Here is a 71,520-nt window from a genome sequence, read left to right as displayed (position 1 = left end):
TATTCCTGTAGACTGTGTGCTCCTTCTCTCACTCTTGTTTTTGCCAAGCATGTGAAGCTTTGAAAAAAGAATTACCTTCCTAGATGGATAGATAGGTAGGTAGAGAGATAGATATTTTTTAATTGTCTGCCCAAAGGAATTCCCAGGTCAGCTGCCTCATGATGTCCCATCCAGGGATGGCTGATCTTCCCCAAACTAAACAAACGCTTGCAACAGCAACAATAAGCAACAGAATATTAAACACTAAATCAAAGCATGTCCGGTTCCTCCCCCATGGGGGTTATCATTCTTCTTTTGTCAAAAGGTAGAAAAGAAATACTGTGGGAAATCTAATCTGAACCAGGTAAAGAAACTGTGCCTACAAGATATTTTTGAGAGAGAATTCCTCTCCAAGGGACTTTGTGTGGAAACCATGACTAAGGAAGGGGTGATCCATAACATGTCCGGTGCACCCAAGTGTGTAAATAAATAGACCCTCCATGTTGAATGTCTGAGAACAGTCCACATCCAACTGCAGGAGCCAAAGGAAAGAAAGAGAGAGCGTTCCTCTGAGCAGCTAGCTTTGGAGCACAGGCAGCTCCACAGAGCTGGAGAGAGGCCAAGTCAGATTCACTGGTTGTGAGGGGCATGGGCAGAGCTGGAGGGGGGGAAGGAGGGAGAGCTGAGGGGAGTTGGAGATGCAGTGTTTCATATCACTGTGATCTTCATTCTCCTTCCTTCCCTCTCATTTATGGTGTCTTGACTCAGATTATATTGTAAACTCTTTGGAGCAGGGACCATGTCTGCATAAATGTGCAGCACCCAGAACAATGGGGCCTCCACCCTGATTGCCAATAATATATACATATAACTGAAAAGAAATCCCTTTAGAGCGGCACAGCTCCCCAGCCAGGCATCTCCCCCTGCTCCCATCCTACAGAGGAACAGCAGTTAATGTCTGCAGACACAGTTCACTCCATCCTTCAAGTGGCATTTTGGCTGTGGCTCTGGGAAAGGGGAGACAATCTGAAATCAAGGAGAGATTAAGATGCTCAAGCTTCTTCCCTTCTGCTCTGCCAGGCTCCTGAGTAGGTGTGCCACCAATCATGACTGGTGAGTCATGCTGGCCAGGGCTTCCTCTTATAAAATCTCTAACTGCCTTTGTGGGCGGCTTTTGATCTGCCCTCTGGTAGTTCAGCATCAGGTGACGGGTAGCACAAGTGCCAGCAGCATATGCCTTTCATGCAATGTCTGACCCATTTACCAGAAGAAGACCTAATCAACGGGTTTTTCTGCCCATTTACCATCTTATCACCATCTTGCCTTTCCTCCCTCTGTAAATCTCTATCCAATAGCTGTGTTGGTTGCAGTGAAGGGTGCAAGCGACAGAATTCCCAAGCTCAGCCTGGGAATGTAGGGCACTAGTACTTAGAGTCACACTGCTTGTTGCTGAGATCATCAGATTCCCCAGGAGCTACACTCCCAGCCCCGGAGCACAGGAGCCACCCACGAGCACCGTGATTTATACTATGCCAAAGCCAAATTCAGAAGTGTACGTTGGTTAGACTCCTCCACACTAACTTACATTCCTACCTCCTCAGGTAGCTTTCCAGACCCTCTCAGGGCTTGTCTACACTGAAAATGAAGACGCTACCTATGCTGACGGGAGGACTTCTCTCATTGGTGTAGGTACCCACCTCCCCAAGAGACAGTAGCGATGGCGGCAGGAGAAGCTCTCCCGTAGACATAACACTGTCCACACTAGGGGTTAGGTCGGTATAACTGCGTTGCTTAGGAGTATGGATTTTCCACACCCCTGAGCAACATAGTGATACCGAGATAAATTGCTTGTGTAGACCAAGCCTCAGACCCACTTACTGATCTATAATAGCGTCTCTAAGATGGTGTAGCTTGCACCTCAAGGACCTGCAAGAAAATATAGGTTACAGTAGGGCCTGGCCTACTTCAGATTACACTTTCTTGCAGCCTCCTGTAACCCACTAGCCCCACTTTTTATCCTATGACTACATGGGTGTTAACGGGTCACTTCTCTTTGAATGGTCCCTTAGATTATGCCAAACTATCTGTTCCACCTTGCATTGAGCTGTGACACTGGGAGTTCCTATCCCAGACCTGGAGAAGAGCTCTGCATAGCTCAAAAGCTGGTCTCTCTCCCCAATAGAAGTAGGGTCCACTAAAAGCTACCACCTCACCTACCTTATTGCTCTGATATCCTGGCGCCGACACACGGCTACAACAACACTGTATATTACAGCCTTCTGTTCATTATTTTTCCTACTTCAACCTTCTTTTCTGACCCTTCAGTGTGTGAGACGCACACTTTACACCTGCCAAATGCAGAGGTGATGTGTAAGTGGCGGAGGTGTAGGTTATACATTGGTAAGTTATGTGTAAGTGAATTAATCTAAGCTGGTGTAACATACTCTAACAGGGTGGAAGTAGAGCAGGGTGAAATTTTTTGGCCACAACTTTTCTCAGCAAAAAATGCAGATGTAGCAACACCAAAATGTTTCTTGAATTTGTTGTATACAGTGTTGTAGCCATGTCGCACCCAGAACAGCAGAGAGACAAGGTGGGTGAGATAATATCTTTTATTGGACCAACTTCTGTGGTCGAAGAAGAGCTCTGTGTGGCTCCAAAGCTTGTCTCCCTCCCCAACAGAAGTTGGTCCAATAAAAGATATTACCTTGCCCACCTTGTCTCTCGAAATTATGTCTGTTTTGCCCAACTGTTCCTGTTGAAAACAAAAAAATGTCAAAAAAGGTAAAACCTTTCATTTCAACATTTTCTAAAGGTTCTAATTTTTCATTTTGAAGTGACTTTTTGGTTTGAAATTTCCTTATGTTTTATCTTTTAAAAATGCAGAAATATTTTTTGAAAGCTTCAAATCTGAATGGAACATTTTGTTCAACCTGAAACAAACATTTTTTTAAAACTTTTCGATTCACCAAACGTTTACAGGTATTCATTTTCAGTTTGACCCAAAACAAAGTTTTTCTCCCCAATTTTTCAGAATTGCCAGCCAACTGAAAAAAGCATTGTTTACATAGCTCTAGTTCAGATTCCAGTACCCTGCATAAGAATTCGTGGCTCCCCGGTCAATTCAGACTAATGCCAGCTGCCTCATGACTAACATGGTTTTTGCTGCCCTAGACTAACACACCCCTGTGTAGACATGCAGAGTTATGTTGCTGACTCTTGCTAGCTGGTGGATTCTCTTAGCTCAAATGCAGAACATAAGAGTGTTTGGAGGATCTCTGTGAGGCACAGGGAATTGGGGGAAAGTGTCCCGCATGAGTCCTCTAATTTACGTTGTTGTGGAAGTTAACAATAAAGGAAACCCCAGATAACCTTGGACCACATCTAATACGTAGTTACTCTTTGCAGAGCAAGATGGGAACTCCACTTGGTACCACATACACACTGTGGGGGCTGGAGAGGGGTTACCCCAATTTAGACTCACTGCTGAATCTGGCCTTCAGTCTCTGAGTGGATCGCCATAGCAGGGCCTGGGTTCATGGTTTCATTGCTATTGTTTCATTCTCCAAAGTGAGGCTCCCCCATCTTTAGAACAAGATGCAAAGTCAGGAGACGAGCAGATGGTAGGCTCTGACCCAATGAGAGGAGCTCCCTGCTGCCAGGTGATGGTTTACAAAAGTGGCTCACCTAAGCAGTGAATACATTTTAATAGACAGGGAGGTGCCACTGACTTTGGAACGGTGACCTATGTAACATACAGTAGCTCTGTGATTAGAGGGTGGAGCACCCTCAGGCACCCAAAGGTGAGTATCTCCTTTCTTGTAATTGCCCAAGATTGTAGACTGCACCAGGATAGGATGCTGAGGGATCTTAGCCATCATTATTGAAGGACCAGCTGCTTCCTATGAGGAGTTGTGGGCCTTCCTGTAGTTGATTCTGGTCACAACGTTTCTCCTGAGACCAGCAATACTGCTGCTATTCCAACCCTGCAAATGCTTTTCACTCCTGATCTGAAGCTGCCTGCTATCCCAGCCCTGGGCTCCGCACACACAGCTCTGCCAGCGCCCCTCACCCCTGACCTGCAGCCCTCTTCATTCTCAGTCCTGGACTCCTGCTATTTCAGCCCTGGGCTCTCCACACTGCTCTGTTGATGCCCCTCTCTCCTCACTTCTGAATCCAGTTCTCCAAAAATGAAAGGCTAACCCTGAAACTCATTGCATCCTTGAACCTGTGCTTTTAAAACCCCAAAGATCCCGAAAGCCACTTTGGGCTCCATCTTGTTTCACAGGAAGAAAGTAACAATAGGATGGATATTTCATCCTGACACCACAGAGCTTGTCAGGCAGCTAGAAAAAATGTAACAGAACTGCCAAGCCTTAATCAAGGGAGAAACTTCCTTTCCAAAGCAACGTTGAGGAGAGTAATGATTCAGGAGAGTTTATTAATTCAGGCAACAGTTGCACATCACATGCATTTGAGGTCGTTATCTTACTATTCTAAGATACACCATACGTCATCTCAAAGCATTTTACAAACATTATTAATTAAGCTTTAACAATTATTCATTAATTTTCCCTTTAACCCAGTGGGGTAGATGAGTATCACCATCCCCATTTTACACTTACGGAAACAGACACAGAGTGGGGATGGCCCAGATCCTCAAAGCTAACTAGGCTTCTAACTTCCATTGAAATCTGCACCAAAGTGACCTGCCCAAGATGACACAGCAAGTCAGTGGCCAGAGCTGGGAATAGAGCTGCAGAATTCCAGTGCTGTCCCCTGCTCTAGCCACCAGCTCCTACTCCTTGCCTGAGTTAGAGGAGCCCACTGAAATCTTCTCTTTGTATCCGGAGACAGGGTCTTCTTGGTTACCTCAGGGCAAGTTTTCTTGTGCTGTTTTGCTGTCCCTAGTACCCTTTTGTGAGTGAGAGGTAGCTCAGTGTATGCACCAGGCCCAGAGCTTGCACTAGTATGTGTGTAGTCATTGAGTGGTGTAGAACAGTGGTTCTCAACCAGGGGTATGTACCCCTGGGGGCACACAGTGGTCTTCAAGGCGGTAAATCAACTCATCTAGATATTTGCCTAGTTTTACAACAGGCAACATAAAAAGCACCAGCAAAGTCAGTACAAACTAAAGTTTAATGACTTCTTTGTACTGCTCTATAGACTATACTTTGAAATGTAAGTACAATATTTATATTCTAATTGATTGATATTATAACTATATGGTAACAATGAGAAAGTAAGCCATTTTTCAGTAATCGTGTGCTTTTGTATTTTGATGTCTGATTCTGTAAGCAAGTAGTTTTTAAGTGAGGTGAAACTTGGGGTACGCAAGACAAATCAGCCTCCTGAAAGGGGTCCAGTAGTCTGGAAAGGTTGAGAGCCATTGATGTAGAGTTCGATCTGCTTTGCTACCTGGTCCCAGTTCTGAGACATCTGTGGACTGCTTTGGTCATTAACATTCTTGATGTTGTAATTTGAATGAGAATGAAGGATGCACTTCAGTCTGTGGGTGTACATGAACATATGTCCCAGAGCGAGTCTGAGCATCTCGGCAGATATATGGTGTGTGATTCCATGGACGTGGAGGCAAGAAGTATTCGTACATTCAAGAACAATATCATTTGGTAGTGATCAAATAACTTGACATTTCACACAGTGAGCTCACAGGGGACAATGCAATTAGTCTGGGAAATGTTTCGACACTGGATCTTGTGATACAGCCTATTAGCAGAGTGACTAACGTTAGGTTTATAGCTGCTTTATGTCACTGAAGAGGCACAAAACAGCCAGAGTGTGTACCTGTGAATTCTGCCTTGAATTATTTAGAGTAGAAAAATCTTGGTTCTGGTTTTCTTCTTACAGGCAATTAAAACTAACAATCAGTAAAAACAAAAACACTCTTTGTCCCTACTCTGCCTGAAGGAGTAATGAAATAGCTGTAATATTAATATGAGGTATATACACACACACATTTCCTTTTAATTAACATAACAAAAAACAGCTGTATAGATTTTTGCTGCCACACTTGCACCCAGCTGCCCCCTCTTTAAAGTGCTAATCTTACTGAAAAGACTGAATTGGCAGCCCTAAATCAGTTCCTGATTCAGCAGGGTGACATGAAGCAGCCCAGTTGGCTGAAGTAAGCCGCAGTTTCTCTCTGATGCATCATCTCCTGCGCTTCTCTAGAAACAACCCACCGCTTCCTCTGCAGCCAAAACTCCAGCTCTCAGTAGTGCTAGATGTAGCCGGGCTGCTTAACTACGCCAGCCTGAATAAGAAAGCACTTCAAGGCTTCTGATTCACCTCTTCAGTTGAGATTAATAACACATTATAGGAGCCTGTCTGTTTGCAACAAGGGCAGCTGGGCATTCCATTGGCTAGCAGCCCATGCTGGTCATGTGACAGGATATTGACCTTTGTGACTGGGGCCAGGTTATAAAGTTTAGTCTCTTAGCAGTGTTTACATGTGCCCCACCTTTAGAATCATAGAATATCAGGGTTGGAAGGGACCTCAGGAGGTCATCTAGTCCAACCCCCTGCTGAAAGCAGGACCAATCCCCAACTAAATCATCCCAGCCAGGGCTTTGTCAAGCCTGACCTTGAAAACCTCTAAGGAAGGAGATTCCACCACCTCCCTAGGTAACCCATTCCAGTGCTTCACCACCCTCCTCGTGAAAAAGTTTTTCCTAACATCCAGCCTAAACCTCCCCCACTGCACAGTCTAGATCCGTCCTCTTTGGAACCCCCTTTCAGGTAGTTGAAAGCAGCTATCAAATGCCCCCTCATTCTTCTCTTCTGCAGACTAAACAATCCCAGTTCCCTCTGCCTCTCCTTTTAAGTCATGTGTTCCAGCCCCTTAATCATTTTTGTTGCCCTCCACTGGACTCTTTCCAATTTTTCCACATCCTTCTTGTAGTGTGGGGCCCAAAACGGGACACAGTACTCCAGATGAGGCCTCATCAATGTCAAATAGAGAGAGGGGAATGATCACGTCCCTCGATCTGCTGGCAATGCCCCTACTTATACAGCCCAAAATGCCATTTGCCTTCTTGGCAACGAGGGCACACAGTTGACTCATATCCAGCTTCTCTTCCACTGTAACCCCTACGTCCTTTTCTACAGAACTGCTGCCTAGCCATTTGGTCCCTAGTCTGTAGCAGTGCATGGGATTCTTCCGTCCTAAGTGCAGGACTCTGCACTTGTCATCAGATTTCTTTGGCCCAATCCTCTAATTTGTCTAGGTCCCTCTGTATCCTATCCCTACCCTCCAGTGTATCTACCACTCCTCCCAGTTTAGTGTCATCCGCGAACTTGCTGAGGGTGCAGTCCATACCATCCTCCAGATCATTAATGAAGATATTGAACAAAACCAGCCCCAGGACCGACCCTTGGGGCACTCTGCTTGATACTGGCTGCCAACTAGACAAGGAGCCATTGATCACTACCCATTGAGCCTGATGATCTAGCCAGCTTTCTATCCACCTTATAGTCCATTCATCCAGCCCATACTTCTTTAACTTGCTGGCAAGAATACTGTGGGAGACCATATCAAAAGCTTTGCTAAAGTCAAGGAATAACATGTCCACTGATTTCCCCTCATCCACAGAGCCAGTTATCTCACCATAGAAGGCAATTAAGTTAGTCAGGCATGACTTGCCCTTGGTGAATCCATGCTGACTGTTCTGGATCCTGATCACTTTCCTCTCCTCTAAGTGTTTCCTAATTGATTCCTTGAGGACCTGCTCCATGATTTTTCCAGGGGATTAGTATGTGGAATTATAGATTTTGGCTTCTTTCTCAGCTTTAAAGCCTATATAACACTGTAAATAGCTAAAATTCGGGGAGGGAGATGCAAACTTTTTTATCTCCTCTTTCCTCCTAAGCTTTCCACACACATGATCATTAAGCATTAACCCCACTGAAATCAGTGGCAGTTTTGCCCTTGACTTCCGTGGGGCCAGGATTTCACCCGTGTGTGTAGGGATTGATTGGAAAGTATCCAGATCTGTTGAGAGTTAATTGTGCCCTGCTGTGAATGCTCCTCTCCTGTAAAGAAGAAAAGGCCGTCTAATCTTCAAGGCCCTTTGTTGGAAAAAGTTAGTCAGATAGTAAATAAAACTAACCTGATGGATGTGATTCGTTTGCATTTTCAAAAGCTTTTTTATAAGACTTGTCACAAAAGGCTGTTAAGGCTAATTAATAGCCTCTGTATGAGGGGCAAAGTCTTGTTGTACATTAAAAGCTGGCAAAGTGATTAAAGAATCCTAGTCAAAGGCTGGTCCTCAGAGCAGACAGAGCCAAACAGTCAGGTGCCCCAGAAGTCTGATGGTGCCCCAGGACTGGAGTGTGATGACGGTTATTTAAAGTTTTTATTAACGCTCTTGCGAAGGAAGGGGCAGAATCTCAAGTAGGAGCAGAGAGGTTATTGTACCTTTGGATTTGGCACTGGTGCGACTGCTGCTGGAATGCTGTGTCCCATTCTGGTGCCCACCATTCAAGAAGGATGTGGATAAATCCAAGAGGGCTGGGGGAAGAGCCACAAGAATGACTGAAAGATTAGAAACCATTATTTATAGTGATAGACTCAAGGAGCTTAAGCTATTTCGCTTAACAGAGACGTTACGGGGAGACTTGATTCCATAAGAACCTACATGGGGAAAAAACATTTGATAATTGGCTCTTCGGCCTGAGCAGAAAAAGGTGCAACACACTCCAATGGCTGGAAGTCAACACTCGACAAATTCAGACTAGAAATTAGATGTACATTTTTTGATAATGAGAGTAATTAACCACTGGAACTATTTACCAAGGGGTTGTGGTGGATCCTCCAGCACTGACAATCTTTAAACCAAGACTGGGTGTTTTTCTAACAAATCGGCTCTGGGAATTATTCTGGGGCCATTCTCTGGCCTGTGCTATACAGGAGGGCAGACTAGATGGTCACAATGGTCCCTTCTGGCCCGGGAATCTCTGAATCTGGGAACTTTATTGTTGGGATTCAGTGGTCTGAGCAGTTTGAAATGGACTGAAAAGCATGGGGGACAAAGCAACCTGATGCGCTTTGAAATGCACCACAGCTAGGTGCAAGGGGACATTCCCTGGCACAAAATAACCTATTTTTTTCCTATCCGTCAAAGTACAGTGAATCTCCTCTGAGGAAAAAATTGGTGCCTGCCCTGAGTATAGAGTCCATCCAAAAAACAAAGTAGGGGCTTGAGTGCATTAAAAACAGGACAGGAAATAAGCAAGAAATGTTTCTGATGGCACTAGGGTACATTGAACAACCCTCTTTTGTCCTTCAGAAAGCTCGAAGTGTGACGAAAGGCAAGACAGATGGTTAGAAGTGGAGCGAGATTACACATGAAGGGACACAACAGAAAAACTAGGATTTCATAGCCTGAAAAGGGTTGGATAGGATTTAGAGGAGGAATTTAAGAGTGTGACAGAAGCTAAGGATTGCGAACCCAAGCATTCAAAGAGCATGTACCAGGCCTCAAAATATTGTGGGCTTGGCTTAATCATAAAAGTTGGGTTTTTTGTTTTGGTTTTTGCCTCCTTGCTGCTGAGCCTCCAGGGCACCCTGTGGTCACATTGTCAAGCTTTTCTCTGCAACCATGAGGGCTACACACTCCCCCCCTCCACCTCAACATCTAAGATGTTCATCTAATCACATGACTCCAGGAGTCAAAGCTTTCAGAAGAACACCAAATAGCACGAGACTCACAGTAAAGTCATGAGAGTTGGCAACACTGGAAGCAGATTAGTGCCTGCTTTTATAAGTAGTACCATGAGTTAAGAACATGGGGTGACTCAGTGAAATCAATACCCAGGAGTGTGTCAGTGGAGAATCTGAGCGCATGTGGGACCTTTCCTTTGAGGACCAGGTCTTGCAGATTTTGACCCAAGATATGGTGTGCTGAGACTTCAAGGCAACTGCCCCGTGCGAGCTCAGAGGCTGGTAAATGTCACTGAGTGCCTGGGAGTTCAAACATTCCTGCAAAACCTAACTGGCAGTTTCCAGCTCTCAGAGCAATTTACTCAAATGATAGATCTCTCCATGATACTGGAAGAGATTTCATAACTGCACATGGGGTGGGGTTCCTTGTGCCCCATGGCGGACAGATTATCTCACGATCGCCACACCCTGCTTCTGAGACAGTCACCCTACGCCGTCTCCTCTCAACATCACAGGTCACCTCTCTCTCCCTTCACCTGCCCTCTTATTGTTTCTTCTGCCACCGCCCTCCCTAGCCAGGCCAGAATGGACTCTCCTGAACTGTGCGTCACACAGAGGGGTTTGTCTCCCCTGACATTTCCTCCCCTCCCTCTCCCTTTCCTGTCACCCACACTTCATTCTATCCAGGAAACCGGAGTGCAAGCGTTACCCCTGGACTCACAGTGATCACGCTAGTGGAGATTGCCCTGGCAATCATGTCTCCCCTCCCACACCTGAGTCAGGCAGCAGAGCATCACCAGATCAGGGCGCAATAGCAATACTGTACAATTCCAAGGAATCACAATGTGCTTTACAAACAAAGGCCCTAATCTGGCAAGTTACAAGACCCAGGCAGCCTGCTGCTCCTTGCGTTTCCCATCCATACATGTGCATTGCAGGATCCACTTTGCCCACCGCAGCCTCATACGGGGTGGAATGTGTAGACATTTGAAAGTGGAACAGTTGAGGACTGAAAGTGCAAGCACATCCTCTCTGCAGCATGGAATTACCTGAGCTGGACTGTGGCCACGCAATGGGAATTAACTAGTGTGAAAAGTGCTGTGGCATCTTCAGTGATTACAACTGGCCAGGAGGGCATCTCTCTTGAAATATAATAAAACCAAGAATAAGCAACACAGAGCCTTTCATCGGCACATCGAAGTGCTCGACCGAGGTGAGGATTATTCTTATTTTAAGAAAAGAGCTTCCCACAGCTAACATGCTCCAGATTTATCACACCCTTTTCCTGGTGTCAGCAGGTTCCCACAGCTTTTTACTTCCCATGTGACCCTGGATTGGTGGATTCCCAGTCACTTCTGAGTTTTCAGTCAAGACTGGTTGTCTGTCTAAAAGCTATTCTGTAACTCGCCCAGAAGTGACGGGTTTGGTGCAGAGATTACTGGGGGAAGTTCTTTGACTTGTGTTATACAGTAGGCCAGATTAGACTATCACAATGATCTCTTCAGGTCTTAACACTTATGAATCTATTAAGAGTTGATGGAACCATAACGTTTGTTGACCCAGGGACCATTGCAGGGTACAGCGTACAACTACTGAGAGGAGGGAACCTCTGCGGCCTCACGCTGCCTCTCCTGAGCTGTTCTACAGGGACTGCAGCTAAGGGGGCAGGAGCCTGCCCTTTGAGTTGCATGTGCACCTTACACTCACCTTTGAGTGAGTTCTGTCAGGAGTGTGGGGAACTGCACCTTTAAGGGACTTCTGTTGTGTAATGTAGAGGCAGTTGGTGCTGGGACACTGAATGAAGCAGACCTCTGTCAAACACTTTGTCTCTGAGTACTTACTGCACACTGCAGAGGGGTAAAGGGCCCAAGGGAGGTTTCTGAGACAGTCCCTTTATGCTCTATCAACCAGTTTGGCTGAGTCTTTGTGATGATGCCGTCTGTATCCATGTTTCTCAGCTGTATCCATGTTTCTCAGCTGCATAGGTGCAGAGTGCCCCAGAGGCAGGATTTCAACGTGTCATCATCCATAGTCCCAGAATGTTTTAAGGAAGCCCCTGCAATGTTTTAGGTGTCTCCCAAATGGTGGGAGAGCTGAATGCTCAGTCAACATCAGGTCCTGGCACCAGTTTTATGTCACTCTCTCAGCTTGGCAAATCAAGGGACCTTTGCCAAACTGGACCTTCTGTCCTCACCAAGAGGCCCAAAGCAGGTGAGGAAACTCTTCCAGTGCACATGGAAATAGTGCCAGGAAGAGCTGGGGGAGAAAGGCTTGAAATAGCAGAGCTGAGCCCTTTCCGTGTGGTCATCAGCCCTGTACCTCAACACCTGGTATCTGCAGTATGAAAAGCACAGGTTTTGCCATCAGCCCAACCCGGAGTGCGGTTGGAGTGCACCTTCCCCTGCACTGTATGCTGTATGCTGGGCGCACACCTTCAGACTGAAATCCTGGAGGTGTCTGTCTATAGCTTGTTGCACCAGGCCACTTCTGGAGTTTGCATGTGATCTGGATGCTGAGGAGTCATTCGAATCTTGTGTTTCTGATGTCACATCCAAAAGGGCAGGGTTCACATTGTCAAAATAGACTCTTAAAGAGTTTCAACCAATAAGATTACATCATGCAGGTAGAGTTGTGTAACTCAACCCAAGAGCACGGGTACTTCATAGTAAGTCCCCATGTGATGCAGGTGTGTTATGTACCCGGAACTACATACACACCACAATCATCAATCAGAACTGAACACTTCTGCTACCACTCTGTTAGCTGTAAGTGGTAGGCTTTTATAATCCCTGGGGCAAGCCCCTAGCAGTGACATGTGCTAAGGCAGTATATTAGCCAGTTTTGCCTGCATAACCTCATAAGCAGTACAGGTATCCTTACATAGGTGGGCCGCAGCTTGAGAAGGTGTCATAGCATCCACCATGCCAATGCGTGAACCCTGCAATATTGACAAAGCATCAGAGGGGCCATTAGCACACAGCCTCAGAGTGCATGAAAATCCCTGAGGAACCTCAGTATCCACACAAAAAGAAAAGGAGGACTTGTGGCACCTTAGAGACTAACCAATTTATTTGAGCATAAGCTTTCTTGAGCTACAGCTCACTTCATCGGATGCATACTGTGGAAAGTGTAGAAGATCTTTTTATATACACACAAAGCATGAAAAAATACCTCCTCCCACCCCACTCTCCTGCTGGTAATAGCTTATCTAAAGTGATCACTCTCCTTACAATGTGTATGATAATCAAGTTGGGCCATTTCCAGCACAAATCCAGGTTTTCTCACACACACCCCTCCTAACACACACACACAAACCCACTCTCCTGCTGGTAATAGCTTATCTAAAGTGACCACTCTCCTTACAATGTGTATGATAATCAAGGTGGGCCATTTCCAGCACAAATCCAGGGTTTAACAAGAACGTCTGAGGAGGTGGGGGGTAGGAAAAAACAAGGGGAAATAGGTTACCTTGCATCATACACATTGTAAGGAGAGAGATCATTTTAGATAAGCTATTACCAGCAGGAGAGTGGGGTGGGAGGAGGTATTTTTTCATGCTTTGTGTGTATATAAAAAGATCTTCTACATTTTCCACAGTATGCATCCGATGAAGTGAACTGTAGCTCACAAAAGCTTATGCTCAAATAAATTGGGTAGTCTCTTAGGTGCCACAAGTCCTCCTTTTCTTTTTGCGAATACAGACTAACACGGCTGCTACTCTGAAACCTGTCAGTATCCACACACAGTTCCTTAGTCCTACAGCATAGCATCAGATCCCGATCCATGTCCCCTCCATGGTGCAAAGCCCTCAGGACCCTCTCAGTCGAACCAAGGTCCATGCTCATTGAACAGGAAGCAAATCCTGAAGGAGGGTCATTCAAAATACTACTGCTAGGATCACCATCACTCTGACCTCATCCTCTGCCCCTCTGAGGATCCCTCCCTCATCTCTTCACCGTTCTCTGCATGGTACACCAACTTCTTGTTCTTATCTTCTAGGCCTTTCACATTTTAGCCCATCATGTCTATTTCTCCTATTACCTTATGGTAAGGCACTGGACTGGGACACTTGGCAGGCATTCAGTCCTGAAAACTCCCTCTGTGACCTCAGGAAAATCACTCATCTCTTCACCTCAGTTCCCAATTCTTTGTCTGGCTTGTTTATTTAGACTGTAAGATCTTCAGGGCCTGGACTGTCTCTTCCTCTGGGTTTGTACAGTGTTTAGTGCAATGGGATCCTGAATTCGGGGGGAGGGTCTAGGTGCTACTCTAAGACAAATAAATAGTAATAATAAATTTATTACCATGCAGAGGACCAGCATAACGCCTATGAACTACTTAAATCCTAATGCTTACATGGGACTGTAGTGCATAGGTCTTGTGCCTATGCACTAAATTTACCCACAGTGAATAGGAATTTGCCCATGGGCCTGATCCCTTTCTCAGCAGCACAGTGGAGGGGCAGGGATCACTTGTGCTATAACATCCATCCTAAATCTGGTAGCATGGTCCTAGCTGAGCTCGGTTCAAGGTCATCCCAATCTAACCTTTCACCAACACACCAAAGCTCTCTCCTTCCTTCCATTCATGGGTGGGCAAGCTGCCCCCAAAGCGCCAGGTGTTAGCAAAGTCTAGTAACTGTCCAGTGGTTAAAGCAGCTGCAGGGTGGCAACCAAAGGAAGATTGTGAATGAGTTTAAAACATCTTGGCATGAGCTTGATTTTTATCACAAGTCCTATGCTGAATGTGCCCTTCCTACCTTCTTCAGGTACCTCAGCTCATTTAATACTGCCGCGTAAATGAAAGGGGCATCAAATGCATGGACGAGCTCCATGATGCTGCACAAAGGCAGCCTTTAATTTACTAGTGAGCACCATACGGAATCCTCACGACAAAATCCCATTGTGGGGAATGAAATATTGTACTCCTAAATTTGAGTGCAAACCCTCAAATCCAGCCTCCCAATCATAGTCTTTACTTAGGGAGTCACCCGATTGAGCTGCGTGGGATCAGGCTTGTACCGATGGGGATAAGCCATCCCAGGGAACGGGAACTTTAGCTGCCCTCCAAAGGGCGCTCTGATGGCACCATTCCCTCAGGGGTCTCTTATCTCATGAAGGGATCATTCCTCAGCCACACTATGGCTGCGGCATAGTCTCTGAACATGTGTGCATCTGAGGCAGCTGCAAAAGTTCTTTTGCACCCAGACTCGGAGAAGACGCAAAGGAGACCTCCAATGATCAGAAAACCTTGGTGGGAAGACATGGGATCTTGCCAAACAGAGCCGGTTCGCTCAAAGAGCAGCAGGACACCAGCATTCCCTAGCTTTGTAAATGTGCTAGTTCTCCAGTCCCCTAGTGAAGTTTAACATTAGGGGCACGTTCCCATTCCCCTCCTCACCAAGCCCCGCACACAGCCAATGGCTAATGAAGAGCAGAGTGGGTAATAGTCTGGGTTTGTCATGCAGCTTCCCTAAGCAGGGCTTTGGTTCTTCATCTTGGAGAAAGCCAGTTGGGTTCCTTCATGCTGAGATTTCACTTTCCAAAGTGCCCCTAGAAGCAGCGTGGAAGCATGGCAGAGGGCACCTTCTTGGTAGCCAGGTGGGCAGTCTCCGCATCTTACACATATGGGAGCATCCACCCCATTGCTGAACGTACAAGATGCTTGTGAATGAAATCAGTGCAGCCTCCTAAAATAATTGCTCCCCTTCCCCTCCCCATCTGCAGCCCAATTTATGTTCAGTGAGCTCCGTTAATACCCTCAGTGCTAGCATGTCATGTCAAATATGCCCACACTCATGGGTGACAACCCACATCCAATACACTCACCTCCAGGACAACCAGAGGATTAAGTTCATCTGATATGCCCACCTCCATGGCTGAGGAAGAATGGAAGAAGGACGCTGGTGGTTTAGCACATTACTTGGCATGTGCTAAGTGCTTTTAATCGGTGGATACCAAAGGTGTGTCAGTATCATTCTCCCATTTTACAAAGGGATAAAGTGAGACACTGAGAGGTGCCAGAACATCACGACCATGGCTTGGCTGAGCCATTGCTGATAGTGTTGTGTTGATGTAATACAATAAAACGTTTATTAAAATGTGCACAATGATCGTCTCCCTCTCTCCTCATCTTCTTAAATAGTAAGTTCATTGAGGACCATTAGGATCACATCTGCCTCTGTGTTTCTACTCCACCAGTACAATGGGGCTTCAATCCTGATACTAGTGGCAGAGTTAGAAGTAGACTGCTGGGCTCCTGACTCCCAGTCCTGTGCTCTAACCATTTAGACAACTCTCCTCTACCAGAGCCCGGAAGAGAATCCAAGAGTCCTGACCCCTAGTCTCCTTTGCTCAAACCCACCAGACAACAGTCTCCTCTTAAAGCTGGGAACAAAATCACAGAATCCAACCATTGAATCCCAGGTGCTCTCTCACCTCGAGGCAACACGAGAGGGTCTGTTTACACACTAGAAGAACAATAGGATGCAAAGCAGAAGGAGAAGCCAAAGAAAATCAAGATCAGAATTAAATTCTTTAATACAAAAAAAAGTTTGTTTATCATCGTTGTAGCTGTTTTTTAAGATATATCTGTACTTTTGTGTTGGTTTGTTTAAAAATAAATATGTACTACGGAATATCTTGAAAAAATTCACTAGACACAATATGTATTGTTAATATCTTTTTCCCCGCAATTATTACAGATAAACAGTAGCACCAATAAATAAAATGATAACAAATATTAAAATTAAAAAAGGAGAAATTCAGGATGTAGAATTTTCTATTGTTCCTTTTTTTTTTACATATATAAAAAAAATCGTAGCGTCTATTTAATCCGAATCACACATATACATAGACATATATATATATATATACACACACACACAGCCAAATATATATATAGTATGTAGATGTATATCTAACCCTTGTCTCAATAGGAATGTGTAGGGGTGTCTGTTAGAGAAACTCAATTAAATAACTACCTAGAACATGCTACTGAGTCTGCCAACAATTGGGGAGATGGGTTGGGGCATAGAAGGGTTAAACTTATACACAATCAGTTAAAAAAAAAGGAGGTATGGTTTATAAATAGTTGAAATTAAATATTAACAAGAAATACTGAAAAATCCCTACTCTTTAATTAAATTATGTTTAATTTCTAATTTAAAAAGGGATATTAAATAAGTATATAAAACACTTTCTCTTCCCGCCTCAGAAGCTTCTGTCTTGAGCACGACGCAGCGTGACTATATACATGATGGATGCAGGCACACCCGCGTGTCTTCCTCCTCCTGAAAGCCATCAGCGGGCCGGGGAATTCCTAGTGGTTAGTAGTCACTTGTGGGGAGTCTGTTTTTATACCGCCTTGTCTCTTGGGACGCTTTCATTTGGTACATTATTAGGCGTTGAAAGTTCAATTGCAGGTGGTGGCTGGCAGCATTCTAACACAAACCAAGTATCCTTTTGATTATTGTTTTTTTAATCACAGAACTGGATTATATATATCCACATAGACATACAAACACTCATTGGTGTGCGGGGGGGGTGTGTGTGTGTGTGCATACTGGTGCATATTACAGATATAGAGAGAGATGGCCAAGATTTCAAAAGAGACTAGTGATTTGAGGTGATGGGTACCCAACGTGAGCCTCCTTAAAGAGGCCTGGTGTTTTGAGAAGAGGTGAAAAATCAGGCCTCAGATGAAGCACCCAAAAAATGAAAGCACCCCAAATCACTAGGCACGTTTGAAAATCTTTACTGTATATATATAATAAGTACAGATAATTAGATATACAGACACACACACACACACACACACCCCTACTGTGTATATACTTTTGATTAATATCCCTTTCCAGAAATGTTCCATCCGCATCTTGGACGCTCTTCAGTGGCAGCACTGTGCATGAGGAGAGCAGACCGTGCTGTCTGGCTATGCACGGGTCCCCATTCTTGCTTCAGCGCCCTGCAGGCCCATCTGTCGTTTTGCAGCCATCAGGGTGAGAAATCTAGTTTCTTGGGATACTTCCTCAAGGGGAACGGTTCGTGCGTCAGCTGCCCACCATCCTTAAGGCCAGGCTCTACCCTCGGCAGAGTTCCTACAGCAAGTCAAATCAACGCAAAACGTACACTGACATCCCGTGTCCCAGCAAGGCAGGTCGTGAGACGAGTAGGGGCGAAGGTTGGAGGGAAGGAGGGGGAAAAGAATCCTCAACCACGTAGAGGGCCCAGCGTGCCAATCCGTTTCCTTGACCTTTGACCCATAAAACCCCAAGGCACCGCTCTCTGGAATCCCCTGCCCCTCCTCTCTGGCTCTTCTCCTCCTCGGCACAAGGGAAGAGAAGGGGCTTTGTGGAACGGCCCACGCAACACAGAAACAGCGGCGGCCGCACGAGTCAGTCAGAGTTAAGAAGGCTACACCCAGCGCTTTCGTTAAAGTCCCGTCTCAGCTTGTTTCTTATGCCCCAAGTAGCCCGCTTGTGTCCACAGCAGTCGAGTATATCCAGTGAAGACACCAATAACATTAGCAATGTTAAAAAAATTCAGTGTGTGTACGTACACACACACACGCACACGCACACATACAGATGTGGTTAAAATATATATACATATATAGATGTATGTATGTATGTATATATATATTTATACCTACATATACGTCTGTATGGGAATCCCATAAAATACACCCCTATAGTCTTCCTGGCTCTGTTATTTAGCAGCATGAAAAGAAAAAAAAAAAAAAAAATAAAACAGGTCAAAACCCAAAGGTGAATCCTGTGCGGCGGGTGCCTCGGGGAATGTTCCTTCCGGAGTCCATCGTCCGTACTGAAAGTGCTGTGCTCTACCGATCCTTCATTTTAGGGTGCATTTGGATTAGGGTTTTTGTTTTTTTCCTTTCTTTCTTTTCCCATCCAGGCAAGAAATCAAGCTCCAGAAACAGGGCTGCTCCCCCCTTCTTCTCCGCTGCTCACCGTCTCGGCTTTTCACATCTGCTGGGCAGGAGAGGGAGAAAAGAGGTTACATTTGTGTGGCAGGGAGGGCAGTGACAAGTTCAAGACCGCACTGCGGCTCTGTGGGGATAAGCCAAAGGCACCACAGGGACCCAGGTAGTGATTCGTCCCGTACTGGAAGAGGGAGAAAATCACTGAGAATATCAACCCAGCCGAATCACAGTCCCCTGGGTTCTTAGGTTGGGGGTGAGTTAGGAACAGAATTACAGCTGAAAAGCACCTTCTCCCTCCTCAGCCTTAAAACCCACCCTGCTTCCCATCTGCCCCTTCTCACACTCCCACACCAACTCATGTGCACAGAGACTGGCCGACCCATGCAGAGACACTCCCCACAGCCCAGCTCCCAACTTCGCCTGTGGTTCCTGTTGGAAGCAGTGCAGCCAAAACAGCCTCATGCAGGCAAGAAGATGAAAGGAAAGCGCGTCTCATTCCACTAGCTGCTGCGAGCAGGGGTTAGTGCCAGAGAACAGCGGCAGCCACTTGTGGAAGCAGCAGGAGAAACGAGAGCTGGCCCTGCCCCGTAGGGCCCAACTTCAGAAACTCCAGCGGGGAGAGAGGGAGGAACTTCAGCTTAACCAGCTTTAAATCCGGAAACAGCTAAATCACCCGCTCCCATGGCTCCATCCTGCGCTCCCGGCCAATGCACTGACTCTGGAAACCTCTAACCATGCCACTCACCCCACCACAGGGAGGGCTTGGCAAGAAAGACTAATAATCCCTCGAGCCAGGAAGGGTTTTTTGTTTTGTTTTTTTCACTTGGGAATATTTCCCACCCTTGAATTCTGAGGGGATGATTTCCAGCTGCTCCTGGGAGGGGGAGAGAGGTGGTGGGAGATAAAGGTCAAGGGCAGGGAGCTGTCTGGTCTCACTCTCTGTAACTCAAGAAGAGCTGGCTCAGCTCTGCCCATAGCACCAGTCACTCTCCCGCTCAGGTTACACCTCCCCCCTCAAAAAAAAATTTCCTCTGCATTCACAAGCCCTGGCAGCACCAGAAGCCTGGGCTTCCCGGGGTTTGGCACAAAGCAGGATGGCACGATGGTTTCGGGATGTAAGCACCTCACTCCCAGGGATGGCTGTAATACACGGACGCTGGTCAACCACAAAACTACCACCAGGCAGGGGACAAGATGCCTCAGCTTCCAGCCTCTAGCCACACAGGACCCTCGTTTTCATAGCCCCTTGCCCTCTTCACCCCCAACAGAAACAGCCTGACACCCTCTTATGGGAACCGAATCTTTGTGAATCGAGGCTGGAGTTTATAGCCACAGGCTGGTCCTTAGCAGTTCCTTTTACACATCTATACAAAGATTCTCTCACACACACCAGCAGGATCCTCAGCTGGTGTCAATCAGCATCGCTCCACTGAAGTCAATGAGGCGACACTGATTTGCACCAGCTGAGGATCTGGCCCACAGTTTCTATGCAGGTCTGTCTCCAGCTATAGCTATGACTGATAGAGAAGACGTAAGTAGGCTGAAGACACTCACGCAGCATAGACAGCTGGATGGACCCAGACCACACTGTCTCTCTGTAGTCCTATCATACATGCAGCCAGAAACAGTGACCCTGCCTTGTGTACACTATAGACAGGTACTCCTTTTCTTTTTGCAACTATAGACAGACACACCCACAGACACACCAGGTCTCGTGGCACAGCCTCACATGCTCTCATCTCATTGTTAGGGCAGGTAGGGAGCTGTATGCACACCACAGGCCAAGAGTTCTCTCCCTGGCATTTAGGAGCATGAGGGTCAGGAGAACTGCCGGCTCTAGGGGTGCGTGGGGGAGGGCTCAGGGGAAGGGAGGACTTCCTGGACTGTTTCCAGTCTCTCCAGAGGGGTGTGAAAGAGTCACCCTCCAGATATACCAAGGGATACATTGTCTATGCAAAAGGGGGAGTCTAATCAAAGTGCGAAAGAGGAGCCATGTGCCTTCCCTAAACCAACCAATGGGCAGTATGTACACTGGGATGTATGTGGGGTTACAGGCTCGTTCTCTGCTTAACACAGCAACACAAAATCCACCAGGGTGTCCTGCTAGTGGGTACGCTGGCCCCAAACGCCCCGTCTGTGGGAGCGTCCCATCCGATCCCTGCCAGCACATTCGAAGCTCACAGCAGGCCTGTGACAAACGGTAAACGCTGTCCCCTTTCCATTGCAAGGTGGCCCTTAGTACAGAGGAAAGGAGTGACCACAGAGCATTGGTGCCAGAAGCCAGCAGGAAGCAAGCTCCCTCTCTCTCTCTTTCTCTCTCTTTGGGTGTTTCTCTTTCATCCTTCAGGACACAAACCTGCAAGTGCGCTCGTTTAACTCAAGCTGCCTCGACTTGCAACGTGAGTCTGTGAATTTGCAGGAACATTTACAGGTCTGGGGATCTTGTACAAACAAGTGCTTTCTCCTCTCTGAGCAAGGCTCACAGTGACTGCAAAAAGGCAAAAGGAAAGAAGTCTAAGCTACAGCGCTTCAGCAGGAAGAAAATACACATGCAACACCCTACACATCCAAGCAATCCCCTGCCCCCTCCCCGCAGCTCCCACACGGCCCCATTGGAGCGTCGCTGGCTGACGGATTCGCACGGCAGCGCTCTGACAGGCCCGCAACCTAGTTGCGACAACACCCACTTGCATTAGTGTAAAGAGACAGAAAACAGGCTCTCAGCACGGTATTCACCAATCCCGCATTGGGTCCAATCCGCACGGGGGACAGGGAGGCGAGAGAACCTCCCTGACCACGGCTGTGTTAGCAACGGGCCCCTGAAATGGAATGTCCACGCTACAAAGAGGCCAGCAGCTAGTCGGTTAAACCCCTGTGGTCTCTCCTCCCCTGGAGAGGCAGGCAGGGCTCAACTGTGCAGTGAGGGGAGAGAAGACCCCTGCCCCTTGCTGCTACAGTCGAGTTTTGTCTTGTCCTTCCTTGGGGACTGGGGGATTTAATTCATTCTTTAAGCCCCCAGCCCACTCCAGACCTGCCACCTGAGAGACTATCAAGAGAAAGGGTGTGAATTTACAATGCAGAATTGTGTGAATCAGAGTGAGAGAGAGAGAGCAAGAGAGAGAGAGAAGCCACCAAATCCAGCAGATGCAGAGAGCCCCCCTAAGTTACCCAGCGCTTCCACTGCTCCCCTAGGCTCGTGTTTTCATCAGACACACACGCACATGCACAGCTGAGGCCAGCCTCCTGTTGCCCGCCTTGCCGCAGGGACTGGCGGAGGACAGAAGCCAAGGTGGGAAGGGGGATCACACAGGCGCATTATAAGGAGCGACTGCAGTGCAACGAGCCCGCCCAGCCACCACGTTCCTGTGCCCTCGGAAACGACCACAGCTGCTCGTCAAAGAGAGGAGGTGCCAAGCAAGCAAAAGCCACCTGCCCTGAGCTGTGCTACCCCTGCCCAGTGCCACCACCAGTGCTTCCCCGCAGGACTAGGAGCCCACCAGTGATTCGGAGGGGAAGGGGGGAGATTTTGAGTGTGCTGCAAGCGGGCTGATTGGTTTGGGACAGAGTCTACGAGCACATGACACAAACGTACAAGCTGAGCGGTTTGTACCGGCTTTTCTTGCGCTTTCTCTTTTGCCCCTTCCCCATTCCTCGCTTTGATTTTCTGGAAGAAAAACCAAAAAAAAAAAAAAAACCAGAAGAGAGAGAGAGAGAGAGAGAGAGAGAGAGAGAACGGAAGAAAACCGAAAGGAAAAAATACAGCCATGTGTGTCCATTGGGGGGAGGGGGAAACACCCAGGGCAGGGCTGGAGAACTGGTCTCTGGGATGATGTGCTCATCACACCATTTGCACTGGCTTTCTCACGCTCCCCACCACAACCACAGGGGCAAAGAGCCCTTCAAATCAAAGGCTGCCTGGACCCAGTCCCAGCATCCTATTGCCCTGCTGCTACCGCCTCAAGGGTAAGAGGGCTTTCCGGGCGGAGGAGGGGCGCAGAGAGACTCAGTAAGCGTGGCCCAAACTTTGGGAGGGCCGGCAACAGAGTGTCCATCACTGACTGACAAGAAGGAATCAGAACAGAGCAACTCCCCTCCTCCTTGATAAACTAAAGCACTGGGTCCAGACATGCCCAGATGTGCAAGGCAAACTGCATCGCCAGTATTCCAAAGGGAACGTCGGTGCGGCAGAGAATTCCACCGCGGTGACCAGCCGGGTCAGGGTTAATACGTGCTGGGACAGGGTGTGGAAGCTGCCCCGTGAGGGCAGGGGGGTTTCCCTGAGGGAAGGGGCCCTGTGTTAATGCTTTGCCATGCGAGCCTCGCTACTGAGGGGTAACGAGTTGGAAGTGTTTGGTCAAAGCTCTCCCAGCCCTTCGCCCCGCACCCACTGCCCTCATGGCAGCCAGGGGCAGCCTGGCATAGGCAGTAGCCTGCTTACTTGCGGGGGCAGGACCCTGCAGCACTAAGCACGTCGGGCACCCAACCTGTTTCCCTTTGCTGCGGCAGCTGCATGGGCAGATCGAGTGAGTGATTCCTGCAGGCAGGTGAGCAGCGGGGCAGGAGGAGTCAGAACCTGAGTCACTCACTTGCTCATCCTTGCTGCTGGCTGGCTCCTGACTGTCAGCCCATGGCTGGGAGCTCCAGGGCTCCCACCCACTGGCAGCTTCCTACCGGCTCTGCATGAAGGAGGAAGAGGCCTACCCTAGTTCTGACACCTGGGAGGGGAAAGAGACCTCTCTTTGCCAGCCAAGCAGTTTCCAAACCTCCCCCTCCCCATTTCACCTGGCGCTGCCCAAGAGAGGAGCGGACGGAGCCAAGAGACTGACTCATTTTACACCTTCTTCTTCGAAATCCATCCATCGCTTGTGGTTGGCAGGCGGGTCTGGGAGGAGCCGGCACCGATCGGGCTGCCGACGGCAGAGCAGGGGAACAGCCTGCTCTGCCCCTCCAGCTGCACTAGCACCAGTGCAAGGGACACATGTGACACGGAGACACTAGACAAAGTCCCAGGGTTTGTCAGTCGAGTGAGTCCTTGCACCGAAGCCCTCCTCCTCCCCAGCTCTGCCTCCTCCCTCCCTTCCCCAGCTCAGTCCACCTTGGCTGGGTGGAGAAGGGCGAGGAGAGGGGGTGGGAGGACCCTGAGGGTAACTGGCAGGGCGTTTCTTGGGCCCTGTTCAAGCCTGTTTGCTGGCACCAGCAACTGAGTGTTCATTTCCTTCCAAACTCTCTCCTAGCTGCGAGCAAAGAGAGCGTCCCAGGAACACAAGGAGAGTCGTGGGGTGGGGGGGGGTGGGGGGAGGGAAATGTCCTTTGGGGGAGATTTCCATGCCTTGCAGACTACAGAGAGACATTAAGGACAAATGTACTTGGGGGGTGGGGGGAGGGATGGAAGCATCAAGCACAACAGAGACTTCAGTCCGATCCAAACCAAACTGTCGCTAGCGTGCAGGAATGGCATAGAGAAGGGGAGGTGCTGTGGGTCAGGTTAGCGGAGAGGGAATGCTGCACAAACACAGGGGAGCAGGCCGGCTGCTTCGCCCACCCCGTACGGCACCAGCGCTCACACGGCCCCAGCTCTCTCACACCTTCAAAGCACAAAGTCACTCGGACTGAACCACCACTGCACACACTAGTCCAGAGAGAAGGAACCTCGGGAACGTCAGCCTGATGGAACCATGAGCCGAACTCCAGGGAAGGAGGGAAGCAACTCTGGCTGCACAGCTGACCAGGAGGGTGTTCTCTCTCGTTCTCTCTCTTTCTGCCTCACCTCCCCAAGCCCCAGCTCCATCACTTCCCTCGCTGGCACTGTGCAGAGCCGCTACCCCAGCCACGTGCAGTCCAGCTCTCCCGCTCCCAGGGAGGGGTCGTGCTTTCCTCTTTATGTATTGATTTGTGCTGGGTGAGCGCAGGATCGTTCATTCCTCCCTGTCTGTTATCGTCGCTGAGAGCAGATGGCGTCAGGGTAATTTTCGTGACCGTTTTTGGAAAGGTTCTACCCTGACCCCTTCTGTGCAAATCACCTGCCCAAGCAAATCCATAAGTTTGACCGAGATTCTACCTCTCGCTAAAGCCTCTGCCAGGAACATTCCCACATGCTGCTAGGCAAGCTAAAGTGGCTCCTTTCCTTCTCCCACCCGCCTTTCAATGAGCAGTGTCCAACCCCATATAGTGTTCGCCTTCCCTCCACCAGGCCTCGAGTGCAATCTCTTCCTGAGGCCAAGCGCGGCTCTTGTTCAGAGAGAGAGAGAGGCCCTGCCAGGAACCAAAGCTGAGATGGATAGTCTGGCTGCTGAAAGAGTCTCTATGCAAGCTGATGCGAAAGAAGCCAGCAAGCTCTCACCAAAACAGCGGGAAAAAGAAAGGCAGCGATTGCCAGTGACCACAGCAACACCCGGGTGCTGCACCAGAATCCATTCCTGAGTGGCACTTAACTCCATTCCAGGATTTCTCTGATGCTCTATGTAATGTGTCAGGGAGCCACTGTCATGGGGGGTCAGGCAGGGAGCAGACTCCTGCAGTCTAGAATAAGGAAGAACCACCACAACTGGATTTCTGTGCCCTCCTGGAATGGATTCAGGATACAACCCCCTAACAGCACCACTTGTTTATTAAAGAAACAGTGCCTAAATCTGAGCATCTCCTGCTGTCAAAGGAGCAAAGAGGGGGAAATAAACCACCAGCCAACCACCAAAAGAAAAAGGAGGAAAAGGCTCGTCACTTACTTTTCTTGTTTAGCTTTGACGTCTTTCTTTGGTCTGCAGGGCAAGAGAGAACAAATGCTGGCTTAGAAGGGAGCCAGTGGCAGGCCCTTACTGTACTGTCCTCCCCTTCACCATCCCAGCCCCGCCTTATCCCCCCAAGGACAGCAGTCCCACCACTGTGCCCTCGGCACATAGGCCCCATCTATCCTGACTGGCTGAGCGGCCTCCCTGGAGGGGTTTGTCCTCCATTTGCAACCCGTTGGCAGCCACGGGGCTCCATGGGACATGGGCTATCATCAGCCCTCCCCCGTACTCTCCTCCAGCCCCCCAGCAGTCTCTAGAAAGGTGGTGACGTCATTAGCGAAGGACCCTTTCCTCCCCAGCCCAGCTGCCCCTCTGCGAACCAGCTTGGAGCAGACCTGCAGCCCCAGGCCAGGGTCCCTAACCCCCAATGCCAGTAAAAAAGAAAGGCCGGCTCCCCGTGGGCAGGTGCATTCTGAGGGCAGCTGGTGCTCTGGAGATCCCCAGCGTGGCTCCATCCTCACCTGCATTCACATTTACTGTGCTGTAAGAAGCTCATGTGCACTATGTGCTGACTCTGATGGGGTTTAATTCTCATTATCTGGAAGGAAAGACACAGAGAGTCACAATCATGGGCCAGTCGGGGCGGATCGGCATCTCTGCCAAGAAGCACAGACAGAAGAAACATTCCCAGCCCCCCCCCCCCCCCCCGCTGTCTCTCTGAGGAGGGCACCAAAGCTCCTAATGGTGCTTCCAGGCGCATCCCCCTGGTCAGTGGAGCCCTTTGCTTGCCTGGCAGGAAGCAGCACCAAGCTCAGCCTAGGGCTTTATTTTTTCAGATGTGAAGTGGAGCTGGTGCTGGTGAAAAGTGCAGAGTGACAGCCCTGGATGCTGGTACAGGAGCAAGGGCAGCTGTGCAAGCTTCCCCCATGCTGCCCTGTCCATAGATTTCTCCCCTAGTGACACTTCTAAAGGCCGACACTTGCTTTGTCAGTACCAGGCCCCTCTAAGACCGACAAGAAAACAGCCGATTTCACAGCAGCCACAAAACTGCCCTCAGCTGGAGACAAACTTCAGTCCCTACCAACAAGAGAGGCATTTAAACCAAGATGCCACAGCCCACTCCTGAGCTCCTGCCCCATCCTGAATTCAAACTGGTGCCTTCCAGGTGTAAGGCCCTGGGAGCAAACTCTTGATCCCCTGAGTCGCCCACTCCACCCAGGCTGCTCGCGCAGAATAAAAGCCACTGCGTATCAAGACGTGAACCATTCAGTGCTGCAGAGCCAGGATTCCTGCACTCAGTACTAGAATCATCCCTGCAGGGCCAGCTTTTGAGCTGGTGTCAATCAGTGCAGCTCCAGCGAAGTCACTTAAGCCACGGATCTGACCCTCTGTATTTATACTGCACTCATCATGAACCCAGCTGGGACGCTAGCACTGGTGCTTCCGGCAGAGATCTGCTGATGTGCTCCTGCCCTCAATGCATGTGCACATCGGTCAGCTCTGGTGAGTCCAGTGTGAAGGGGCAGGAAGAAACATGCATCCCTATTTACAGCACCCAGCATAACGGGTCATCGATCCCGACTGGAACCTGAGCTGCTGCGCAAATATAAATAATAATGCAAGGTTCTCAACACACAATGTCAAATTTGGCTCAGGTCATGAGCATAATGAGTGTGTTTGGTGTCAACATAGTCCCGTATGGTCTCTTGTCCATACCACAAAGCCACTGCAATATTTACAGTCTCTGCTTGAGGGGTCCAGGGCTGGAACGGGGGTGGGGGAAGGCTGCAGGTCAGGAGTGAGGAGCTGTGTATGGGGAGCCCAGGACTGGAAGAGCAGAGGCAGTGCTGGTCAGGCTCAGGGCCTCAGCGTTGCTGCGTGGGGGAGAGGCGGGAACCCGGCCAGTGCGGAGCTGCAGTGGCTGATCGATATGGGGAATGCTTTCACAGAGAGCTTCCTGCCGTACGCCTGGCCTTCACCCACACGGCCAGCCTCTGACCTTCCTGAGCACTAAATTCAGCAGCTTCAGAACAAAAGCACAGAGACTTTTCCACTTGACACTGCAGCAGCAGCATTTCTTAGAGCCCCTTCCCACCCCTGCTGGGCCATTGGCGCTAACGGCCCAAATCCCCAGCTCCGCGGGTAAAGGCTGGCCTGACACACTCTCCAGGGGAGAGAGATCAGAGAGGGCATCCTCTTTCACACTACACGCAGCCGCCTTATGAGCAAGTGCTGCCTGATACAAATACCAAAGCAAGAGTTAATGTGGCACAAGGGGCTGGGAAGATTCCCTACCCGGCCTCCGAGATCACACCAGGAAGTCATTTGAAGCGCTCCCTTTATAATGCAGCTTCTCTGTCTGTGGCTAGCAAGTTAACTCCACTGACCCAGAAAATGGATTCTCCCCTTAACCTTAAATGGAAGCAACTCCTGTTAAATCTGCTTGGTGCGGCCATGGGAGATCAGACCCCCGAAGCAATGTCTCATCACACCAGCCTTTGGCTAAAAACGAGACTGACCACCCCCCTTTCCCCTCCCCAAGACTCCAGGGGAGGCCCATCTGCCTTCTTTGTAGAGGCCTCCCTCCCAGACAAGGCTTCTCCTCCTCGGCTGCCTCAGAGCGAGCAAGTTACAGTGACTCAGGGGATGCCCAAGGGCAGGAGGCGTCCTCCCCTCCGCTACCCCCATTCTCCAGCCATGCCCTCACCTCCATGGTGACGTTGTGCACTTCCACGGGGACACATTCTAGGCCCTCGTCACCACAGCAGCCCGCACACCTCAGCAGGGGTACGCAGGACGGCTTGAAGATGTACTCCACCTCATCAGGGTACTCCTGGAAAATGTCCACCAGGGTCTCAATTGTCCTGCAGAAGCTGCGCTCATAGACCTCCAGGAACTTGATAACTATGAGGCGGGAGGGAGGGATGGAGAGAGAGAGAGAGAGGGAATGAATTAACAGCAGCTCGGCCTGGGAACACTCACACCTTCCCCTTAAAATGAGAGAAGCAGTTGCAATTACTGATCCCTCTGCCCTTTGCTGGGGCCCCTGCTGCCCTGATCTGCCTCTGCAGTACAGAGTCCCTCATCTTCACCCCACCAAGCTGAGGGGGCCCCACACTGGTGCAAATTAACTTCCCAGATAACCTGTTAACTCAGTAGGGGAAGAGGGGCTCTTGCCTGAATTAGACGCTGCTTCTGAGTAGAAGTGGGAAGATAACTGTCTAGGCTGATCTAAGTCACCTGGCCCCGATGCCTCCTCTACCTGCCTCCCCCGTTATCTGACACATTCCATCGGATGCCCTGCCACTAAATGCCTTAGCTCAGCCAAAAAGCACCTGACACTGAAACAGATGGTTTTGGGTAGGGGTGAGTCATTGGTAGGATTTATCTTTCACCCCGTTCAAAGTGTCAAATTCTCATCCAATGGACACTGGGAATGCCATAAGCTAATGTGGGAAGTGACTCCCAAAAGGTCAGAAGAGAGGGGACAGACTCCACCCCTGACGATCTTTGGGAACAGAAGCTCCCTTGGGGTGAAGGAGAATGGGTGTGAATCATTAAAAGTGCATTCCCACTCCTCCGTGCTGTCCCTCCCCCAGTCTACCCTCCTGTCCACCCACCCAGAGCGTGCCTGTCAGATCCAGAGCATCCGTTCCAATATGCCACCTTCTGCAGCACTACACTGCCTGTTAACGACATTTGCCAGAGTGTCAGTCCCTAATTCCCCGGAACCTCTCAGCAATGCCACAGTTTCTCAGTCCAGGAAATCCAGGGTCGGCCATGGAGTGGAGGAATCAATGACTCTCAGCATCCAGGGTAATAACTGGGCCACATACCAGAATGAGGTGGAGTGTGGTGCAGATCTGCCTTTACTTCCTCCCTTTCACTCTCAGTACCCAAGCGAACTAAACATCAGGTGCTGGGACCCTCTCTGATTTCACAAGTGTTTCCCAGTGCTCCCCTATCGGGTGCCAAAGACTGATCTCATCGCTTGGTCAAGGAGTGGAGAGATTTAAAGAGATGATAGATGAATACACGTACAAAGCCCTGTTCTGCGGATAGCAAATGCACGGCACCCTATAGTCCAGCATGCATTCTAGAGAGGAAGTTTCAAAGAGCAGAGGGAGAGTGTATGCATAGGAAGACAGTGGCTGGCCTGTGCTGTTCTCCATTAGAATGATACGCCTGCACTGTATGCACACAGTCCTGTAATGGTGAGGTCGATAACCCCATGTGATAAGCACAAACTGCTTGCATCATGGAAAAAATGGTCTCTACTAAGCATTTCTGGAGTGGCCTGAACCTGTGACAAACTAGCATAAAGGTTATTTTGCCACAAAAATATAAAAGCTGCAGGGCTCTGAGCTCAGGGCCCACAGTTAATTGTTGAAAGTTAATTCTAGGTCATGCAGAGCTGAGAGTGTCACAGTACTGCTGGCAGCGGGTGCGAGTGGGAGGAGTATCTGTTTAGGAATTGAACATGTCAGAGAGCACAAGCACCTATTAAAAGGGAAAGTGGCTCAGGGAAGGGAAATGTGACCGGCAAGACAGGGACTGGTTGCTAGCATTCTTCCTCCAGAAGAGTCATTCCCCCTCTCCTTGGCAAGCCTGCCTCTCATCTCCTTCCCTGTCTTGTCTCTGTCACTTCCTTCTTCTTGTTCCCTTTCAGGGTGACCTTAACCTTAAAAAGAGACTACCTCTATACGGTAGATTTAAACAATTTAGCCCCTGGGAAATTACGCAGGCCCAGAGACAGGCATGGAGGCGCACTGCTGATTATTCACACCCTCCGAACGTTAAGGATCTGGGAACTGTCGCAATACAAATAAGTCCAGGATAAAAATGCGGATGGATCTGTGCGGGGGTGGGGGAGTGGGGGAGGGATTGGCTACATGTGCCAACCAAACACTACTGCATGTGCTAGTCTAGTCATGACAGGCAGAAACTGAAACTGACTGGAAACTAAAGTGAAACTGACCAGCCTGCTTCCATTGTCCAAACTGAGTGTGTCAGAAGGGAAAACCAACAGCATAAATGGTGAAAAAATACACTTGGCTTTTAAAAATTCATTTGTTTTTTTTATAACCTAAGGGGTTATTAGCAACATAAGGAAGGCGATTCCATTTCTAAGGCCAGGTTTATTGGTGGACTCCAAATACACTGCTTTGCCAGAACAGTACCAAGCAGCTGGATCATGCCAGTGACTGCGGTCTATAGTTTGGTTTCAGAACTGCATTTGTAGTTTCCTTTGCAGAGTCTTTTGTTTCATTTGTAAAGTCTCCAGTCCTTACACGTTCAGCAGTGCCCTGACCATAGTGCTGGGGATTCAGGGTGCTGCCAAACCCAGAATGTTCGCAGAAGAAATCTCCAATAGAAGCCGCAGCCTTTACTTGCTGCTGTTTTGGGTGTTTGAATATGAAAGATTATTTTCAGGAGCATGTGTCAGCTTCTGAAGAGGGGGAGGGGAATCTGTACCCAAATTTAAATCAGAATATCCTGCCCACAAAGGGGCTGATCTCGCTAGATGCATTGATTTATTTGAGTTTAAGGTGCTCAATACTTAGCAGGATCAAGCCCAAATTTGGAGCTGAGTGGTGGAGAGAAACATGCTAAAAAGAGGGTGGTGCTCAAAGAATGGGTCTGTGATTGGTTCACTGCTGTGCCCATCGCTGGCTGAGCAGCTATATATACATACTGTTCTTTTAAAAATAAAAAGCGCAGCCACAAGAGCTGGTGGCTTCCTTTATTTATACCAGAAAAATCTTTTCTCGTGGAGCAAACAAAGAGTGTTTGTCTGGCTTCTCTACAATGGCCTGTGCCACAAAATCATGTGGAAGGATAGCGGAGCAGCAGGGGGCTAGGTCTACCATTACGGATAGTCCCCAAATTGGATCAGGTCCCCAGATGTAATCCTGGCTGAAGTGGGTGGGTCAGTGAAGAAGCCAAAGAAACAAAATGACCTTTCGTCCCAGGACCTTTATGAAATATGAAGCTGTATGACTCCCCTTGTGGAGTAGCTGAGTATTATCACCCCATTGCATTGAGGGGGAAACAGAGGCACAGGGAGGGAGCAAGGGGGAAGGAATGGGAACTGACTTCCCAAGGTGTCGGAGCAAATCAGAAGCAGAGCTAGGAAGATAACATACGACTCATGATTTCTAGTACCCTGAGCTAACCATAGACATATTTGCATCACAGAACTAGGAATAGAACCTATGAGTCCTGATTCCTAGTCCCCCTGCTCCAATCAATAGACCAATCTCTCTTCCCTTCCCATCACCATTCTTGTGATGTGGAACCAGGAGTGGGTGGAAAGTAAGAACCCTCCAGGACAATAGGCACCGTTGAACTCCTCCTCTCACCAGTAAGATGGATGGGAGCACAAAGGGGGCACAGACCAGGGTATTAGCTGCCACTCATTTCTACTACTAGCAGAGGGTCTGGGTACGAAAATGAGCCTTGCAGTGGGCTCAATCCTGCTTCCTCTGAAGTCAATGAGACTTTCACTGTTCACGGGGCAGTCTGCCAGCAAACCAGAAATGGATGACAATGCAAAATGGACACCATGTGACAAATCCAGCCTGCTGGAAATCTCTGGCAACTCTCCTATGGCTTGTCATGCCAATAAAGTTATTGAAATTGAAACTGAGTGTGGCAGGGAGGGGTTCAGTCCCTAGGTGCACTGCTAGAGCCCCCTGCTGCCCTTCTGTGGGAATAACACCAAGGGTCACAACCTGCCAGGCCATGCCAATCAAGATGAGGATAAAGACAAACTAGGGCCATGGATGACCATTGCCAGCGTGACAGTGGCTTTCTCCAGCATGAAGGTGGAAAAGAATGGTAACCCTGTCTGAGATGTGGCACAGAAGGTCACTTCACCCTACTGCTCCAAAGTCCACAGCACTGTAATCCCCAGTCTGAATCAAGAACTACAGAGAGAAAGCTGAGCCATTAAAATATAAGGGGTCCCACAAGTCAGAAGTGGGCTACCAAAGCTTGCCATCTGATAGCTTGGTGCCTACTGCAGTTCTAGTCTATACCCAGATTTATTCAGCCCTCCGTCCAAACACCTGATTTACTGCCCATTATAGTCTTCGAGCAGCTGGAGTTATCTGAGATAGCAATGACTTGAGAAGCACCAAGGTCTCACTTCCTTTTATCTAGTACCCCCACAGGTACTAGACTGCCAGCAATGAACCCAATTGAATTAACTGGGCTATGGTACCACTAATACACTCTCTAGGCCTGCTAGCTCAAACAGAGCAAAAGGGAATGTGTTTTAGGTTTGTCACTATATAGTGCAACCCTCTCCTCCTTCCAAGAGATCTGGCTGAGAGTCTGGAAAATTAGCCCTCGCTTCTTCTTCTTCTTCTTCTTTTTTAAGATGAGCTATCTTACTGGCTCAGGAAGATCCAGGTGCTGATTGGTCCTTTGTCTGATGATCAGATCTTATCACTGAGCAGGGCACAGTGAGTGCGCATGGGAAAGAGAAGAGGGAGACAGGCAGCAAAGATGACAAACTCCTTCCTGTGACATTAGGGAACTATTCATAGCCACTCAGCTTTTGGTAAATTGTGGGGTTTTTTTTGTTTGTTTGTTTGGGGGCATTCTGGGAAATTTGCAACGGGTTCATAAGGATCTCCGCAATATGTTCCATTGGACTGATACAGCCAGTGTCCCTCTATGTCTCCAGAAAAGATGAAGGAAGGGAAAAGTCTGCTCTTCAGACAGGCCCACCTGTTTCGCAAAAGGGCTTTCCAAATTAAAGAGCAGTTCTGACTAGTATGAAGCCACAAAAGGGTTAAATCTGGGGTCTCACATTTCAAGTCCTATTCTCTCCTCCCCCCCCCCCCCCCCCCCCCATATGCACACGTTGCTCCTGCTTTCCAGAAGGTGGCAGTATTGGTCCTCAGGATCTTCCCAGCAGCTTGGCTCAATGTCTCCCCCAAAGCACCCCATTCCCCACCTCCCAGAGCTTCTGCTCTTCCTAATTGCTTGTAAGCCCTGTAGCTGTTGAGAAGAAAGAGGCAAGCCGCTTACCTTCATTGGGTTTCCTCTCCCCATCCCCAAGGGTCGGAGCGGCCTGCGACAACTGCAAAGATAATAGAAAATTAGTCAAAACCCAAAGTAATTATCCTGTCCCCAGGGGCGGTTAGGGAGCTGAACCGCTTCCCAGGGTTCTACCCTCCAGCTCCAGAATGATGCGGTAACAATGCCACTGGAAGCAACAGTGTTTCGGAGCATTAGTGTAGCCTTTGGATGCATTCCAGCCCCCCTAGTTCCATCCCAACCCTCTTCTCCCCTCGGAAAATAAAGCAGCCACAAAGGAGCATGTCTGACTTCCCTGTTACAACCTTACAGGGAGAAGTGTTGCATGCGGAGAGAAGTTATTAGTAAAGGCTTTTGCCGGCTTTGAGGGGAAGTGTTCCCCCCCTCCCCCCACCCCATGTGACCGCAAGACAAGCACAGAGAAACCTTTGTCTTCTCTTTCCTCCAGAGCAGAAGAAAATGAAATAAAAATAACACCTTGGGCCTGGGCTTAAAAAGGAGTGTGGGGGGCAGAGACACAGCATCCAGGCAAAGGCAATTCACCCCAGCATGTGTATGCGTGAGAAAGCCAGAGAGGGCACTTGGGAGTGGAGTGGGTGGAGATCTGGTTTAGTGCAACATCACTTTAAAAAAGAACACAGAGAAATTAACTGCTCAAAGGCATTTCGAATTATTAAGGTCAAAAAACAGAGCGGGAATCTGGGCGGGGGAGAAAAACAACATTGGTGACCTTCTAACGCTGACATGACAAATACGCTAGGAGATTTGTCCACGTTCATGTTCCAAGGAAAGTTAGTGGAAGGTATTTCAAAAAGGGGCCTAGGTTACAAAGCAGGCTAGCAAGTGCAGACGGATTGGGTACTGCTTTTAAAGGGACAACAGCCCTATTTTTTCTACCTCCCCTCTCGCTCCTAAATTAGTCTCTGTTATAAAGGTAAATCATTTGAGCTGGCATTATGTGGCGGGGAGAAGGAGGGTGAGAAAAGTCTCATGGTTTGAAAGGTCATCTCTGCTCTTACCATGTTTGCCGCTGAGTGGTGGCGATGGTTGGCTGTCGATATTTGGCTTTCTGCCAGAGTGATTAACTGTTACATCACTCTCTCACATAGTAACTGCCCAAAACTACCCTTGCGCACTCCCACTCCCCCTGGCATGAAGGACATTGCACACCTCAGCACAGTGGGGGCACAGATCTGGGCCATAGCCTCTGTGCTACAGAACCAAGACTAGGCCCCTGAGCTCCCTCTGTCACACTTTCCTAATCAAAAAAATCCCCCTCCTGCTGTTTTTGTAGTGACAAGAGACACTTCTGAGTAGCTGACACAGGCACTAATGGAATTAACTAACCTGCCCCCCAACCAAAGGGAGAGCTGGAGAGAAAGCATTACAGTGTTTTATTAGAAAACCGTTTTACATTTCAGGTGAGACCTTAAAAACCCAGCTCCTGTCTGCTCCGTGTGAGCATTATAACTCTGATGGCATTTTCCATAAGGCAGACTTCACCCTGCTGTCCTTGACCAAAAACACCCACTCACTATTTGTGCAATGTGCTGCCATCTACATGTCCTCCACTCCAGAGACAGCTGCATTTCAGTGGAGCTGTATTAAAGTGCTTTGGGATGAGTGGTGGTATAGAAACGCAATATATTATTTATCACTGATCGTATTAGGCTTTTAAAAAAAATAATCACTGTCATCTCACAAATGACCAGGTACGGGACTGGAGCCAGCCAGCCCAGGACAATGTCAGGCCTGCCAAACAGATCAGCTACCTATATGCTTCCACACAGACCCACACACAACCTAGCACCACCAGCTTTAAGAGGAGGGAGGAGATGGAGCTTCCAAAGCAGGAGAAGAAGCCCCTCTGCCAATTATTCCCTAGGGCCTGTGTATAGCTCCTTCTAGCTAAGGTTCTGCTGATCTGCCTCCCAACGCCATTGAAGCACATAAGCTCCTGGCCCTAGGTATAATATGCAAATCCAGCCTTCAGTCACCCAGTTAAGGGTCTATTCCCCACTGGGGAAGAGACGCTATCTGCCCTCGCTCGGCGTTAGGGCTGTGATATCAGCTTTAAAAGAGGACTCCCAGGAACACTGTCATTCCTGAAGGGTGAAGGTCACTGCAACAGTACAAACAAAATGGAGGAGGCAGAGGCTGCAGCAGCCCTCCAGAACCAGCCCATGCCTGAAGACCAAGGGCCAAAAGGGACAGAAAAGCATCAGCTGTGCCCTAGCAAAGGAAGGAAATCACCAGCCAGATCAGTCTGTTCAATCTACAAGGCACAGAAGTACTGTTAGGGTAGGGTTTGGAATCAGGCAGAACATGACCATTGGCTGCTACTGAGAACTGCCTTGGAAACACCTTTACAGCTCAGCTGTGCCTACTCGCTTTCTGGGGCCACTGGCCTCCCCTGCCACATGCCCCCCACGTCACTGGCAGGTGTCAGGAAACAGGTGTAAGCAGCACATTTTCACTCCTCACCTGCAACACAGCCCACAGCTCGTTCTTCAGCAGAACCCACCATCCCACAACCAGCACCTGGAGCAGCAGCTATTCTACCCATTCTAGGAAGTAACCAAACTCTAACCCATGATTTTACTGTGATCAAGGTGTGGGAGCGCATGTGCAAACTGCTAGCTAACGAAGTCTGCAAACATGTTAAAAGTCATACAACAGTCTGGGAATTCACCTGAACTGGATTGCTGTGCGTGCCTGAAATCAACCCCAGATGCCACTCCTGACTACCAACTGGCCCGGAAAGAAGGTGATTTCACAGCAGGCCCTCCACTCCTTGCCTTTGGATCTAGGAGGGCTTCTGGAATTATTAATAATACAATGTCTCCCTAGAGGCCCTGCTCCACTCTCACGTATTTCTCTCACTCCTTTTCCCTTTCCAATCACTGCTACCCATGGAGACTGTCTGTTGAGGCAGCATTGCTTGGATGGAAGGCAGCTTGCCTCATATTAGACCAGGTGGCTATGTATCACAGAAGGGGCAACTGGAAAACAAAAGCAGAAGAGCCCTTCAGGGGACAACAAGGCCCAGTGCCCTTCGGTGGGAGCCTGAAGGTCATGCTGCCTGGGCTCTCTCTCCTCTACTGGCTTTTGGAACTACTCATCATTTCCGTAATATGATTGCTTTCCATGTTTTTCTGTGGCATGGATGCAGTCCCTGAGTTAGTGGCAGGTATATCGCCTTGAGGTAGGGGTTGTATAAGAAGAAGCTTCTGTGCTATTTGCAGGTTGTTGAGAACTTGTGGTCTGAAATCAGAGAAACACTCCCCAACACAGAGTCAGCTCCTGACTCACCCTGTCTGTATTTGCACCTTCTCTGTCTCCTGTCTGCTTTGCTGAGGGATCCAGTTCTAATGCGAAGCAAGTTATTCTCTTGAGGAAGAGAAAAGGTTAATTCAATCGTTCCCCCCACCACAACCCTTTCTCTTCCTTCCCCTCCCCCTAATCTCTGCAGGCTCATTAAAAGAGCTTTGTAACTGTTTGGGGCTGGAACAAACAATCCAGCCACTTTGGGAGGGACTCTGGGACGGGAGTTAAGGCACTTTCAGTCTTAGGCGCTAGAAATTCTTCTCAGAGGTTTCTACGCAAGGGGGAGGCTTTACTGCAACCTTTCCCCATTGTACATGCAGAGAGAGGTCAGTAATCCTGCAAGCTGCCGGCAGACAGCATGGGGACCTCTGAAACAGAGCAGAATGGGGCAAGAGAATCTGGGTTTGTCCAAGAATTAGAGATCCTCTGGGATGGCAGTGCGGAATCCCCCTTTTTGCTCCCAAGACTTGCTCCTGTTAGTTTGTTCTCAGAGCAAGAGCGAAAAGCAGCTTTGGGGAAGATGACCCGCTGTGGCCTGTCTACTCAGTGTGGAAGGGGCTGGGGAAGTTAGTTCTCCTGGTGTTTCCAGTGTGGCCTGGCTCATAGACACACCAAAAGCAGGAGCCTGGTCGGTGTGAGATCATTAACAGTCTAGTCACAGGCTCTCTTTCCCTCCCTCCCTCAGTGTCTGATCACTGCCGGACCCCTATGGCAACACAGCTGGTGTACCCAAGGCTCTCCACATTCCACGACAGGAAGGGAAGAGCTCGGGCTCCCAGGATATTCTCTCCCTGGGGTCACTCCTAGGAGGCTGCAGTTTAGAATCAAACCCATCGAACAAAGAAATGATGGGGCCGGTCTGTGCTTCCCTGTTTTCAAGGGGAAAGGGGCTGTGGGGAAGTCAGTGTACCCTCTCCCAAAACCCACTGGCCACACCTGACCCTGAGAGCAGTGGGGACAGGGTGGCAGGGCCAGGGCTGGCTAACATTTGAGGAGGGTGGTATTCTAACTGCATTCTCCCCCCCCCCCCCATTACAAAGGATACTCCCTGCAAGTAAAGCAGGACACCTGCAGCAGCACCGCCCATCCCAAGCCACCAACTCACAATTTCCCACTGTCCCAGCCTCCCTGCAAGTCGTGATAATATTACTAACAGCCTCAAGAATGAGTAATTATAACTCTGCCTTTACTAAAGCGGCACTGGAATACCAGCCTCTCTCCTCTGCATTTATTAAAGCAGCACTGCATTACCTGTACCTTGCTTTTCCTGGGAGCCGGGGCCAAGGCTTTATTTAATTCTCCCCTGCATGCCTGGCTAGGTAGATAAGTTTATTCAGCACCACTGCCTGATAAACAGTGGAGATAAAATATTATCATCAAAGCGCGAACCTCGGGTCCTGACACAGAGTAATGCTTTATGCCAGGCCCACGATCATCGCAATGCTGCCTACGTGAGATCTGTCTAGCACCAGTATTTCTAATGTTCCCACCACCGTAGTATGTAGGCGACCGACAAACAAATAAGGGCAGAACTCACGTCTGTCTGCAGGAACCTGGCAGTCTGTCTGTCTAGGCACTTATCTGGCTCCCACGTCTGTACTATCGCAGGAGCATCTCACAATCTTTAATGCCTTAATCCTCACAACACTCTGTGAGGCAGGGATGCCTCTTCCCTGCCACTCTGTTATTCCTCCTTATTTGTTCCTACCTTTCCCCTCTGTCTCTTTCATTCCTTGTCATTATTCTCCTCTGGTGAGGAGAGACTTTTGCGGAAGGCTTTTTGCACTGTGTTCTGAAAATGGCCAGACTTGGGTTCCGTCTGATTTGCCGGCCTCAAAGTTTTTTTGTTTTTGTTTTTTTTTAAACCACCTTAACATGAGACTAGCCAAGGACAGGCCAGTGATATCACCATAACTTAGCACATGACACTCTCCAATAGGAGGGAAGCCTGGTTTCCTATCAAGTGCAGGCTAATCTGCTGCTGTCACCTAGAAAGTGGCACTATAACAGGCTAGCAACAAAGCATGTGATGCCTGCCAGACTTCAGTTACATCTGAAATGGCTTCTAATTGAGGAGTTACCTTCTAGTGCCAGTGCTGAGCAAACAATGTGAACAGCAGGTTAGTTTACAAATGGTATTTATTCTCACACTGGAGGGCCTGGCCCTCAGTGAGGGCCTCCCCAAATTCCTGAAGACAAATGGTAGAAGAAAACTAACTTCTTCTTATCCTTCCAATTATAATATATGCCTACCTAGCCAACCTATACCATATCACCTGGATGCTCAATCTAACCCGTTTAAAAACTTGGCAACACATCCCACTTGACTCCCTTAAAAAGAGACAGGGTTTGTACAAAGAGGTGTATTTTTTTAAGGAGGCCAAACCGATTTCTGATCCTTGGGAATGCCATGGAGGCTGGGGTAAAAGTAGGGAGAGAAGGGGGAAATCGGAGTTTTGAAATCTCAACGGGGACATGTATTTTGCAAATCAGTCTGGATGAAATACAGAATCCATTCTGTCCCCTTTGATCTCTATTTGTTTTTCCAGCAGCGAGGTGTTCTCGGAGCGCCGGGCAGTAACATGCCCGAGAGATCTAACTAAAGACAAATAGGGCAAAACAGCCTTTTGCAATGTCAGGAGACAGAGGACGAGGCTTACAGCCCAGGCACGGTGCTTCCAGAAGCTGATGCAAGAAGTCAGCGTGCCGCTTACATGCCCGGGGAGGGATGACGGGGCCAAGCACGGGGATCATGTCCGCCTGTGAATTTCAAATAAAGCTCCCAACTTCTACGAAACTCCACAGGCAACAAATCCGTCCCATTCCCAGGAGGAAGAGGAGAGTGGGCACAGGCTGAGCAGCGAGTGGGAACCGGGACTCCTTCAGGAACTCATAAAATCCCGGACCTCCCCCCGCAAGTACAAGGGTGCCTGATGGCCACTACACTCAAAGTGCATGTGTGTGTTCACGGTAGCTCACACACCTTTCTCTAAAAAAAGAGCAGGAGGACTTGTGGCACCTTAGAGACTAACCAATTTATTTGAGCATGAGCTCTCCTGAGCTACAGCTCACTTCATCGGATGCCTGTCTGTCTGTGTCTGAGGGCGTGCGGCGCCTAGGGATACTTCTGCAGGAGACACACGGCACTGCACACACTCGTGCCCTTGCACACGCACGCGGAGACAGCTGCACACGTGAATTCCATACACCTAGCCTGGGCACGGGGCAGGCGAGGGGTGCTCGCTCTGCCACCGGCATCCCTGAGTTCCCAGCCTCGAGGCACGGTCGGTGGCAGCCGCAGGCGGGGGGAAAGACCACGCCGGGCGGGGGAAGGCGCCCCCTACACACACACAAAGCCCCCCACTTACCCCCCCTTACCTTGGCGTTGTGGAGATAGAGCAGCGCCGCCAGCCCCCAGTGGATCCAAGTGAGCAGAAAGTTCATGATTCCTGGAGCAGGTCGGGGGAGGGGGGTGGCTTGCTGAGCTTTTGCTGTGTCTCTCTCTGGCCGCCTGTCTCCTTCCCTTTCTCTCTACCCCTCCGTGCCCTCGTCCTCCCTCTCCTGGAGCCGCTCTCCTGGGTGATTTCTGCAAAGCTTGCGGCCAGGGGGAACTCTTCAGTCTCGGGTTTCACCCCTCCATGAGCCCGGCTCTCTAACCGCCAAAGAAACAGACACCCTCCCCGCTTTTTTTTTTTTTCCTCTCTCTCTCTCTCTCTCGTTCCCTGCACAAAGCTCAGCCTCCTCCGTCCGGCCCGGTTCCGATCCGACCCCCGGAGGGACAATCCAAGCTCCAAACGGCACCGATTTGTAACAGATTTCCCCTCGGAGAGGTAAGAAAAACCCACGCGCGCGCACACAAAAAAAGTTTGCCCGAAAGTTTTCAATGCATTTTCCAGTCTTCGGGTTGGTTTCCTGCGGCTGCTCCCAAGCTGGAGTTTCCTTTCAGGGGAGGGGGGCTGATCCCCGCTTTGGATCCCTGGCTCGGCCCGGTTCGGTTCTCCCTGCAACTGGGAGGGATCGGGGGGTGGGGATTGGATCCCTTTCCTTCTTTCCACCGCTTTCAAAATCCAAAGTGGCCGGGGAGTGGAGGGAAAATCCAAGCCGGTAAGAGTGGGGGCGGGGGGAATAAATTAATGAGTGGGTAAAAATAATAATTAATACCAATAGCAAATCCCACCGCACAGGGAGAGCTGCTCCTCCTAGTCTGCTCTGCTCCCTCCTGTGCTGATCTGGCTCGCTCGCTCTCCTTTCTTGGCGGAGAGTCTGGCTGCACTTTGCTGTCGCTCGCTCGTGAACGTCAGGCAAGAGCCACAGCCCAGCGCTCTCTTTCTCTCCCTGCCTCGCTTCGCCCTCCCTCTGCAACTGGAACTGCACTGCTCGGCTAGCTCCGCTCCTGACTCAGAAGAGCTTACTAAGCCCCGCCCAGCTCCACCCTCCTCCCCTCCCTCCTCGGCCAGGGGGCCCAATTCTGCAGCCGGGGGAGAGGGGGGGGGGGGACGACGTTGCGATTGGCACACATCCTGCTCCTTCCGAAAGCCCGCTGCAGAGTCGTGTGGTGCTGGCAATCGCTTGCAGCCAGAGGAACTGGGGATCCGTTCCAGGGCCCCCAGCCGCTTTCATTTTCCCTCCCCCCCCCAGCCCCAAGTCACGATTGCGTTCCCCCTTTTGTCAGCCCCTGTGGGAACGTGTTCAAAAAATCAGAATTCACCTTGTGAACGGGGCTGGCTCCAAACCAAAGCCAAATGCATGGGGGCGTGGGGGGGCACTATCTCCTCCTTGCTAATCCCCAAAGGGCCTCTGACCCCAACATCCTATGATCTCTTAGCATCTAGGTAAGGGAGCATTCTCTCCTCGCCCATAGGTTTGACTTCCCTCCGGCCTGTGTGATTTCGTGTCAGCTCAAAGGACCTGTGGGTGCACACTGGTGTGCTGTGGGGACCCTTCTGACAGACAAACCTCAATCTGCTTCCTGGGGGTTAAAAATCTGTGTAGACTAAATGTGGACCCCACACACATTCCCCAGTCAAGATCCTTCACTCCTGCCACCCACAATATTTCATCCTTTGGAGAATACTGTTTTTATCCTTCCTTTTTCTTGCAACAATTTGCATGTGTTAAACTATAGATCTCCTGCCTCCTGGCACTGGGGTAGATTGCATGTTCAACCTGGGCAAATTCCTTGACTTCACCACAGAGTGCAGAAAGGGGAAGGGGGTGGAAATGGGGAAGGACATATTAGAAAGCAGTTTATTTCCAGTACCGTGCCACTAGGCCTGCAATGATACAGAGAAGCATTGACTCTATAGAGGCACCTGCTGGTGGAGGAAAACACACACAAAAAATCATTTTATTTCCCTTTGTGGTTCTTCGATTTACACACACAAAAAAATCATTTTATTTCCCTTTGTAGTTCTTCGATTTGCTCTTCCTTTTGTTGTTTTATCTTGGAATCCCTTTTGTGTTGCTGTCTCATGCAGCATTCACCAATTGGGGGCTCAGTCTTGCTGATCCGGTCTAAGACTTGGTCTGAGTAAGGACTGACTCACCTCTAGCAACTGCAGTGGTGGGCTCCTTGTGTGCACTGCAGGATTTGCAGCAGAGGGGGAGAGGTCAGAGCTCTGTAGAAGCCTGAGGAGGGTCCGTGGTCCTGCTTGCAACAGGGCGGGAGGGTTGTTCAAACATTGCAAAAGACTCCCTCCTTTTTTCTAATTGTTACAAAGACCCCTTCCGAGTCAGCAAATTGCTAATGATCTGGACTTTCCCTTAAATGTCGCTGCCAAAAATTGCCTCAGGGAGCACAGAGGCTGACAAGCCCACAGGAAGGGGGTAGGATATTTCTCTAAATAAAGCTAAAATAAAAGGTCCCGCATTCTGGACCTTTTCCAACAATGTTTTGTGCAGATTCCTATATGCAGTCCCATCCTCCTGTCCTGGCCCCTGCATCGCTCTTCATGGACATCAGACAGCTGGGCCTATGGGGAGGGAGACCTGCACAGTTTTCCTTATTCTGTGTAAAGTTCAACAGACTTTTTTTAATTAGCTTTTTTATGGATGAATGTTGTTGTGAATCAAACAATCCATAACTTTAACAATCCTGGGTTTGGGTGAAATTGACAAAGCCTATGCATCACAGTAATCTATCAAAATAATTTTCAATCCACCAATGGGTCATATCCCCATAAAGCTACAATGTACTGTAAATAATGTACAGCATCCTCACTTCTAAAATTATCCCTATAACATTGCTCACCTGGTCTTACATTTCACCTGGATTTTTATACTGGCCAACATCCTTTTACCAAAAAAGCAGCCAAATTGAAATCTGACTAAATGTTCATGTATCTGCATGAATTCAGGCACAAGCGAGAAGACTCACGTGCCTTCCCATGTTAAGGTTTTACTGCAACTAATGTGAGGCAATAGCTGTAAGGATTTCTATGGTGCCTAGAATGTTTATTAGAGGTGCCATACATCAACAAAGAAACTAAACAAACGTTCATGCCATATTTCCTGTATGGTTCTTATTCTTTTACTCATGATAACAAGTCATACGTAGCTAGAGGATGGGAGGAAGAAATTAATGGCCAAGATGTTAAATAATGGGTACCTAAAAATCCTAAATCCATATTTAGGCTCTTAAGTTAGTGGCCTGGTTTTTAAAATGGCTGAGCCGTGACTTATTTGGTAGCTGCTAGGTGCTGAGTACTTTTATAACCAGGCCATTTAGGACTTATTCTTGCACCATTGAAGTCAATGGGAGATTTGCTCTTGACTTCAATGGGCACAAAATCAAGCCCATAGGTGCTTAAATATTAATTTAAAGTGGTCTGAAAAAACAGGGGTGTCTATCATAATCTGGGAGCAGGAGGTTCGCTAAGACAGTGCTTGAACTGCATCCCTCAGTGATCTGGCACAAATTTTAAATATTTATTTTTGCCAGATCTGCGACTCCCTCCTTCACACACACACACATACTGTAAGCATAACTTTGGGCCTCCATGCTAGTATTCCCTTCAGTTAATCACTCGATTAACCCTGAAAACATGCAGAAATATCAAGCCATTTTCAGTTGCATTTCACATTGCACTGATGTGTTTGGAAGAGCTGGCAGTTTGTAGGCTGGAAAGTCAGGTTTCCAAGAACTGCATTCTCATTGTCGTGTCCGTCCCCCCCCCCCCCCCCGTCCTCCCGCTTTCTAATTCCTGAAGGAACAAACGGAACAATTCTAAGGGATCCCTAAGCAAATTTAAAAATGGAATGGGAAGTCTGAGAAAAGTGGACATTAAAAAACAAACAAAAGAGTGTTTTCTTAGAATTCCATCTCATGGGCAAGTCTGATGGAATCTGGATTTGGATAATCTAAATTGGGAGAGAAGTCAGGGAAACAAAGAATAATTTTAAACATTCTAGTGCCAGAGCTATTTCTTAATACACAAATCATTCTCTGATTTCATGTGAAGTCCCCCAATGCCAAGCCTGGAGCATAGCACCAGAAAAAGAAGTCCGTTGGTCAGTTCTCCCAGCAGGTCTGAAAAAAGAGCCAAAAAACAGTATTGTACCATACTGGGAAAAGCTGTGAATTGACAGTTCTGAATCCTAATGATTCAAATATGTTTCAGTTGATCATTTTTCCTAAAGAAATCACAGCTATGCAATATATAGTAGCTTAACTATGGTATAGTCAATTGCTAAACCGTGCGTGGGTGGATAGATAGATCAGTAAATCATTCAATCCTTTTTTTTTTTTTTTTTTAATTTCTTCACTTGCACGAACAGAAGCAACTCTAGGTGTAACAAAAGGTTTTCTCTCTGTGATGCTTTGCCAACGCTCCCTCTGGTGTGGTATAAATAGAATACATGTAGCGGGCAACGTTAATACAGTTTGTATTTGCAGTCATTAGAGATGCCCATGCACCACCCACTGGCAGCTTCTCTTGCCTCTGCCATTCAGGAATTTATGTGGAAATGCTCAGTTTCTGGAAATAAAAAATGCAGGGTACACTGTACACCATCACACATTCTGTCACTGTATATTACTTCTACATCTCAGGTGGCTTCTTCCACTGTCAGATGCTAAATCAGGCACATCTGGAGACCTGAAGAAGAGCTCTGAGTAGCTCAAAAGCTTGTCTCGCCGATAGACATTGATCCAAAGAAAGTTATGACCTCACCTGCCTTGTCTCTCTTGTGCACTGGGACCAACACAGCTGCAGCAACACTGCAAACAACATTTACAGATGTCAGCTTTAAGGTTCTTAGGGCTTTTAACCACAGAATACTGCACACACTCCAACGAGTATCTTAGTGAAACTATGTTTAGGACTGTTTAAATCTAGGGAGCTTTCTTAATGATGCCTTCTCCATGTGAACTTGATGGGTGCTCATACACACATGTATATACACAGCCACACTGTAAAACCCATTTAATTAGGAATTAAATGTTGGGATGCTTCCCAGTTAATAAAAACAAAAGATACAAGCAGAAAAAAGGAAAAATGAGACACATAAGGTAACAGGGGGTTGTCAACTATTCAGCTCTCAGCATCTTCTGTACAGGCACTGACTTTTGTTTTTACTGGTGGATGCTCCTTTCCACCTCTTCCCCCCTTACGAGTAGTGGGCAGGGCCTCAAGGAGAAAAGGCTGAGCGGGGGTGGGGCTTTGGGCCTCAGGAAAACCCCAGGTGGGGGCGGGGCCTCAGAGCAGAGCACAGGCAGAGTGGGGTGCGAGGCCCACAAAAGATTAATCTGGGCCTGCGGGTGCTGAGCACCCCCTTTTTTTTTCCGGTGGGTGCTTGAGCCCTGGAACACTCATGGAGTCAGTGCCTATGGTCTTCTGGACTCTCAGGGTACGTCTACACAGCAATTAAACACGTGTGACTAGCCCATGCCGGTTAACTTGGGCTTGCCCATCACAGGCTGTGTGGCTGTAAAACTGCTGTGTAGAGGTTCGGACTCAGGCTGCAGCCTGACTTCCTCTTCCCGCGGCGGCCGGACTTGGAGATTCTGGAAGGTCAGTCTTCCCTCAGATGGCTCATTGACCCAAAAGCTGAGCTTCTGGGCCTTTCTGATTATCCTTATAGTATGCATATTCCAATCACTCTGTCTTTTAGCTCCTCTCTTCAATGTCTTCAGATTAATGAGGTTCAAATGAGGTCATCTTTAGCTAGCATCAGTTCTGGAAAAGTCCACTTTAAATCAGTAATTCAAAAGGATATTTGGGCGTTTGCCTGCCGGCTGCCACAAAAGCTGAAAGTCCAAGTCTCATAAAAAAAAAAAAATGCAGACATGCCACTTTTGAGGAAGTTGGCATAGTCTTCTCTGGGGAAAATATTTTAAGATGTCATGCCACCAGTTTTACAGGAAGGTCAATGTAAAGAAACGCTATAAAAACAGCTGAATGAAAAAACCATCCAGGCAACAGCTATTCACCCAACAGTCATCTATCAGCAACATTAAAAATAAATTCAGACTTATGATCCAGTTCATCTTTTCTCTTTGTTTTCTACTAGTCTAAAAATAGAGTAATGTTCTTTCTGGAACTAGGCTATAGGTCAAACAGCTTTACCTTCCAAAATCTACATCTTGATAGAAAAAATTTACTTTAAAGCTTACCCGGTGAACACCCATTTAAAAATATAAAATGTTATATTTATATCAGGTCTGTATTCCCATATACACAGTATTTCACACACAGAGACTACAATGACTCTTCCAAAACTAGAAGGATAAGAGGAAAGGGACCATAGAGTTACAAGGGACCACAAGGATCATCTTGTCTAACCCCCTGCCGCGATGCAGGATTTGTTGTGTTCACAGTGTGTACATCATGTTAAATTCTACCTGGGAATAAAAATGAATGAAGTTTTGCCCTGTTCCCTTGCTGCACGTTTCATGATGGTTACAGTGTGGGTGAGCTAACATTTTAACTACCCAAATCCCATATATAGTGCAGTGTGTAAATGCACATGCACACAGAGATTCTGGTGGCAATCAAGATCCCCTGAGAGAGCAATGGCAATGGCCTGTTGTTGTTGTTATTATTTATTGTGCTAGTCACCCAAATGGGCTACGTGCTTTCCAACCACAGAGGAGGACACAGTCCCTGCCCTAAAGAATCAATCACATTCTGACAGAATATTTCAATAAACATCTGTCTGTCTGCTTCACTCTCTAGTGAGTTGTACACTACACTTCCACTGACGCATGTTATGCCTCTGATTGTTTGCCTTCCTCCCCAGGAGAGTTTATCCAGTTTGTAAATGCAACAGAGAGAACATTGGGTAAGATGTAATGAACCTGCCTTCACAATTTTGAAATGAAAGTGCCCAATTTTCATTGAATCATAAACACCATTCTGCCCTCTTTCACACAAAACAGTTTTCAAAGGTGCTCAACATACCATCTCAACCAGAGTTTAGGTTCGTAGGCTACTCCGCCACTTAATGTTCTTAAACTTGAAGATTTGGATCCTGAAGTCTATTCCTGTCCCTTTAAACGTCATTACTCTGTTTTATGCTTTGTTAAAGTTTCACTAGTCGCAGAATGATTTTTGCTGGTGGTGTTGATGCTGGGATAATACAGAATTCTAGATGTAGGCTCTGAGTTTGTCCCTATTATTGGGTGAATCAGATTTTCACAAAGAAGTTAACTTGGTTTTTCTGCAAAATCACATCTTAAAATCATAGGGACTTGTCTGCCAAAAAAAGCTGCATTTTACCTTATGGAAAGGGGAATAAGCTACACTGGTATAAGGCAGGTTTGAACCAGTTTAATTGTGCCCACACTATGGGTTGTATCAGTATAACTATATTGGTAGAAGATCAGCCCCCAACTGAAATAGTTAAATTGATACAAAAACCATGGTGTAGACCAGATATAAGATTCCCTTTTATTTTAATCCCTTTCAAATATTTGGCTCTGTGCTGTGGTGTACTCCCCACACCAGCCTTGAAAGCCATGAATTAGGCTAGGTGGGCCCAGTCAACCAATTAAGCTACAAATGGAGGAGATTTAGGCACTAATTAGGAGGAAGCTAGGGTTGCCAGGCATCCAGTTTTTGACCATTAAAAGTCCAGTTGGCGGCGCAGCGGGGGTCCGGGGCTAAGGCAGGCTCCCTATCTGCCCTGGCTCCATGCTGCTCCTGGAAGTGGCCCCCAGGTCCCTGCGGCCCCTAGGTACCACCCCCACCCCAAGTACCGGCTCTGCACCTCCCATTGGCTGGGAACTGCGACCAGTGGGAGCTACAAGGGGTGATGCCTGCAGGTGCGAAGGCAGCATGCATCACGCAGAGCTGCCTGGCTGTGCCTCCGGATAGAGGCCGCAGGGACCTGGCAGCTGCTTCCTCGCAGCCGTGGTAAGCGCCACTGGGACCCCGCGTTCCCCCTTCCCGCACTCCAATTCCTTGGCTCAGCCCAGAGTCCGCTCCTGCACCCCAAACCCCTTATCCCCAGCCCCACCCCAGAGCGTGCATCCCCAGCCCAGAGCCCTCACCCTGCCACACCCCCAACCCCCTACCCCAGCCCAGAGACCATACTCCATCCTGCACCCCAACCCCCTGCCCCAGCCTGATGAAAGTGAGTGAGGGTGGGGAAGAGTGAGCAACGGAGGGAGGGGGTAATGGAGCAAGTGGGGATGGGGCCTTGGAGAAGGGGCAGGGCATGGGCAGGGTAGGGGTGTTCAGTTTTGTGCTATTAGGAAGTTGGCAAACCTAGAGGAAGTTCACCTGTGAGGGAACAGGCAGGGGCTGGCAACAGAGTGGGAGGCTGCAGGAAGGAAGTCTGCAGTATCTCTCCCTGAGGTAAGGGAGAAGGAAGGGGGGAGAGGACGAGTTTACCTAGTAGGCCCAGGAGAGAGGGGCTGTCTAGGAAAGCTGGAGAATGAAAAGCTTGGAGCAGCATGGTAGGAAGTAGTCCAGGGATGAGAGCAGTAAGGTTGGTGTAGCCACAGCCCTTAACTGCTCAGTACAGAGCCCTGGACTGGAACCCACAGGGTAGGCCTGGGTTCCCTTGCCATCCACTGCACAGTGCTACTGCATGGAGCAGCGAATGGGAAGACAGCCTGAGTCACTGCGGGAGTAACATAGTCAGGGCAGTGGGCATGAGCACTGCCTGACCCTGCTTGTGGAGAGAGACCTTGAAAGACTCCCCTGGAAGGTGAAATCACAGTGGGACCTGACCAGAGGGCCGAGTCACAAAGTGGCCGTACTGTGACTACATGAGCAGTAGGTGGAAGAGAAGAAAGAGGGTGCTGAACTGGGTGGAGCTAATCACCAGAAGGAGGCACCACCCAACAGTGAGTAGAGCATTGCACGATGGGCTCATATTCATGCATGTCCCCAGTTTAGTCTCCACTGACTAAAATAGTAGCAATCAAATATGGGCTGAAGTGGGGGGTTGCCAACCTTCCAGGATTGTCCTGAAGTCTCTAGGAATTAAAGATTAATGTTTAATTAAAGATTATGTCATGTGATGAAACCTCCAGGAATACGTCCAAGCTATACTGGCAACCCTAGAGTTGGGGCAGGATCATTTTCTCCGCCCCACCGTCGAGATTTATGTCATTGATTTGTATTGGGCTTGTTTTTATGTGTCTCAGTTGCAAGGCATTACACCCTGCTCCGGCCTGGACAGCATTGCCATAGGAACAGTCTAGAGTCAGAGGCAGGACCAAAACACTCCTAGAGAACATTGTGTGCTCGTTTCAACTGCTAGGTACCATCAGATACACGACTTTCACCTCACACATGATGGGCACAGTGGCAAAATAATCCAGGCAGGCTTTTGTTCCCGGCTAAAGTGAATTTCACAATCTAGTGCTATCTAAAAAAAACCTGAAGCCAGCCTTGTGTCTCTCATTGCACGTACCTGTGAGTGTATGTCACATAGAGGCATCCTCATATCAATCACATTGCATAGGGGATTGGGAAGCCTACTCAGTCTGCACCACGAGGTACTGTTTCTAATTCCCTGTTAACATGTCAGGCTGCCTGTACTTTCCCTGCTGTTTTGCCTTACCACTTTCTGGAGATTTCTCTCCTGGCTCTGGGTGGATGGATATTGTGACAGCTGCAACGGACAAAAGCCTCTCCTGAGATGGAGTTTTTCTTTATGTTTTTTAAAAAACAGATTTAAGAGCAGCCTCTAATTTTGGAGGTCGGCATTAATTGTCTGGAAGGAAAACATCTTTGTGGTGACTGGGAGGTTTATTTTGTACCTTATCAGTTCATTTATTGGTTACCATATAGCTAGGTCTCTCTCCAACAGTCCCTGCTGGGTTAATGTTCATGTACTGTGTAGCACCAGATCTGCCCTGGGTAATTATGGGTATACCATGGGGACAGAGCTACCAGTCAGCTTGAGTGTGTAGCGTTTCACTCTGCCACATCACGCCAGTGACCCTTGGAAGCCACTGAGTGCTGAGTGGATTCTGCTGTGCAGGTGCTTTTGTCTGATATTTGAACCATACAGACTCTCTGTGGTATTTTTGAAAGGCCTACCTAGCACTGAAGGGACCCTCTGAAGAGCAGGGTGTATTCCTGGAAGATCTGGGGGCCTTTACGGGCTCTCCCTTGTTTAGTGACGTATGCTAGATCCAAGAGGAACCGCTAAAGTGCATGCAGTTTGCAGTTCTGCTTTGTTGTTGGATTGCATCCTCCGGTACATGGAAGTTGGGACTAGTGGCACGTTTATTCCTTCCTGCAGGGTTTCGCTTGAGGAAGCTGCCTTTTATTTCTTTATGGAGTGGGCGGTAAGACTGGAGTTGACAAGACTCTGGGATGCAAGTTATTTGGGCCTGCTGACAAAGGGACTGTCAACTGGTAAGCAAAGAAACACAAAGTATATGATGCTTATTCCTGGCTGCTCCAGTGTCTCTCAGCTGCAGTCAAACAAAACCAGAGAAAAAGAAAGAACTCAAAGGAGAAGGAGTCTAACAGCGTACAATCCCTTTCCCCAAAACTCAACAGCATGCAAACAAGCCAAGCCGAAGTCCATCCAACCAGGAAAAAGCAGACCCTTCTGCCAGCGCTGCTGATAAAATGAGATTCTTAACACCAGCATTTGCAGCAGACCCATAGACTTCCTGACATCCGCAATACTTCAGCACTGAGATACCCTTCTCTACAGAGCAGCAGGTTATATGACAGGAGGAGTGTTGCTGCTGCATATTGTACTTTGACTTGCTTTGGCAACACCTAGGTTGAGCTAGAAGTAAATGCCACAACAGTTATTACATCACAGTTGCAAAAACGTGTGGCATGCAGGCCTCGTCAGAAAGGGGTGATGAGGGGATACAAAGAGTGCACAGTCTCAGTGTCCCAGGAGAGGCAGCTCTCGCAGCAGAAATCTATTCTATAGTAGACCTCATCTTGGCAGATAGAGGAATTGGTCACAGAACTAAAAATTAGTGATTGCTTAGGTGCAAAGGCTCAACCTAGGTGTTGCCAAAGCAAGTCACAGTACTTATATATAGACTTTATTCTATATAGATATAGATGACATTTGGTGCTTTAAAAAGGCCAATTGCACAAAGCTGAAAACAAGCCTGAGCCAAATCAGGGGGAAGAAAGATAGAATAGAACAAAATAGAAAAATGTGACTGATATTTGGGAACTGTTTAAAATCACTTTACTAGATGTTCAAAAAGCCATAATCTCAAAATTTGAGAAAGAACTGCACACTCATAAAAAAATAGTCTGGCTTAGAGGGGAAGCAAAAGGAGTTAGAAAGAAAATGGGGAAAGGGGAAAGTTTAATAGCAATGAATATAAATTAGAAGCTAGGAATTTTAGAAAGTTTGTAAGGAAAGCAAAAGGACACATGGAGAAACCCATAGCCAATAGAGTTAAGGACAATTGGAAGGAGGGTTTTTTGAGCATATTAGGAACAGAAGGAATCCTAACAATGGTATTGGTCCATTCTGAGATGGAAATGGTAGAATTGTCAATAATAATGCAGAAAAGGCAAAAGTGTTCAATAAATATTTCTATACTGTCTTCGGGAAAAAGTCAGATGAGGTATTTATATCATATGATGATGAAATACTTTCTATTCCTACAGGAACTAAGGAGAATGTTAAATAGTAGCTACTAAAGTCAGACATTTTTAAATCAGCAGGCCCAGATAACTTGCATCCCAAAGTTTTAAAAGAGCTGGCTGAGCAGCTTTCCAGACCATTGATATTGTGTTTTCAATAAGACTTAGAACACTGGGGAAGTTACAGAGGACTGGAAGAAAGCTAATGTGGTGCCAATATTTAAAAAGGGTGAACAGGCTATGAGCCAGGTAGTTGTAACCCTGACAGCTTGACATCGATCCTGGGCAAAATAACAAAACAGTTCATTTGGGACTTGATTAATAGAGAATTAAAACGAGGATAAAAAAATAATGCAAATCAACATGGGTTTATGGAAAATTGATCTTGTCAAACTAACTTGATATCTTTTTTTTATGGGATTACAAGTTTGGATGATAAAAGTAATAGTGTTGATATAAAATAGTAAGACTTCTGTAAGGTATTTGAATTGGTACTGCATGGCATTTTGATTAAGAAACAAGAACAATACAGAATCCCCATGTGCATATTAAATTGATTAAAAATTGGCTAAGTGATAGGTCTCAAAATATAACTGCAAATGGGAAATCATCATCAAGGGTATGTGTTTCTAGGGGTGTCCCATAGGGATCACTTCTTGGCCCTACACTATTTATCAGTAATTTTATGTATCCTTCCAGGTCATTAATAAACATGTTAAAGTTTGCAGATGACACAAAGATTGGGAGAATGGTAAACAATGAAGAGGGCAGGTCACTGATGCAGAGTGAGCTGGATCTCTTAGTAAGCAGTGTGTTTTAATAGGGCCAAATATGAACTTATACATCAAGAAACAAAGAATGTAGGCCATACTTACAGGATGGGTGAGTCTGTTCTGGGAAGCAGTGATTATGAAGGACAAACCAATGTCTTCAGCCCAATGCTTATCCATCTTATGTATATCGAAGGTACTGATCACCTTCATAAAGTATACTTAGCCAATGTTCCCCGTCCAGTGCAACAAACTACTGGTTGGGGTGGGTATGAGATTTCAATAGGGAAATCAGACTTCAGTATTAGGGTTTTTATTAACTATAGGTACAAAAAAGTATTGGTAAGTGGAACAGGATACCATCCTAAAGGAGCTTTAACTGCCATTCCGACTGACACAAACTAACAGCAGGCAGAGAATCCAAAGTTGGGGCTGAAACTGATTCATCTCACAATGACACTGTGAAGCATAGCATGCTGCTCTGATAGTGAATTCCCTGGCTGGTCTCAGGCTGTGTGACAGCCTTAGCAGATTTTTGTGCCCATGGTGTGATTGGAATTCTCATAATTCTATCTAGGTACTTATATCCTCCCTCCTCCCCCATCATCCCCTCCTTGCGATAGTATTTGAGTACCTCATGGTCTTTAAGATAGGGAAGTACTACTATCCCCATGTTATAGATAGGAATCAGAGGCACAAAGAAAGTAAATGACTTTCCCAAGGGAACCTGTGGCAGAATAGGGAATTAAACCCAGATCTCAGTCTCCTAAGTCCCAGACTAGTATTCAGACCACTGGAGCACCTCTTGACTATGGTGCTAGCTCACACTTTCATGCTGTCTATATTTCCTTCCGCCAGGGGAGCAGAGGTTGAGACAAGAGATACTCAACATATGATCAGATCTATACTAGGACATTCCCCATGGGACTATCCATTTGTGATTCTGTTAGTTTTTCTCGTTATCTTTATTTATAGAAGCTAGATATGGAAAAGGCCCATGAGATCAGCTGACACCCCTTCCCACCCCCAAGACTGCAGGAGTAAAATAGCCTTCACACCCACAGTTAGACTGAGTGTGAATTTCAGCCTTGATGAGGATAACTATTAGGATTGGCTGCTTGTTTGGTCAATGCCGTGAGAAAATAGGGACTCTTTGAACATTGCCTTCCTAACCATGTAAGCTGCTGCCTGAAAACTCAATCATAAGACAGGCCCAATGGGCAGAGAACTATACCATCTATCTGCTTCTCGCAACAGGGTAGCTATAGAATGCCATCAAGTAGGGATGTAGACTGGAAATGTCATTAACTTACTGGGAATCAGGGATGTGAGCAATGTTCCCTCTAATTTTTGACAGGCTGTGTGCACAAAAAATATCTTGTGTGCAAATTGTGGTGGTTCTGTGCAAATTTTCATGCATGCGGTGTTTCGCCTTGTGCGCGGGGTTTAGGATCTGTGTCCGCGTGCACACGTGCACAGCTTAGAGGGAACAGTGGATGTGAGTGTTCTTTGGAATGTTTACTCACACTTTGCAATGGCACGTGTCTGGAAGACGGGTGTGATTCCATGACTCGAGTGCCCTGATACCATGCTGATGGGTGCTGCAGAAATGCATCAAGAAGAAGCCAAATCCTGACATTCTTACCTGAAGTCGAAGGGAGTTGTTTGCTTGAAATATGGACTGAGAACAAATGAGTGAGGATTTCAGGATCTGGGAGAGTTATTAAAACTTCATACTTAAGGGCATGTTATTTGACTTTTCAAGGGAGTGTGTACTAGCTGCTGTGGATGGAAACACGCCCATGTGAAATGTACCTCATATTTCCTATACCCCCCAAATCACACTGTGCGACCTGTTCTGTTAAAACCTGTATAGGGCCTTATCCAAAGCCCAGGGTAGTCAATGGGATCATTCACATTAACTTCAAGGGGCTTTGGATTAAGCTTATACAGGGCTGCTAAGCACCCTATCAGAAAAAAGGTACCACTCCCTCAATTCCTGTCGTAGACAGTAGGGAACATAATAAGTCTGAAAACACTCTTGAATCCCATATCTTTAATGCAGTACTTTGTGCCAAAACAACCCTGCCATGTATGGCTAAACTCCCCACACCTCTGCTCTCTCTTTCAGCAGAACTTGGTACAATTGCCTCAGTAGCATTCTCAGCCTTTCATCCAGAAGTGTCCCACAGTGCTTCAAAAACTGTATATACTGTGAGAAATCCAGCACCCGCTACTGACATCCTCTGGGGTGGAGCTGCACTTCTGTCACACTCAGCCAGCAATGCCACACAAACAGAGGAGGCAAAGAGCAACAACCCACAACTGAGAGTTTGACATGTTTATATACAAATAATAAAAAAGGCAGGGACTTTCGCTATCGTTGTTTACTATTGTGTATGCAACAGGTATATCTATAGATAATGTAAGCAAAATAGGGGAGGTCATACAGGCATACAGATTCGGGGGTATTTATATGGGAAGAGATAGTGCAGTGAGGAAGGATAGATAAGGCAGTGTAGGAGGAAAAGAGACAGAGGAATTTTGAGCAGTATATTTGAGAAGACCTTAGGATTGAAGTTAGAACCTTTCAAGACAATATTTTAAATAGCCCTGAAAATGAGAACAGATTTTTCTGCCGATCAGTTGTCTTTTTTTTTCCATGTAAACATAGACAAAGAAAGGATAAATTGACAAAAACTCAATCACATTAACAAATACAGATATCAAGCCAACAAATCCTAACTGAACATCACATTCCAGACCCTCTCTGCAGCCCTCAACAGCCTGAAATGCACAGGGGTAAAGAGAGTAAAGAGCCACTAGTAATTCCAAAACCCAGTCGCCTGTGATTACCGGCCAACCTTTAAACAAAATACCTTCACACACTGTCAACCGTAACTGTAATTCCATTGTCTTTACATTCTGGCCAATGAGCTCCCAGTTGAGAGAACAGTCAAGCAGAACACAGTGTGTAATACAGAAATCGAGAGGACACAAAGAGAAAGTCCATCAGGGAAAGATAAATATTGTTCAGTACAGATCACCAAGCAATATCTACACAAATTCCAGAAGATAAGAATTGTTAATAATTTCCTCCTCTGAGTGGTCGGCCCTGGCCCCTTCTGCAACCTCTTGTTCCCATGAAGATAACATTTTTGAATTAAAAAAATCTTGGCACCATTCATGTATATCCATATCTATATGACATAAACTAATGCAGAGTTCCCCTGGATAAAACACTAGAACATTTCTGTCCCTTTGCTAGAAATCTTTGGCTTTAGACAATCGAATCTCTGTTCTCTCTGATGGATTGTATGGGACGTTTGAGGAAATACGGACATGTCTGAAAAGTTAAACTTTCTGCATTTTCTTTCAAGCAAACTCCAAGCTCTGTCTCCAACAGACATACATACAGTACTAAGTGTTCTTGGGATCAGAAAGTGAACCATTAACGCCACCACACAGCGAACACCTGCAGCTGCTCCTGTAATCCAAAATACTGGTTAAGGTCCATCACGTTTTTTTCTTTTGCTTTTCTAAATCAAGCCCTAAAATACTATCTGGATCTTCCAGAGCATTCTATGTCATTTAAACTTTTTGCACATTCCACTACTCAAAGGTTTGTAGTCCCAGTGTTATTTTCCAGTGTTTCCAAGATTGTGTGTGTTTTGGTTTTGGTAACAATGTATTTTCTTAAATAAATTGCTTTTCAGGGACTGGTTTGTGGCTCTCCACCTCTGACTGCAATGTCCTGGATCTGTACTCACTGTTTGTAGACTTTTCGATGCACAGTTCAACAAATCATCCTTCATGTGCTCAATAATCCTGGAGTAAAAGCATCCGTTCCACTTTTGTCAATTCTTTCCATGGCCTGGTGCCGGAAGTCTCATCCTCAGAGACAGCCCCTAGCCAAATCGCCAATTTCAGAAGTGGACTTGCCAGATATGAAGGAATATGGTAAACAGCTTGCATCTCCAGATATGGGAAATGTGACCAATACAATGTACAGAATAATATCATAATTACACAGAGTGTTTGGCTTGTGGGTTGCAAAGTCACTGTAAAAATGGGCTTTTCTTCCTGTGCAGTTCTGGTCCCTTTGCATATTTAGACTCATAGATACTTTACTAACTAAAACACATGTGTATTGCTTTTTGCCTGAGTTAGTTGTCCAAGAGCCATACAACTCTGAGAGAGCAAGCTGGAGTCTGTTCACAAAATCATCAACTTCATTCCAGCTTTATTACTGACTGTCATGAATCATAAAGAATCCAGCTTGACAATCAGATCCCAGACTGAGATTGCGGGGCTGACACTTACTGTAAATAAACCATTGTTTCACTTGTAAACGGAGCAAATTTCATCTGGAGTCAATGGTAACATGGTGTCCCATGGTACCATTTTTACAGGCACCTTTAAAAAGCAATATAAACAGCTTATCCTCTCTTGGAAGGGAAATAGGAAAAGAACATAATCATCATAACTTTGCATATCTACAGCTCGTTCAATTCCAGGATCTTTACAAATATTAATGAATTAAGCTTTATCAGCACCCTCTATAAAAGGTATCATTATCTTCATTTTGCAGATAGGGAAACTCAAGAATATAGAGAAATGATTTTCCTAAAGTCATCCACAGAGTTTGTCACAGGGCTGAGAGCAGAACACCGATCTTCTTGCTCCAAGTCATTTGGTTTTTAACTGTAAGAGCATCCTTCCTCTCATATTTTATACTGTATTTTATAATTCATATATAAAACATATAGCTAGAACAATTCTTTCTCTCTGTCTGTCTATCTATCACATTTATATTGTTTCTCCTTACAATAGCTGAATAGCTAATTACTGCAGCAAAAATCAATAAGAAATATATGGCTATATATAAGCAGTCTCTAGTGATGTTCTGTTTGGGGCAAGTGCCACTAAAACTAAAGTTTGAAGAGGTGAAAAGAATGTGGTATCTGTGTGATGGCAGAACAGAGGAAGGTGAGGTTGCGGGGAAAAAAGGAATAAAAATTTTTTCAAGTACTCAGCAAGCACATAAGAAAGCCAAATCTCTCATGGAGTAATAGCACATGGCTCCTTTATTGGTATGAGCTGACAAAGGAAGTGTGTTCTTTGCTTGCACACCACCTAGTACTGTCTCTATCTAGGAATGCCATTTGTTCATAAATCCCAAGCCTCTAGCCCCTTGGCCATGTTTATTCTAGAGGATTTTGCTTCTCTTGTGTGTTTATTCTAGAGGATTTTGCTTCTCTTGTGAATGAGGAGAGAGAGTCTTCACTGGAGCCATGATTTGCTTTTCTTTTGGAATGCCATGTTATTTTCTTATTATTATTTTTGACAGCATCCAAAAGTATGCTAGGTACGTCACACGTAACAGTTCGTGCTGTAGTTTCAGAAAACTGGAATTTTTAAGTACATAATGTGGTGAACTAATTTGCATATGATTCTTTAGCGACAATAAAAAAAACCTCCACCTTAGATGCAACAAGCCATTTGTGCAAAATTATACAACTGAGGCACAGTGGATTTCATTCCTGATCCCCACATACACGATCAGTTTAAGCCTTGAAACATGAGGATGATAATCTGTGCCCCTGAGAGAGAAACACATATAACTTTTATATGAAATATCACCTCACCACATTGCTGATAAATGCCTACAATGATCATCATAAGTGTGTTATTGTCACCTATCTCATATATATATATATTGTGTGTACACCCACACACACCCATGCACCCGGGAAGTACTGTATGCCATGCTTTGTACCTCCCTCCCTCTCCCATGAGAAGGAAACCCAAGACTTACTCCTAACACATTGAGGACCAGATCCAATCTTTCCATTGACCTCAGTGGAGCTGAGTAGCAGAAGGAGGATGGTTTCACAGAAATCTCACCTTAATAGGAAATATCACACTTTTTAAAAAGGTTGCTTCTGATTGTTCTTTACATGACAAATCTAGGTCTGGTCTTGTCTTGTCTGGCACTCTATGGATGGCTGTAAATCTACTGGCATTATTACCTCACAAGAAAGTGAAAAATGCAGAGAGAGGTAGGGATCTTTTTAGTCACAGTGTTTAAAATTTTTGGGGTTTTGTTTGTTTTTGTTAACACCTAGAGACACAGTAAAAAAAAAAAAAAAAAAAAAAAGCCCTAATAAACACTTGGGGGAAAGGCCTGAGATCCCCACTTCAGTTAAGGCATAAGAAAACTCACAAAACACAACTGAGACATCAATGAGGTTTTCCTCCAAGGAAGACCAGACTTGAAATCCCTGCTATTTCTAAGGTCAGAAACAAGCCTCAAACACTTCTGCCTCCTGTTTTTTTTTGTTTGTTTTTGTTTTTTTAAGCCCAATTTTCAGGCCTTTTTTATGCAACAAAAACAAACAAAAAGGCTACAAACCCAATTTTATTTTTCCTTTGCAGGGTACCTGTAACATGTTTGTTATTACACCTATGTACAGTATACATACAAACCCCATGTCATGGAGCACTTCTGGGAGTTCATTGGGTCATGGGGAATTCGTAGTCAAATTTGTTGCTCTTTTTTTTATTCTGCAGTTTGATGACATCTTTCTGATATCAGGATGCCCAAAGCTGTACACAATATTCTAGACCTCATCTTCCAAGTGCTTCTGAGGGTGCTATGCTGCCAGGGAGATCATTGCAGAGGGGAAGGCTCTCCCTGTGGAGGCTGAGGGATCAGTGAGCTGAGGGGCAAAGTTTCCCGCAGATCCGCAGTCTACATGAGTTTAAGTGCTCACATGTCTCTTACATGGCCCCCAGTGTTCTCTGCCCCATGAGGGGAGAATTTGAGGAGACTTTGTATGATAAATGTCATGGAGTTTCCTGAAACCCATGGGAGAATTCAGAATGGCCTTTTGTAATCTGAACATTGTCTAGAAGGATGTGTTCTTTATAATGCCCCCCCCCCCCATGCTGCTTACACTGAAGAGTCCTGTCTGTGGTAGCATAATTCCTGATGACTGAGAAAGGGTGCAGCTGAACCTCCTCTGAACACAGCCGAATTGCAAGAGCAGCCCAAGATGAGGTGTTCAGTACCATGTTCAGTACTGTTTCAGGAACCACAGCTATCCTTTTGCTGCAGGATAGCACTTTGTTCTCATTATTCCAGTTGGAAGCATAGGCCAGATTTTTTTTTGACTCAAGCAAAACTTCTCTCTTTTCTTGCTACCTGTTCAAAGCTCTAACAAGCCCTGCTGGTTTGGTACCTCGTTTAACTAGAGACTGTTTCATCCAGACATTTGCCTGTTACTGCAGAAAGCTCTGATGCTCCATGAATCCCAAACCTCTCGGCACCTTCCCTACATCCATTCGTTGGTCTCTGTCATGTACTTCTAGTACACTCTAGGTTGCAGGGCTGCTAATAGCAGGTCATGCTCTTGTACCAGATATGTACTGGCTACAGATATTCCTTTATAGAGAGAGATACTAGAGATTTGTCCCTGAGATCTTTTAATGCACTGCTAGGAATAGCTGCTGTGTGCTTAAGTATACTATAATAGTATAATATATTATAATTAACAATATAGTACAGTTTAACATTTTATTACATCTCCCTCATTACATTTTAAATTCCTAGCATTTACAAATTTGACACTATCATGCTATCTTTAAAGTTCAGTACAGATCAGTCTGCTAAGTGTCTCTGAATCACACTGGTTTTCTAATCACCCAAAGCAGCCCAAATATGTAACAGCTTGGTCATCTAGCTGTCCATTAGTTGCAACCACTGCCTGTAGTCAGTTTCAAATCTTTGAGTCTTTGTCTTCTTCTGCACCAGCCATCTGTAGTGTTTGCTCTGTTGATTGTTCTTTCTGAGAAAAAAAATGTAGGCATTGATGGTTTTTGTGAACTCTCCACTGTCAGTCTTGATCACATATGATCTGGGCACTGAATTATTTTTCTTTATGACAGCTGGCATTCTCCATCCCTTTTCCCCATCCAGTTTGACACAAACATGGTCACCAGGTTCTAGACCCTGAACTATATTCAGTAGCTGTTAGTGTTAATCTGTAGTTCAGAAGAGCAAGGAAAGGAACTTCCTGCTGTAGGATTTTCTTGGCTGTCTGTACAACTCTCTCAGCCTCTCCATTTACTTGTGGGTAATGTAAGCTGCTAGTAACATGATCAAAATCATATTTTGTTCAGAATGATTTAAATTCTGCTGCAGTGAATTGTGGTCCGTTTTCCATCACTAGTTGTTCTGGAATACCAAGATGAGCAAAATAACACTTCAGTTTCTCAATAATACTGCAAAATGTTATGTCTTTCAAGTACCTTACTTCTATATACACAGAAAAATAGTCCACTATGATCCGGGCATGATGTCCTCTGAATTTGCATAAATCTGCAGCTAGTCTCTTCCAAGGTCTGTCTTGTATGGTTCATCATTGTCTCTTGATGATCTCTTGTACTAGATCTCCTTTCAAAAGTCCAATGTCACCAAATTCTCCATGGAGTTCTTCCACTTTTCTCACTAGGCCCATCATGGCTTCCATGCTGCAGCTGAGAAGGATGTTGGCATTTGAGCTTTTGATCACATGTACTCTGAATGCAAAGCTTTTGTCTTTGTAAATTGTTTCTGTGGTGAACTGGTCCATACAGATCAGAATACCCCCAGGGCTAATCAGGGCTGTGTCAGGTGATTTCACTTCTGGGAGGGTTGAAGGTAATTGTCAATCCCTCCTGAGATGACTGTCATTTTTGTTCCTGAGTCAATTTTAAAGACAACAATCTTTCCATGAATACTCAGTTTCACTCTCCTGGCAGGCGCTGTGTCATTATATGTGATAAATACCAGAGACAATGGCCCTTGATTGTCTGTAATATTAGTCAACTTCCTGACTGCCTTGATATGGCAAACAGCTGCAAAATGTCCATATTTTGTGCATTTATAACACCTTGTGCCTTTGGCTAAATATTCATCTGTTGGGCTATGAATTTTTCCACATCTTGTATATTTAGAATTGAAGGCTTTGTAATTTGCCTTGGACTCCCTCACGGATTCAGGGCTTTTATGGTAATGACTTTTAGCTCTCATGCTGTGTCTATTTACAACTTCTAAGTTAGTTTCAGGTTTTTCAAGCTGCTCCTGTCTTTTGTTCTGCTGTTTGACTAGTTCAGACTGCTTTCCTATCTGTATAGTTGTGAGCAGATGTAAGTTTGTCTTTAATTGTAGTTGCTGTAGGAGGTTCTTGTCTGATAACCCAATAACCACTCTATCTCTAACATTTTCACTTTTTGCAGAGCAAAAATCACAGTTTTCAGCCAATGTATGCAGAGCTCTTACAAAAGATTAAACATTTTCTCTTGGTTCTTAAATTCTCTGACGAAACCATTCTCTTTCATAAACCACATTTCTCTGAGGTATAAAGTGTGCATCAGACCTAGCCAGAACCCTTTCATAGTCATCTTTGTGACTGTCTTCAGTAACGGCAAAAGATTTAAAGACATGTTCTAGCTGCTTCCCCATAACACAAATTAAAGAAGTTACCTGAATATCTCCAGTTTCAAGGTGCGAGTTTTGTAACAATGTAAAATCTTGAAAAATACTTCTTCCAGTCTGTCCATTCTGAAGGTGTATCAAAGCTGAAGTTCTCTAGGGCATTGAAGAGTGGCATGTTGATGAGATCTGCATCCTTTGTTACTTTGTTCCTGCTGTTCCTGCTCTCCACTGGCAACAGTTAGGTTGCCCTTACTTCTGACACCATGTCATGTACTCCTTGTACACAGTAGGTTCCATGGCTGCTGCTAGCAGACATGGACTAGCTACAGAGCTTCTTTCCCAGAGAGAGCTATACCAGATGTCTTCAGTCTAAGATCCTTGAATGCACTGCCAAGAATGCATTTGTTGATGGAAGGATCTCAGACAGTATCCCTTGCAGTCCATCTCCAATTCTCTTCCCAGGTCTTTGATTTTATCCCTTCACCCATTCCCCTGAATCTGTACCTCTGGCCTTGGCTCCTAGGAAACATCATACAATCCTGTTTGGATTACAGGGTATCTCTCTTCTGTAGAATGGTTGGCTTGGTTGGGTCAGCATAAAGAGGCTTCTTTGGAGTAGAATGTAGAGAAGGCTTTTATTAGTGGAAAAGTGGGTGTGGACAGATCAGCATAGGCTGTGCACTTGTGGCTTGGCTAATGTGGTGTATCAAGAGACAGAGCAAGAGTTATGCCCCTGGAAAGTGGCATGTGGTTTCATCACAGAAAGCAGCACCATTAGAATATCACTCTGAACTCATTTTTTTACACAATCACAATGCTTCCCCTAAACCCAGTGTTCCTGTTGTGTGCTTATGAGCACAAATCTATTACTTCCTCTTCCTTAGACTATTATGTAAGCGTGAATAATCATTTTCAGAAGTTACAGTTGAGCACATCATTACTGAGAGACTGAATCAGACAGGGCCCAAATTAACTTCAATCACGTCTTCAGCTTCCACACGTGCACAACCACATTCTCTCTCTTCCTCCATTCTCTCCATCTCCCATCTCTCCCTCCTCCTTCCTTTCCCTCTCAGCCTTCTCCTCTCTCTCTTTCGCAGTTTCTCTTCAGATCCCATTTCATTTTCTGCCCTATTCTATGTCCCTCAGCTCTTACCAGCCTCTCCCCTATCAGGCTCAGCAGTTCAGGGCATTGTCACTCTTCCCTCCACTGATTTTTAAATATACCTGAACAACAGAAAAGAACGAGGAGTCCTTGTGGCACCTTAGAGACTAACAAATTTATTTGAGCTTAAGCTTTCGTAGGCTAAAACCCACTTCATCGGATGCATGCAGTGGAAAATACAGTAGGAAGATATATATATATACACAGAAAACATGAAACAATGGGTGTTATCATACACACTGTAATGAGAGTGATCAGTTAAGGTGAGCTATTACCAGCAGGAGAGAAAAAAAACCTTTTGTAGTGATAATCAAGTTGCGCCATTTCCAGCAGTTGACAAGAACGTGTGAGGAACAGTGGGGGGGAATAAACATGAGGAAATAGTTTTACTTTGTGTAAAGAAAAGGAATACTTGTGGCACCTTAATTTATTTGAGCATAAGCTTTCGTGAGCTATAGCTCACTTCATCAGATGCATTACTTTGTGTAATGACACATCCACTCCCAGTCTTTATTCAACAACACCTTGTCTAAATCATACCAGAGCTACAGTAGAGACAGCGGGGGTTGCTCAGGGGAAAGAAATGGCCGCACAAACTCAAAAGCCACTACAACAGATCCTGAAGCCCTACTCTCTTTGATGGGTGAAAACCAAGCAAGGACCTCAGGATTTACCTCAAAAGGCCTGTAGCTCGCTGATAGAGAAACTGAACCTGTGCCATTGAGCAAGCTAAACTAGGACTGTTAAGTGGGACATTTTCCTATCAATCTCCCATGTAAAACCCTCCTTCTAAGTTTGTGGGTGACCTTGAAGTAGATTGTTAGAGTTCCCTTTGGAGAATAAGAGGATCAGCTGGGTCAGGGGAGGGCAGGGAAGACCCGTAGCTGGTGGCTCCTTGTTTGCCTGCCTCACTGAGCTTTGTGATGACCACTTTAATCACAGCTGCACTGACCCAAGTGTCTGGTTCATCAAAAGAAACCCGAGCTCAGTGTCTATTCTGGGAAATTCAGTGAGAAGGGAAGGGGGTGGAGGTGGGGTGGGGGGTGGGAGTTTGATAGGAAGATACCGTTTCCATGGTTTCAGGCCTCTTTCTTTCTCAGTGCTCCCTCCCTCCTCTTCAGCAGCTAATTCCTCCTGCCCAGGGCTCAGGCCCAGCTCTCTGCCTCCTCACTGGGATTCACCTTTCCAGGCTAGGCACTGGCTCACAACACGACTCATCAAATCCTTCACTGTTGGAACAAGGGGGCAAATTCATCCCTGGCATTGACGTCAATTCATTTGCATTTGCTTACACCATGGCTGATTGTGACCCCGCCCCCTCCCGGTGTCTATTATTTGTTGTTCTTCCCACTGAGCTTTCAGGTTGTGCTTCCTGCTGCCAGCCTCCTCTTTCCCTCCAAATTGTGCTGCCCTCTCACATGGGTGAGGCCTGGCTAGATACACAAATTCACTGTTCAGAGACTTGCAAGAACACGGGGGAAAACCACTCCGTCACTAGCAAGGACAAAGCCTTCTCTCTCCTGTTCTTTCTCTTGGGGCAGGGAGTTCTCCAAGTTCACTCCATTTCCCTCTCTGAGCTCCCACTTCAAAGCCCCCCTCCTCCACCCCCCACTGCAGCAACCTTCTATCTGTTTTGGAGGAGAAGTGGACATGGACCCAGCTCTGCTCCAGGTCAGACGCAGAACGGGGTCACTGTGGTGGAAATTCCTTCCCAAGGGACTGAACACAGTCACAGCAGAGCTCCCAGCCCCTGTCAGCCTGGAGAGCAAGCGGCCAGGTGCAGGTCATTCTCTCTCACTCTCTTTCTCTCCTTCCCTAACTCGTTCCCCCCTGCCCACCCCCAGCTCCCATTCCTAGCAGGCCCTTTCCACAGAACACAAGAAGCAGCAGAATTCCCGGCCAGAGTCTGTTACGGCAAAGAGTCCATTCAGAGGTCTAGCCTCTTTTCACTGGGAACACCCCGGCCCCTTTTCCTGTGAAGGAGTGAGCGCAGCAGAGCTTAGAAACAGGCTCATGGATACAAGTCCCAACACAAGAGAGGGGGAAATGGGCCTGTAAAGCAGTCTACCCTGTCATTAAAATATGAAAAGGATTAAGCTTATCATCTGCTTAGGAAACAGAGGAGAAGTGGGAAGTGGCAGTGTAAGGGGCCTAAAGCTTAGTTTGCTTTTTATCCCTGGCGGGGAGAACTAAGCAGTGTTTACAAATATGCTGACAGCCCAGCACGGATCATGCTCCAAAAACACAACGTCTCTGCTCCAGGCCTGTCTTCAAGCCTCGGCATCGCCTCCCTACAGCCAGCAAGGACTAATAAATAAGAGCAGCGATCCAAAACATGACACAACTTTTGAGTGACAGTTTGCTGTGCCTGGTGGCACAGAGCGTGTCCACACATCCCACTGGCAATTGCTCTGGTAAAAAAATATTATTGTCTGTTCTGCAGTGGGATATTAAAGACCGCAAGGCACTTTGTGTAACAGTTGGGATTTAGCCAGAGCTCTGTGTTCCCCGTCTCTAAATGCTGTGATGCAATAGCTCTGCCATGGCCTGGGCACCCATTAGCTCCCATCCAGTAGGTATTTAGACCCTGTAAATGAGCATGATGCATGAGCTGGCCCCTCTGCACAGGAATGAATTACACCCAGAGAGCGTTTTGAAATCCTTTGGGATGAAAGGCGCTATATAAAGAATTACAATTTGTTATGATTAAAGATAACCTTGCCCTCTCCTCTCCTTCCCATGTACTCAGCCTGACTCGTACTTACTGGAAATTCACTCCTCCCACTGCCACTAGTTCCTAAGACCTGTTTATTTTGATCTCTAGAGGGTGCTAGAGAGCAATGTTTAACTTCCCTGACTAACAGACTATTTACTTGTGGTCCCTGTTGAGCATCTTTGTTAAACTAAGAAGTACCTTGGGGTAAGGGTCCCATTACACAGGTGGCTCTCCCATTCCTCATCACTCTCAAACTGAACACAAGTGGGGATTAGCCAGGGGCAGAGAGAGTGCTAGGGTACTCTTTGCCAGTCAGAGGCTATGGGGATCTGGGATGAGAGTGGAGGGGCCTTGGCACGGACACCTGTCAGCAACATCCACACTCTACATGCTGCTAGTCGACCCTTTAGTATTGCCCACTTCAATACCTCTGCAACACATATGCCTGGAAATTAGGTGCTCAGGTGCCAGGATGATGGGCATAGTATAAGAACCAGAATACAACAGCGGACAAGAAACTATTTTCTGTAATTGTGTTCTTCCAAGCCTTGGAGCAATGAACTGCTGTATCCAGTCAGGCAGGGTAGCACGGAGTGAGCCTTCGGCTACATCTACACTGGGACCTGGGGGTGCAATTCCCAGCGAATGTAGACATATCTGTACTCACTCTCATTGAGCTAGGGTACTAAAAATAGTAGTGTAGTTGCAGTAGCATGGGCAGCAGCGAGCAGCAGCATGGTCGAACCACCCCAAGAGGAAACTCACCTGGATCCCATGGGCGGCTAGCCGGTGCCACCACTCACCACTGCCCGTGCTACCATGGCTATGCTACTGTTTTTAGCCTGCTAGCTCAACGGCTACATGAGCTGGGAGTCACACCCCCAGCTCCAAGTGTAGATGTAGCCCTAGCATGAACACGCGCGCACACACACACACACAGCCTGTAATCTTTTCCAAAAATTGGATCATCCTGAACCTACCCAACTAGGAATTTATGCAAACTTCAGGCACTCTGCATGTTCAAACATAAAAGAAACATTTTTGCCCTTTACGCTTCCCCCGGGATGAGAATGAACAGCTGAGACCAGGCAGAAATGCCGGCCAGATTGATTATCTGAAAAATGACCAGCCCTGGTGGTGTTCATTCTCCTTTCTGTGTCAGGACCCAGGTAGAGTCGTGAAGCTTAGGAAAACCCTTCTGCTTCCAGCGAGAGGTGTTCCTCATTTTATTCCTTGACACGTTTTTCCTGAAGGTCACGGGTGCCCAATATTGTCAATGCTAAGGGGATGCGTTGGCATTTTGCCAAGTCTTCGAGGCCTGCATATTAACTAATATAAATGTACATAAGATTTTAATCAGAGCTAAATGTTCATAGTTATTATTTTTTCTTTGGACAGTAAAAGCACACTGCCCCTTCCAAAATACAGAGGAGAACAAACTAGGCTTTGAGAATGGCAAGGGAAGTAACAAGAGAAACTGGCCCAGCTTCTTTGCAACCAGCTTCATCCCCACTTTCACCTTGGGTGTGGTGACATGCACTATGCACTTCACAGTCAGTCAGGTAGACAGGAAAAGGCCCGCGAACTTTTGAATTTCAATTTCCTGTTTGGCCAGGGTGGCAAGCTGCAGGTGACCATGCAGAGCTCATCAGCAGAGGTGATCATGCAGAGCTCATCAGCAGAGGTGACCATGATGGAGTCCCAGAATTGCAAAAGAGCTCCAGCATGGACCAAACGGGAGGTACGGGATCTGATCGCTGTATGGGGAGAGGAATCCGTGCTTTCAGAACTCCATTCCAGTTTTCGAAATGCCAAAACATTTGTCAAAATCTCCCAGGGCATGAAGGACAGAGGCCATAACAGGGACCCGAAGCAGTGCCGCGTGAAACTTAAGGAGCTGAGGCAAGCCTACCAGAAAACCAGAGGTGAACAGCCGCTCCGGGTCAGAGCCCAAAATATGCCACTTCTATGATGAGCTGCATGCCATTTTAGGGTGTTCAGCCACCACTACCCCAGCCAGGTTGTTTGACTCCTTCAATGGAGATAGAAGCAACACAGAAGCAGGTTTTGGGGATGAGGAAGATGATGATGATGGGGTTGTAGATAGCTCACAGCAAGGAAGCGGAGAAACTGGTTTTCCCAACAGCCAGGAACTGTTTCTCACCCTGGACCTGGAGCCAGTACCCTCCAAACCCACCCAAGGCTGCCTCCTGGACCCACCAGGCGAAGAAGGAACCTCTGGTAGTGGACCTTTTAAAATACTATACATGGTTTAAAAGCAAGCATGTTTAATGATTAATTTGCCCTGGCATTCGCGGCTCTCCTGGATGTACTCCCAAAGCCTTTGCAAAAGGGGAGGGCAGCCTTATTCCATCCACCATGAAAGGACACTTTACCACTCCAGGCCAGTAGCACGTACTCGGGAATCACTGTAGAACAAAGCATTGCAGTGTATGATTGCTGGCGTTCAAACAACATCCGTTCTTTATGTCTCTGTGTTATCCTCAGGAGAGTGATATCATTCATGGTCACCTGGTTGAAATAGGGTGCTTTTCTTAAGGGGACATTCAGAGGTGCCCGTTCCTGCTGGGCTGTTTGCCTGTAGCTGAACAGAAATGTTCCCCGCTGTTAGCCATGGGGAGGGGGAAGGGTGGAGGAGCTAGCCACGCGCTGAGGGGAGGCAAAATGAGACCTTGGAACGAAAGCACATGTGCTATGTATGTAATGTTAACAGCAAGGTTTACCGTGAAAGAGTGTACCCATTGTTCTATAAAATGTGTCTTTTTAAATACCACTGTCCCTTTTTTATTTCTCCACCAGCTGCATGTGTTTCAGGGATCACAGGATCTTCTCCTTCCCAGAGGCTAGCGAAGATTAGAAGGCGAAGAAAATGCACTCGCGATGAAATGTTCTCTGAGCTCATGCTGTCCTCCCACACTGAAAGAGCACAGACGAACGCATGGAGGCAGACAATGTCAGAGTTCAGAAAAGCACAAAATGACTGGGAGGATAGGTGGTGGGCTGAAGAGAGTAAGTGGTGGGCTGAAGAAAGGGCTGAAGCTGAAAGGTGGTGGCAGCATGATGAGAGGAGGCAGGATTCAATGCTGAGGCTGCTGGAGGATTAAACTAATAAGCTCCAGCCTATGGTTGAGCTGCAGGAAAGGCAGCAGGAGCACAGACCACCGCTACAGCCACTGTGTAACCAACCACCCTCCTCCCCAAGTTCCATAGCCTCCTCACCCAGATGCCTGAGAACATGGTGCGGGGGCCTCCAGCCACCCAGCTCAGCCACTCCACTTCAGAGGATTGCCCAAGCAACAGAAGGCTGGCATTCAATAAGTTTTAAAGTTTTAAACTTTTAAAGTGCTGTGTAGCCTTTTCCTTCTCTCCTCCACCACCCCTCCTGGGCTACCTTGGTAGTTATCCCCCTATTTGTGTGATGAATTAATAAAGAATGCATGAATGTGAGGCAACAATGACTTTATTGCCTCTGCAAGCAGTGATCGAAGGGAGGAGGGGAGGGTGGTTAGCTTACAGGGAAGTAGAGTGAACCAAGGGGCGGGGGGGGGGGTTTCATCAAGGAGAAACAAACAGAACTTTCACACCGTACCCTGTCCAGTCATGAAACTGGTTTTCAAAGCTTCTCTGATGCGCACCGCACTCTCCTGTGCTCTTCTAACTGCCCTGCTGTCTGGCTGTGAGTAACCAGCAGCCAGGCGATTTGCCTCAACCTCCCACCCCACCATAAACGTCTCCCCCTTACTCTCACAGATATTGTGGAGCGCACAGCAAGCAGTAATAACAGTGGGAATACTGGTTTCGCTGAGGTCTAACCGAGTCAGTAAACTGCACCAGCGCACTTTTAAACATCCAAATGCACATTCTACCACCATTCTGCACTTGCTCAGCCTGTAGTTAAACAGCTCCTGACTACTGTCCAGGCTGCCTGTGTATGGCTTCATAAGCCATGGCATTAACGGGTAGGCTGGGTCCCCAAGGATAACTATAGGCATTTCAACATTTTATTTATTTTCGGTTATTTTCTGGTCTGGGAATAAAGTCCCTTCCTGCAGCTCTTGAAACAGACCAGAGTTCCTGAAGATGCGAGCATCATGTACCTTTCCCAGCCATCCCACACTGATGTTGGTGAAACATCCCTTGTGATCCACCAGTGCTTGCAGCACTATTAAAAAGTACCCCTTGTGGTTTATGTACTCGCCAGCTTGGTGCTCCAGTGCCAAGTTAGGGATATGGGTTCCGTCTATGGCCCCACCACAGATAGGGAATCCCATTGCAGCAAAGCCATCCATTATGACCTCCACATTTCCTAGGGTCACTACCCTTGATAGCAGCAGATCTTTGATTGTGTTGGCTACTTGCATCACAGCAGCCCCCACAGTAGATTTGCCCACTCCAAATTGATTCCCGACTGACTGGTAGCTGTCTGACATTGCAAGCTTCCACAGGGCTATCACCACTCGCTTCTCAACTGTGAGGGCTGCTCTCATCTTGGTATTCATGCGCTTCAGGGCAGGGGAAAGCAAGTCACAAAGTTCCATGAAAGTGCCCTTACGCATGCGAAAGTTTCGCAGCCACTGGGAATCGTCCCAGACCTGCAACACTATGCTGTCCCACCAGTCTGTGCTTGTTTCCCGAGCCCAGAATCAGCGTTCCACCACATGAACCTGCCCCATTAGCACCATGATGCCCACATTGCCAGGGCCCATGCTTTGAGAGAAGTCTGTGTCCATGTCCTCATCACTCTCGTCACCACGCTGACGTAGCCTACTCGCCTGGTTTCGCTTTGCCAGGTTCTGGTGCTGCATATATTGCTGGATAATGCGTATGGTGTTTAATGTGCTCCCAATTGCCAAAGTGATCTGAGCGGGCTCCATGCTTGCCGTGGTATGGCGTCTGCACAGAAAAAAGGCGCGGAACAATTGTCTGCCATTACCCTGACAGAGGGAGGGGCGACTGACGACATGGCTTACAGGGTTGGCTTACAGGGAATTAAAATCAACAAAGGGGGTGGCTTAGCAAGAAACAGAATGGCCCCCTCAAGGTTAGAACTCAAAACTGGGTTTAGCAGGCTGTTGGGAGGAGAAAATGAATAAAAGACAAATCTGGTCTATTTCTTGTTTTGATCCACTTCATCTATCTTTATACATCTTGCTGGCAGCAGACTGTGCAGTATGACCGCTAGCCATCGTCATCTCCTGGGTGCTCGGCAGAAGACGGTGTAGTATGACTGCTGGCCATCATCTTCTGCTGGCTGCTGATTAAAAGACAGTGCACTGCCAGTAGGACTGAATTGTCATGAGACGAAACTTGAAAGGGAAATGACCTGGCTGAGTCACTCCCATGTTTGCCCAGGTGCCCCTGACCTCATCAAGGTCAGTTAAAAGAGCACCCAGGACTACGTCGACGACAACTACCAGTCATGCTGCACTGTCTGTTTCCAAAAGGCAATAAACTGCTGCTGTGCAGCAATGCAGTACCGCGTCTGCCAGCACCCAGGAGACATACAGTGATGGTTAGCTGAGCGGGCTCCATGGTTACCGTGGTATGGCGTCTGCACAGGTAACTCAAGAAAAAAGGCGCAAAATGCTTGTCTGCCCTTGCTTTCACGGAAGGAGGGAGGGAAGGGGGGC

At 47.2% G+C, this 71,520-nt stretch overlaps 1 protein-coding gene and 1 long non-coding RNA gene across 7 annotated transcripts; one reads left to right on the top strand and one right to left on the bottom strand.

Annotated features, from left to right (window-relative positions):
- Positions 1 to 16,221: 16,221 nt before the first annotated feature.
- Positions 16,222 to 41,086, bottom strand: VEGFA (vascular endothelial growth factor A). Of its 6 annotated transcripts, none has more exons than XM_073338480.2 (8): positions 40,084 to 41,086; positions 33,370 to 33,421; positions 28,037 to 28,233; positions 25,851 to 25,927; positions 25,327 to 25,359; positions 22,197 to 22,268; positions 20,961 to 21,092; positions 16,222 to 18,650 (listed from the first exon to the last, which is right to left on the bottom strand). In XM_073338480.2, exons 1-8 carry the CDS (start codon positions 40,147 to 40,149, stop codon positions 18,629 to 18,631), a joined length of 651 nt encoding a protein of 216 aa, XP_073194581.1. In that variant the 5' UTR covers positions 40,150 to 41,086; the 3' UTR covers positions 16,222 to 18,628. The 6 variants fall into 6 exon arrangements, with proteins under 6 accessions (XP_073194581.1, XP_073194582.1, XP_073194584.1 ...); XM_073338481.2 differs by having other exon boundaries at positions 22,215 to 22,268; XM_073338483.2 differs by lacking the exon at positions 20,961 to 21,092.
- Positions 40,007 to 69,337, top strand: LOC140909366 (uncharacterized). The gene is made up of 2 exons (XR_012158187.2): positions 40,007 to 40,535; positions 68,690 to 69,337. It is a non-coding gene; the product is annotated as an uncharacterized LOC140909366 (long non-coding RNA).
- The last annotated feature ends 2,183 nt before the right edge of the window (positions 69,338 to 71,520 follow it).

The sequence above is a fragment of the Lepidochelys kempii genome, chromosome 3 (assembly GCF_965140285.1).
Source record: "Lepidochelys kempii isolate rLepKem1 chromosome 3, rLepKem1.hap1, whole genome shotgun sequence".
Lineage (NCBI taxonomy): Eukaryota > Metazoa > Chordata > Testudines > Cheloniidae > Lepidochelys > Lepidochelys kempii.
Note: the sequence above shows the minus strand (reverse complement) of the source record. Positions and strands in the feature narration are given on the sequence as shown.

Excerpts from the sequence above, each read along its gene's own strand:
- VEGFA (XM_073338480.2), bottom strand. The coding sequence starts at position 40,149 with ATGAACTTTCTGCTCACTTGGATCCACTGGGGGCTGGCGGCGCTGCTC. Across the intron at positions 28,234-33,369 it reads GGAGAGGAAACCCAATGAAG|TTATCAAGTTCCTGGAGGTC; the intron begins GTAAGCGGCTTG and ends CCCGCCTCATAG. Across the intron at positions 25,928-28,036 it reads TGCACAACGTCACCATGGAG|ATAATGAGAATTAAACCCCA; the intron begins GTGAGGGCATGG and ends CTTTCCTTCCAG.